Source organism: Mus musculus, chromosome X (assembly GCF_000001635.26).
Source record: "Mus musculus strain C57BL/6J chromosome X, GRCm38.p6 C57BL/6J".
NCBI classification, from domain to species: domain Eukaryota; kingdom Metazoa; phylum Chordata; class Mammalia; order Rodentia; family Muridae; genus Mus; species Mus musculus.
Genome location: NC_000086.7, coordinates 164,135,337 through 164,188,893, shown reverse-complemented (window position 1 = coordinate 164,188,893; position 53,557 = coordinate 164,135,337). Strand labels below are relative to the sequence as shown.

General features: G+C 40.0%; 1 protein-coding gene across 2 annotated transcripts; it reads right to left on the bottom strand.

The window, feature by feature from the left end:
- Positions 1–475: 475 nt before the first annotated feature.
- Ace2 (angiotensin I converting enzyme (peptidyl-dipeptidase A) 2) lies at positions 476–49,552 on the bottom strand. Of its 2 annotated transcripts, NM_001130513.1 has the most exons (19): positions 49,326–49,552; positions 48,047–48,335; positions 35,685–35,843; positions 32,294–32,387; positions 30,893–31,036; positions 28,018–28,130; positions 26,508–26,613; positions 24,872–24,969; positions 20,920–21,089; positions 19,084–19,310; positions 16,381–16,525; positions 14,721–14,819; positions 13,510–13,632; positions 12,909–13,081; positions 11,358–11,416; positions 8,370–8,470; positions 6,188–6,304; positions 3,068–3,262; positions 476–1,402 (listed from the first exon to the last, which is right to left on the bottom strand). In NM_001130513.1, exons 2-19 carry the CDS (start codon positions 48,230–48,232, stop codon positions 1,294–1,296), a joined length of 2,418 nt encoding a protein of 805 aa, NP_001123985.1. In that variant the 5' UTR covers positions 48,233–48,335; positions 49,326–49,552; the 3' UTR covers positions 476–1,293. The 2 variants fall into 2 exon arrangements, with proteins under 2 accessions (NP_001123985.1, NP_081562.2); NM_027286.4 differs by lacking the exon at positions 49,326–49,552 and having other exon boundaries at positions 48,047–48,414.
- Between the last annotated feature and the right edge of the window lie 4,005 nt (positions 49,553–53,557).

Here is a 53,557-nt window from a genome sequence, read left to right as displayed (position 1 = left end):
TATTAAGACAGATGATAATATAGAAGCTTGATTGGAGAAATATGGCTCTCATGAAAAAAGGCACTCTCTGTTTGCTAATCTGTGTATTATACAAATGCAAAGATACTAAATAGCCTCAAATGATTTTGATGGATTTGTGATCCAACATTACCATGAACATATCAAATTTATTAAGTACAAAGTCACTCTAACATTACACTATTATATTGGAGTCTCCAACATAGCATGTCTAACATGTTAATTTAATATAGTTTTAATCAATCCTTGGGATATATATATATATACATATATATATATATAATTGATAATGATAAGATTTATAATTGATAATGATAGGTTTCTGGTTCCTAACGTCAGTGTATACAATCTGAGCACCAATCATTTGGACTGATTTTATAATTTCTCAGTCCAAGATGACAACTTTGTCCATACAATGAGAGCCAGAAATAACAGACACATAAGCACACATAAGATCAGAGGAGTGTCTAAATCTAATAAGTATTTATTGAGGTCGGCTTTGTGTTCACCATTGCTCAGACCCTGTGAGAAAATACAAACAATTTCAGAGACTGGGCACCCATCTCACAGATCGAGCATTCATCTGGAATTTTCCCTTACTCCACAATGGGAGAATAATGGAAGTAGTTTCTGACAGGCATGCTCTGGGTTCGTGGAGTTTCCTGTGCTAGCTGTGTCTTGTTAGAGAGATGTTGATCAAGTTTGGAAGAGAAAAGGTCATGGTCTCTACCTGATGTCTGGCTTCTTTCTCCGTTGAACTGCACCTCCAAAGAAGGGACAGTCCATTTCAAGTATTACTGTGAACAAATTCCTACAGTACTTGAAGTGAGAAGTGTGAAGGCAGAAGCCACAGAGCATGACGTCACACTTGGATTCAAGTGACCAGCGAGCACCATTCTCAACCTCAACAGTCCCACCAGTTCACAGCCCAGATGCCACACCGAAGCCAACACTTGCCCCCAAGAGACATCATCTCATCTTCTAACTCCAGTTACCCAACCATATCACCCTGGATAGACTGTGAGGCCAAAGGCACATTTCCCTCTTTTATGCTAAGATAAACATCTCTATTAATAAACAGAAGAGATGTCAAATCCTTAGGCAGAAATAAATACTGAAAGCAATGTCAGTGAAGATGTCCACTCAAGTCTGATGCTCTTTGGACAACGTTTACTGAACAGATCATAGTTTTGATAGCTAATGACATGTGTATACTCTCATATTTTGTGTACTATGAAGTTAGCATTTACATACAGGAAGATGACAAGTGCTTTGCTAAAAGGAAGTCTGAGCATCATCACTGTTTTGGAATCCTGCATTGCTTTCTCCTTTTCCAATGTCCATCGAGTCATAAGGGTTCTCTTCTCTTTTTGTTTCATTTTTCCTGTCAAATAAAACAAAGTCTCCTTATTAAAGTGATGGTAGAAAGACACTTACTTACACTGACCCAAAGGATAACTGTCAAAAAGTCTGATGGCACCCTGTGCTAAGGATGCTGAGTTGGAGAAAAGGAGAGCTTTCATAAGCTGGTGCTGTTTGTACATTAATTCTGCCCCTATGAGAACAGTTCAGAAGTATTAATTAAAATTAGAATTCATGATGATTTTAACCTAGCCTTTTACCTGCTGGGACATATCTTGCACCTACTTTAGCATGCACAGGAAATTGCCTATTTGAAATTGTTGTATTTTTTAAATAGACACAAACATTTGGTAACCATGGGAGTACCCATTTGCTACAAAGTGGGCAACTACATTACCAGGCAAATGGAAGTGCTTTACATAGCCAATCTGAAAGAATCTCTAAAATATATTGCTTGGGAATTTTTTGAAAAATCTGGAAATACCTCTAAAACATACTAGTTGGTAAATAAGAATATGTAGTGCATAGTTCATTTTACTAAAAACTGATAACTTTGGTTAAAAGGAAACTCAGAAACAAAGAATGGTAACGGAACTCTATGACCCCCTTGTATTTTTGAACATTGTAACCATGTTGACTGCACTACCTAGAAAGTGCTTTGTGCACATCTGTGTATGCGTACACATGTGCATGTGTGTAAGTGTGTATGCTACATTGCACACGTGGGGATCAGACAGCAATATCCAGTGTTGATTCTCAACACCCATTGTGATTGAGATGGGGTCTGTTGCCTCTGCTGTGTACACCAGGCTGAGTGGCCTACAGACTTCTGGGGACTTTCCTGCCTCTGCCTTCCATCTCCCTGGAGGAGTGCTGGGATTATAGATGCTTGCCTCCTGTATCTGCTTTATATATGGGCTCTGGGGATTCAAAGTCAGGTCCTCATGCTTGTGGGGCAGGTGATTTTACCCATCTCCACAGCCTTGCTTTTTCAAATGAAGTTATTTGGTAGAATCGAGAGATCTCTATAGTAAAGAAAATTAAATAAAATAAACTAATTTGTGTAAAGATTCAACTGAGAGTATGTTTAAACAACTGAAAACATGCAGATAATGTTGTCAGAGTGATACAAAATACTAAGTTATTTGAACAGACCAACAAGAGTTAATACTTTCTCAAGACAGGAGCTAGAAGTCAGTCCCTGGTGATTAAAGCCCTCAATCAACTCAGCTCTAGAACAAATTAAAGGGTGCCTGCCCATGAACTCAAATGATAAATTTGAGTTTCCCAAGGAGGAATGAAAGTAACTAAAGAGTAGTAGTTTGAAGCACCTCATTCTTAGATGACATTACACTTTGTGCTCCATGTCAGTCTCTGTGGATGAAGCAAGAGTCATGAGTGAGAACAATGCCTTACTGAGTTTGCAGTCTGGCTATGCCACTGTGGATAGGATGCACTTGACTACAGCATCCCAATAAACCTCAGGCTAGACATCTATAATATGTGAGCTTGCTAGTAAGGTAAGGTACTGCTAGCATCTGACAAGATTCTATGGGATATATCAGAATATTTAGGGAGATAAATGTCCAAGTAAGTAATTATCCTGTGTGGATACAGTGTTATTTGTTGCAAAATTTCCAATTCATGCATTCTAAAAAGACAGATAAATCTAGGAAAGGATACTCACTTCTTTCGACCTTTGATCCCAGTGACAATCAGGATGATGATGCCAACCACTACCAGTGCCATCACAACACCAAAAATAATCAGCCATATGGTGACAGGAGGCTGGTAAGGTGGCTCAAGTGTTGGGTGAATCCCCAGAAACTCCAGGCTGTTATCATTCAGGCCAAAGACATCATTGATGCGGCCCCGAGACATCCTATTTGCAAAAGAGAATGCAGTAAATGGGATGCTTAGACCAAATAAAATTCTGCACCATTATTTTCTCCTTATATCAGGGTTCCCAAAGGGATTTAATATGCTTTGTCATTAGAATGTACAACTAAAACTTTGTGCAGTGGCACATGCCTGGGAAGCCGTGCTTTAGTATGAGGATTAGACAAATTTGAGTCAATCAACTCTGCAAAGCACGATCCAGTATCATCAGGGGAACATAGCAAGGCAGTCTTTTTTAAAGCCACAAAAATACACACCTAAAATAAAGATAAAATTGAAGAAGATAGGGCCAATAGAGAGATACAAACTTTTGACAACTACATGTCTTTCATACCTGGTAACCTGAATTAGGTCTATCAACAACCTTATTTGAAGTTTAAGTTAGAAATTTATAAAGAGGGGTGGGGGAGAGAAGTGTCCTAGAGAGATGGCTCAGTGGTTAAGAGGTTTTGTATCACTCTTCCAGAGGACCTGAGTTTGGTCCCCAGAACCCACTTTGGGCAGCTCACAAAAGTGCCTATAACTTCAGCCCCAAGGGATTGAAAGCCCTCTTCTTGACTCCACAGGTGCTGCACACATGCAGTTCACATATAAACACATAGGCTCACACACTAAAACGTTAAGAGAATAAAGTTATCACACAAATTCATAGGTTTCATTATAAAAAGAAGATTTTAGAATGAACAGATAGCTTAGTATTTATCATGTATAGATTCTACATTTCAAAAGTAAAGTTAGCATATTCGGCAAGAATTTCTCAGTCTTCAGCCTACATCTAAAATAAGTACTGACAACCAAGCAGTAGTGGCACATGCCTTTAATCCTAATACTGGGGAGGCAGAGACAGATGGATCTCTGTGAGTTTGAGACCTTCCTTGTCTACAGAATGAGTTCCAGGACATCCGAGGCTACATAGAGAAGCTTTGTCTCAAAATAATCTCAAACAATCAATTATTTTATTAAAATGACATTGCATCAAAAAACAGAAAAGCATACTTGAAAATCCCTCTTTTATAAATGAATCATATCCTACACCCAAGTCGCTGAAGAAGTTGACATTTGGAAGCAGCGTCACAGTGGGGCGTGGAAATGAGACCTCTGCATTTCTCAAGCACTGAAATTATAAGTAGCTGAAGTTGACGGAGTAGAAAGGATGGAGATTGTTGACAACAAAAACAGTATAATGGAGAAACATTTTGGTTCATAGAGTAAAATGTCTAGCCCACAGCTTCTCATCCATTGGTATAGCTCAGGTGACAAGGTCAGGTTCCATCAGAGAGGACAAGCAGCCAACACAGAGGTAGCCATAAGCCCTGGCAACCTCAAGAGTTAATCAAGTCATTTTTAAGAGTCATTTCTAGAAAAGAAAGTTTGAGATTTCCTGTAGCTTCTATCTCGGAATCCAGGCAGAGAAGGTGCTTTCATGACAATCTCAGGCAGCATTTTGTCTGAGGCTGATACTAGCCGTTTTGGAGGAGGAGAGTGAATCTTTGGGCATGATTCACACACCTCAATCAGGCCAAATTTTCTAGGCACACCCTATTCAGCAGGTCTGAGATCTGGTCTGAAGGGTAAATAGAATTCCTGGCATAGCTCAATAGTGCCACCTAGTGAGGTGTCAGGGACAGGAAACTTAGTAAGCATTTTGCTTGCTTGTGACCTTCCTTCCTACCTACTTACCTCCCTCCCTCCCTCCCTCCCTCCCTCCCTTCCTCTCTCTCTTTCTTTTATTTTAATAAGAAAAAGAACCGTCTGTCCTCCATTCCTGCTATCTTGTTTAAAACAACTGAGGCAGTCTGGACAAGTGATTTCTTACGAGTGATCACTGCTCCATGGTAAATTCTTATCTTGGTGTGAAAAGAACCTAATGTTTACCTTCCTTGATTCCTGCTTTGGGCAATTCAATAACTCTTTCATAATGTCATAATGTCCCTGTACAAATGGTGGCAGTGTGTGCCCATTTCTTGTCTTCACTTTCCAAGCATGATAGCCAAACTTCCTTTAGCCAAAATGACTTCCCTTTTACCTGAGACCATTGTCAGGCTAGAGAGACTAGGGAATGAATATCACCAGAAAGAGTTCCTGGCCAGTGACTAGGGAGAAGTGTTAAAGATCTGAGCTCCTGCAGTCCTCTGCTGAGACAATTCGGGTACACACTCTACCGTATCCTAGAGTTGTCAGATGGGACTGCCTAGCAGAAACTCTAGTTCCTGACAATGATAGCTTGTTTGATAACTTGGAACCTGGTCACATTTCCCCAGGTCTCTGTCTCCTGTCCACAGTTTCTAGAGGAGCTTCTCAGCACTGCTTATGCTTGCTTGCTTGCTTTCAAATCAAGACCTTCTCCTGGCCAGTCCCCAATCAAAACCAGTCTCTTGCTGTTGGATTATAATAGGATCAAGAACCCAAGTTTGTGTGGTTAAAGAGATGGTTCCACCAGCAAAATGCCTGCTGTACAAGCACAAGGACTTGAGTTCTGATGCCCAGTACACATATAAAAGAGCTGGGTGTGGTAGTACCCAGCATGTGTCTACTCCGATGCTAGGAATTGGGGGAGATGGGCAGATCCCTGAAGTTCATTTGCCAGCCCACCTAAATTGATTAACATTGGGTTTAGTGAGACATCATGTCTCTAAAAGCAAGGTGGTGATGGGTCAGAAAAGACAGCTATGTCAACCGTTGGCTTCTACATGTGTAACCATGTCACATGTACACACCCACACACAAATCCATACATAGACCACAGACACCACCACCACAGCCACAAGAACAACCCATGTTTTGAGATGAGGTAAAAGGCATAAATGATTTTAAATGATGTCCAGCACACAATATTACACGAAATGTAAGCTATTGGCGCATTAGCTAACTCCATCTTTACATAGTTTGTTTGAAAGTAGAATGTCACCTGATGGCATCTTCAACTTCACTTCTAGGAATGACATCAGACACATTTTGGGGTGAGGTGACAAAGAAGTAGAAGGAGACTCTTGGTTTCAAATCACTCACTCGTACATCTTCCTCTCTGTGGGGGGGGGCAAAAAGAAACATATATTTCTTCTTTCCTAATGAAAGAAAGAAAGAAAGAAAGAAAGAAAGAAAGAAAGAAAGAAAGAAAGAAAAAAGAAAGTCCTCCCCCTGCCAGTGGAATGGAGATTAGAACATGGCTCCTGGATGAGGAGACACAGAACAGGGCAAACAGTAGAAAGATAGAATTGACCAAGAATCTTGACACTATCCAAAGCACATGAAATCAGTAGCATAAAAGTTGTAATACCCCACATTCTAAGCATGGTAATGCATGCTTCTAATCCCAGCACTTGGGAGGCAAAGGCAAGCAGATATTTGAGTTTGAGACCAGCGTAGTCTACAAATCAAGCTCCAGGACATCCAGGGCTGTTACACAGAGAAACCGGGTCTTGAAAACAGAGAAAGAGGCAGGGTTGTAAGACCACCTTCGATACTGTTTTTCCTGACTATCACACAAAACCTACATCTGTTCAATTCTTTTTAATGTCAACCTAAAACACCAAGGGAATCAAGAATTCTATAGAGGCAGTGGTGGTGCATGCTTTAATCTCAGTACTCAGGAGGCAGAGGCAGACAGATCTCTATGAGTTCAAGGCCAGCCTGGTCCACAGAATAACCAGCAATACACAGAGAAACCCTGTCTCAAGAGGGAGAGAGAGAGAGAGAGAGAGAGAGGCAGAGACAGAGACAGAGAGAGACGGAGACACACAGAGAATCAAGACAAGTAATTGGTGACCTATAAGTATGAGAAGCAACATGGTAGACAGTGATGCTTCAGTGTCAGAGACAGAATGTTAACATTCTCTGGCTTGGCTCTATCCAGCAAGTGTTGTATAGCATCTATTGATGAAGGTAAAAGTAGGGCTCACTATACAGTGTGACAAAGCAATGCTCACACAGCTCCCGGAGTGATCCTAGCAAAAAACAAGGCAGACCATGTGGAGATCTATGGTCTTTGAATAACTACTTGACCACCCCAAAAACCAAAGTCTATGCAATGGCCTTGAGGCCCCAATGAACTTTCTGTGCTCATTTTTGCCCTAAAACTGCCCTGATCATATCACCTATTTGCCCTCTAGTAGATGCTTCCCCATCCACAATGGCCTTGCTGTTCCATTGCCATGCAATGGCTCTTACTTCGTTAGACTTTGTGCCTGTTGTTTCCCTTGCTGAACAATTTCTCCCATTGTCTGCACTGTTGGCTTTTCTGCTTCTCTCCCTACTTCTTAATGTTAGTGGTGTCCTTTCTAATCGCTAACTCACTTAAAGTTGAACATTCCCCCAGCCTCTTACCTCTCCCTGTCCTATTGTGTGTTTTCCTCCATAGCTCTCTCTCTCTCTCTCTCTCTCTCTCTCTCTCTCTCTCTCTCTCTCTCCTGATATAAGCTCCAAGAAGAAAAGAATTTTCTTTTTTTTTCTACTTTACTTCTAAGAGTGAGATGAGAGAGATGAGAGTGGACAGAGACAGAGAGAGATGTTTAATAACAACGTTCATAGCATCTACAAGATAAACCATAAGCATCTTAAAAGAAAAGGAACCCAAATTCCTGGTTGCCAAATAAAATTCTGGACTATGCTTATGCCAGCAACCCTAGTTAAGATCAGTAGACTCCAAATAAACAAGGTAACAATAGAAAAAGAGGTACAAGAGTAAGAGTAGAAGAAAGAATTCAGTGGGAATCGTATGAGAGAACTTCAAAACGCAGCATATACATATGTGAAATCTCCATTCAAAAATACAGAAACTAAAGTATATTTGGATATTCTCCTTGATTTGATGTGAAGAAAGTTTAAGCTCTAGAGTAGTGGAGCAGGGAGTTATTATGTACAGAATCTAGCAAATTGCCTAGTCCTGCAATGACTGGATGAGCCAGGGGCAGGGCAATACCCAGGGGTGCTCCTCCTTCTCAAAGGAGAAGGGGAGGGGAAATAGGGGAGGATTTGGGTGAGGGGATACTTGAAGGAGAGGGAACTGATAATGGGATGTAAAGCAAATAATAATAATAATAATAATAATAATAATAATAATAATAATAATAAAATCTAGCAAATCAACTCACAGAAAAGGAACTGTCTGGTTTTTGATTATTGAAAAATACTTTCTCATGGCATATGCAACAGATGATCGGAACAGGAACATTTCGTTGTTGGTCCATTCATACTGCAAATTCAGAAGAAAGACACCATTCAATGGGGCGGGGGCAGAGGGAAATGGGAGAGTCCTCCTCACTATTCCAAGGGTTTTGGCCATCAAGTCTTTGCCCTCCAATGTGAGCATGCATCCGCATTTGGTGGTTGGAATGGATTTAACTGACTATTACATGAAGAGTTTCCGATTTCGAAAATCTAGGATGAGAACCAAGAATTTACATATCTACTACCCCGGGAGGTGCTAATGCAACCATTCCTGTTTCAGGGGCCCATCGGTCCTTTCACTTTGGTTTGATATGACTTGAAATAAGAGCCCTGAGGATAGGTTTATAGATAGGAGACAGCCCAAAGTTGTGTGGTTTGTGTGGACTGTATGTATTTTGTAGGCAACTCTAGCTTTTACTGTTTTATTGGGAAGTCTCGGGTATTTGAACCATGCATATTCTATTGCCAGAGAGGGTTAAAGGTAGCATTCGCCCTTTCTTCCAGTGGGTGGCAGTAGAGATCAATAAATGACAAAGGAGTTTCCTTTCTCCGGTCCCTTTCAGAGAAAAAGCAACACAGAATCTTAGGAAAGAATTGTTTTCACTTAAGCTTGGGTTTACCCATATGTGAAGTATGGGTTTTTTAATAGTGATAGTTGTATATAACTGTTGTCCCTAGTAATTCTCTGGCTAGGACTTCCATATTTTAAACATTGAAAAGCTAAATTCTTATGATGTCTACCATGAAATGACTTGAACTGGGCAAATACTCTGGCCCTGCTGCACATAGACACTGAAAGTACCTCTCATCAGTGATCGGCTTTAGAATGTCACACCATCAAATTTGCATGGAAAGGGAACATGGATGCAAATGCCCAGACAAGAGAATCGAGACATTTCCTGATCTGCCAGGACTAATTTCAATGTATTAGGCCAAAGATGAACTAATAAAAGTGTGATCAAAATAAATATTCTTTTGAGCTTTCAATGCACATTAAAAAGTGGGAATTTGCACTCAGGGTTGAGAAACAATGGACTTGTGCTTCTCCAATTGCTGTCTGAAAGCCTGTTCTTTTCTGAGAGACAGAAAGGGAGTGAATCCCAGTGGAGAGGAGCTGGGGAGGAGCTGGGAGAAGAAACTGTAATCAGAATGTATTCTATGAGAAAAGAATCAATTTTCAATAAAGGGTAAAGTTGCTTTCCTGTGTTTTCATTTTTAATGCTTGTGTTATGTACATTGGTGTCTTAGGTATCTATAAAAATATAGCAAAATTTTTCAAGTCTTGGGAAATATTTAACTTTTCAGGAAATGGGGAGGTAGAAACTGAATCATCGAGTCTATACCTTGACACGTCAGTTTTCTGTAGAACATTGGACTGCTTTATCTGATTGTCCCAGGTTTCTAGGACACACCCAAGCTGTTCATCCCATCTACCTGAGACAACATGCCCTCTCCTCTTTCCTAATCAAAGCTGCTATTGAAAAGGAGACTACTTGGGAAGAGGAAGGGGAAAAGTGAAGGTGGGCTGAGAAAGACAATAAATGAAGGCATACATTACCATCAAAGTAAATTATGTAAATGTGTGAAAATCTCCCAATGAAACCCACTTTGTATAATTATTACTACATACTAAGAAAATTGTCTCTCTTAAAAACTTGTACTTCCCAGGGCTGGATCAAGTGAGATAGATGTTTATAAATCTATAAATAATAAGATTTTCTATTAAATATTTTGTTATTCAAAAGTGTATCTTTAAGTCAACGGTTCTCAAACATGCCTGTACTTAGAATCTCTGGGGAAAATTTAAAACTCCTTATATTTTAAAAATACCCTTATTTTTGTGTAGGAGTCTATTGCTGGTACCATGCACATGCCTGGTGCCCGTGGAGATCAAAATAGGGTACAAGAACCCATAGAACTGGGCTTAGGAATAGTTGCGAGCCACCATGGCAGTACAGCGAACCTGGGTCCTCTGCTAAAGCCACAAGTGCACTTAACTGCCAAGTCATCACCCCAGCTCCAGGTTAAAAACCTCTTAATGAGGCTGGGTATGGTGGTGCAGGCCTTTAATCTGAGCACTCAGGAGGCTTTCTGGGAGGTTAAGGCCAATCTCATCTACATAGCCAGCCTTAACTGCACAGTGAGACCCTATCTCAAACAAAAAAGAAAGCTCTTAAATCTTGGTGTCACGCTCCAGAACAATTAAGCCAGCGTCTCTGGAAGTGTAGCCCACACACTCATATTTTGAAGACTTCCCATGCAGTTCCAATGTTGAGCCAAGCTTGAGACTCGGAGTTTCCCAGTCATCCCAATGTATGCAAACCACATGGAGGGCTGACAAAAATGGGGATCCTGATTAAGCAGTTCCAGGGCTGGGACCTGAGATGCTGCACTTTTAAAACAAGCTTCCAGATTTGAAATTTTTCCCCATAAACCAGACAGTTAATAAAACAAGTACATAAATGGTTAATAAAACAAAATCAACCAAAAACCTAAGAAAAGAAACAACTCCTCATCATATAGCCATGACCATGTCCTTAAATACAAGTCATAGAGATGAGTCAATTGTGAAGGTGGGAGTTTGATAATTATAGTAAAGATGTTTCAGCACAGATCTTCATAACACACCCAAGGTAACAAGTAAACAGTAGACATTGCCTATCCCGTAAGAGATGGATTACAAAGGGAAAAAAAAGTTAAGGAGGGAGGGAAGGAGGGAGGGAGGGAGGGAGGGAGGGAGGGAGGGAAAAATGGAAAATGGGAGAAAGGAAGGAGTCAGTTGAAGGCCAGAGCTGGGCTTAGTTTTAAGCAAACCATGTGTCCTTTTTTGCTTTAGACCACACTAGAATGGGATTTCAAGGGAAGAGAATGAACTGAGGAAAAATGGAATCACCATTTAGAACAATACTCACTGCATTAGCTCCAAGAGCTGATTTTAGGCTTATCCTCACTTTAATGCTTTGGTCGGCATCTGGTTAAAGAGAAAGTTCAGACCGGGGGTTTAGATGACAGACTGACCACACATGTTTTTGTCCCTTGTCAAGACTGCAGTAAGGTAATGGCAATAGGATTTTTATAAAGGGCACAGACACAGCTTTTACAAAATGAGAAATGATGAGAAGCTGGTAGCTGCTTTCTGAGAGAATCATAAGTCACTGCCTGATGTGTACATAGATGAGATTACAGGCCACAAAGGAGTGAATCCCAGAGAAAGCTTGGGATTCTGATGCAGCTCAGGTGGGAAGAGTATGGGAAATTGGTACTGAGGATGTGGTTAAAACAATTTGGAGATGCCATGGTTCTGCACACCATCATCACTTACTCAGACAGCCAACTGGAACTTGTTCTTCAATAGAACAAGAAGTAAACCTGGAAAGAAGATATGGAATCCAGGAAACGGGATTCAACTCAGAAGAACCAGGAGGTGATTTCGAAGGACAGTTATGGCCTATGTTAAGAGAGGAACATGTACAACTCCAAGGGGAAATTGCAAGGGATGAAAATAAATAGATACATTCTACTAGTTGGCAATAAAGAAATGTTCTGCTTGATGATGAATTGTGTATGCCAAAAATGGGTGAGTAGAAACTCTGATACAGACAAGCCACTTAAGAGAGGATGCAGCATACTGTGTTACTTGGCTGTGCAGGTGGCCAGATATAAATATTGATAACTGCTTTATAAAAAAATATCCCATCAATACTTTACTGAGACAGTGAACAGTGGACATGGAAGAGGAGCTGGGAGAGGAGTTCTAACATTGATAATAAGACAGCAAAAGAAACAAGGTTGGAAAGTTATTAAAGTGACTGTCAGAAACACATGGTCTAGCTGATGACAGTGTTTGTCTTACAAGAGTACTTTAGTTAGGTGTTGTTGTTGCTATTGTTTTGTTTTGTTTTGGTCAACTTGACATTTTGTTAGCTGGGAAGATGAACCTTAATTGAAAAATGTCTCCATCTGATTGGCCTGTGGAATATTTTCTTCACTAATCATTGATGTGTGAAGTCCCAGCACACTGTGGGCAAAAGTGCCCCTGGGCAGGGGGTCCTGGGAAAAATCAAGCTGAGCAAAGCTTGGAGAGCAAGCCAGCTAGAGTGTCCCTCCACGGCCCCTCTTCACTTCCAGCCTCCAGATTACTGCCTTGAGTTCCTGATGATGAACTGTAATGTATAAGCTTAAAGAAACCGGTTCCTCTCCAAGTTGCTTTTGGTCATGGTATCTTTATCACAGCAACAGAAACAATCTAGGGCAAAGAATCAGGTTCAAAGGGAGTAGGAGAGTACTAGACTCTTACTGTGAAGGTGAGACAAGTAAGAACATGTGACAGAGTTTGTGACACCATCTAAGAAAGAGGAACACATATTGAGCTACGCCACAGCCCCCACAAAGCTATGGCTAAAGGACACCAAGAGAAACAAACAAGGAACAATGCACAATGTGTGTGCAGTCAGTGAACTCACATGGGCTCCATTCAGTGTTCCACCCCACAAAAGAATTTCTGTTCTGCTCTTTCAGCCAGTCAAACAACGGTTGGAAGTAATTGAGCAGTGGTTTTACATCCATATTCCTTGCTCCTACCACATTTTCCAAGGCTTTGGTCCAGGGCTCTGAATTTCCAAGACTCAGCATCTTGCTATATGAAACAAATAAACAAATAAACAAAACCCAACCAAGTGTGAGTCATTTTGAAGGGTGCCAGGTGGGCATACCTCTGCATCTACACTGTTTATACTTCTTCTGTTGGAATTAACTAAATTTTCTTCTGCCAGATTATTAAAATAAGGCATATTATCAACCTCTCTTTCTTTCCAATTGTTCAAAAGAGAGCCCTGTAGTTATCACATAGAGACAGGAGGTGGCCCATCCAGGCTTCACATGACCTAGATTCTTGTCTCATTCCAAATTGAACATTCATTTCATGGTTCATTGGAGAAAGTCTGAAGTTCCAATTTTGGGAGGGGGTGGGGGCGGAGGAAGCAAATAAATTAAATCAAATCATAGGCATAGAAATTAGTCATATGGGATGCTAAGAGAGGTTCAGCACATTGAGGCATTTCTTACAGCAACTTCTGCCCAGCTTCAGTGGAATTTGAGATGTCACATTTGTGCAGAGAACCATTATACTTAGCTGCTTGACAAAGAGCTTCTTGAAACTGGAATTGGTAAATGGTCCTTGTGTAATATCTGTACAAGTAACAAAGAAACAAGCAAAAAGAAGGCTCATGTTTTATTGTTGTAGTAGAGTCACAGATCCAGGGAAATAATTAAATTCCTGGCCCAAATAATCCCAGAGGTGAAAAATCTTTCTCTAGAAGAAAACCGCCATGAACTCTTCAGATGCCGCACATACTCTTTGCATTGCATAGATTTGGCCGTAGAACAGTTTTGCTACTGTGTCACAGGTTAGTCACATTTGGATTGCTGTGCCAGAGTTATTTATAGCTCCTTCCTATAAAGTGGTATCAAGCTGGTCCTAATGCCAGGTAAATACATTCCCATTTTTACAGATACAGGAGGTGAGGTCCACACGTGCCTGCATCCAGGAGTTTGAGACCAGCCTGGGACATATAATATGTCTCTGTCTCAGACAAAGTAAACAAGAATAATAAAAACACTCCTTAAGTGCATAATAAACTCGTGTGTGTGTGTGTGTGTGTGTGTGTGTGTGTGTGTGTGTGTGTGTTGTCAACTTGCCATAAGCTGGAGTCATCTAGGAAGAAGGAACCTCAATTTAGAAAATGCTTTGTTCACATTGACCTCTAAGCTAGTCTGTGGAGTATTTTCTGGCTAAATGTTTTGTGTGGGAGGGCCCAGACCACTGGACAAGGTACTACCCCCTGAGCAGGTGGATCATTTGAGGTACAAGAAGATAAGCTAAGCCAGCCATGAAGAGCAAGAGAGTAGGCAGTGTTCCTCAGCAGCCTCTGCTTCAGTTCCTGCCTCCTACCCTGCTTGAGTTCCTGTCTTGGCTTCCTTCAATGAAGAGACAAAGCCATATCCTCTCCAAGTTGCTTTTGATCATAGTATCTATCACAGCTATACAAAGCAAAGTAGGACAATCCTTAACAATAGGCAAAAGACCTCGTATAAGTTTATTTAACCTGATAAAACATTGAATTGAAACTGATAATCTACCTTAAGCTTGGGGATAGGAAGGAGATAGACAAGCCTTGTAATTATCACTTCATCTAGCACTGTTTAAGTTTTTGTCATTAGCCCCAGCTATCCTTTAAGCCCTATTTACTAACAGAGAGGAGAAAACTGTCATTTACCGAATGAATGAGTAATCATTAGAAACATGGAACAGAGATGCAGGGTCACAGTATGTTTCATCATGAGGCAGAGGCTCCACCACACCAACGATCTCCCGCCTTGGGAAGAAAAGGGAAGTCTACATTAGTGAGGGACGGACCATCAAGAGAAGGCAGATCTGAGCTCAACTACAGCAGTCTCACCTGGCAATAGTATTTATATTGAAACTGATTGTCAGTTAAAATAAAATAGAATCATTGTAAAAGCCAGAAAACAAAGTGTGCTGTGAGCTTTCCTCACATTGCCTTAATTCAATCAACACACACCATTAGAACATATCTATATTCTAAAACACTAAGAATGTGCATAAAACACATTGTATGGTTACAAATATGCTGTGAAAAACCTATAAATTCCTCTCAGACATCACATGTTATGTGCTCCTGTTGGACAGAATTTTGTAAAATTGAAATCTTATTCTTCAAAGCTAATTAAGATGTGAAGCCTGCCACCCACCTTCTAAGGCAGTTAATCCCTTAAGATCCCTTAGCATCTAGGTCTTCTTTTAGTAATGCTTTATTCCCTTGCACTTTACTTATTAGTATTTATTAGTTACATAAAATCATGGTTCTTGTGACATCATACCTGTATCTAATATATTTTGATCATCTTCAAGTCCTTATTATCATATCCTGCCACCCCCCCCCCCACACTGTCCCCTTCCTATACCTCTGAGGCCTCCTACTTTTGTGTATTATCTCCACTGTTTTCCTTAATTCTTTACCATGTCTTTCCCTGTGATGTGTGGCTTTTTGCATGTAAACTCCCCCTTGCCACTGAGACATGAGCTCTGAGAGGATACAACTGTGTCTTAGTCATCTTTAGAGGTCTAGTAATAGATCTGTGCCAGAATACTAAGCAGAAACTTCACTTCTGATTGATAAATGACCAAATGAGCAATCCATACATTGATGGGATACTTTAAGGGTCTGATTCCATAATAATTAAAATAAATTAGCAGGGATCCAAAGGTTATCCCAGTCAGAAAAAATGGTAGAAAAGCCATATAGGCGTTAGTTTTGGACTTTAGGTAAAAGGAATATAGTTTTGTCCTTTATTGTTGAGATTTTTGTAGGCAACTTTAGCTCTTTGTGGACAGCTTTGCTTATACACAAACATTAGAAACACTGCTAATTAATTACACATTTCTTGTCTTACCTTTTGGAAAATGACTTTTGAGACAATATTCTAGGAAATGATTTCAGGAAACATGATCAAAGTGCTGAGAAAGGAAAGCAGGACTCCTCCCAAAGGACATGTTATCAAGCATATCAGTAAATAAGTAATGTGAAATGATGCCCTTTCCCCGGAAGTCTGGGACTCCGTGGATGTGACTCAGGGATACAGAGGAGCTAAGGTATTTATCCACCAACCGGCCCATCTGTCATTGATTGAGGCCCTGATAGGGATGACATTAGTGTGTTAGCCCCTCCTGGCATTTGAGTTCAGACCTCTAAAAAGCCTGCCCTCAGGCAATGAAATAGAAATACCAGTGTGTGTGTGTGTGTGTGTGTGTGTGTGTGTGTGTGTGTGTGTGTGTGTGTGGTTTAGCAACATGCTTTTAATTAAACAGTAAACCCATGAGGAAACATTTTGCTGATTTCAAATTCGTTGACTTACTTCATCTCCCACCACTTTTTCATCCACTGCTCTTTGGGAATTTCACCCCGAAAGACCATCCACCTCCACTTCTCTAACATGTAAGTAAACGGTAGTGTTCCAACAATTGTCAATGCCTGTTTCAGTAGGAAGTTTATCTCTGTTTCTGAAAGTAAAACGGAAAAGAACAAATATTAAGATGGAAACAGAAGCATACGTTTTGTAAGAGAACTTTCCTAATCACAAACTATTATTCCTCCTCAAGGTGGAGTTACTGCAGGATAATTACATGAGAAATATTGGCAGTGGACATTGTGTGTGTTGTATGTTTATCTTCTCGGATGATGGATTTGGAACAGGCTAAAGCCCTGGAATAGAACAAGTAAGTAAAATCCACAAATTAACTAATCCTTACTTTTTACTAGTTTCAACTGCCTTCTTTAAATACCCCCTTATCAGAGTTAATTAGGGCAATTTCATCTACTTTCCCAAGCATACTGTTTATTCTTGAGAGCTGCATGTAGCCAGTGTCTGTTAATGTCTTATTCAAGACTGTATACCCAGTCCAGTGTCTGCTCTGTAATGCTCTTTTGTGAGTCCTTAGTAAATAAGCAAACATTAAACAGATGTGGTGAAACCTTGTAAACCAGGGCAGGGAGGTATTTTTTTTTAACACAATAGACTGGCTATGTAAATGACAACAATGTCTCGTGCATTTCAGAGAGATGTCTATCAGTGACAGAGTGACAGTGACAGAGCCTAACGCGAATGAGAGCCTCAGTCCTGTCTCCAGCACTGAAAAGAAAAAAGAAAAAGAAGCCAGAAGAAAGAACCCTCCAAAGTTTCACTACTGGTAAATGGTGCTTGTAGAGGTAGATGCATTTGCTGTAATAGAAACAGCACATGATTTACACGTGTTTCATAGTGTCATGCTACTCCATTAACATATGCACCCATTGTATTTCCATATATTAGCTGAAAATAAATTTAAAGACACACACACAAACACCCTAAATGGACATCTCTATAGGATACCATCCACTGGATACTCAAAAGTACAATGGACTTCAAATGGACTGATCCTTCATTTTTCTCCTCCTTCCCTTCCTCTTGCCCTTCTTTTCTCTGGTGAAGTTTGTATGCATTGTTGTTTGAAGACAGGGTTTTACTCTGTAGCCGTACTTATTAAGAACATTAAATGTTTTTACAAGTTGTGTATGTTCTTTAGCCTAAAGAGGAAGTAGGGCTGCCTCCAGCACATCACAGAAGCTAAAATGTGAATGCAGGGATTATTATCTACTCTGTGTGTCTAGGAAAAATGCCAAACACATGGTAGGTGCTCAGTAAATTTGTTTAGAAAAATAAAGAGGCAGGCACTTTGACTCATGCCTAAAATCCCAAAACTTGTGAGGCTGTGGTAGAAAGACTGTTGTGAGTTCCAGGACATCCACGGCTACAGAGGATTCTGTTTGGTTTAACATCACTCACAAATCAAGGCCAGAGGCAAAGAAGGAATGTTTCAAGCTAATGCTTTCGTTGTGTGACATCATAAAAAACATACCGATCTCATCATCTTTGCCTATTCTCAAGGCAGATGTAAAAAAAGAAACATAAAACAAATCATTATCTGTTCATTAGTATGAACGAATTATATTTTAAAATTATGAAGGAAGTATGGTTACCATAAACTGCCTTTCCCATGTTGCTTTCTTCATCAAAAAGCACCACTACTGGTTTATAAACTACTATATCTGGTTAATAGTGACTAACCAGATATCAGACATAATGATGGCCTGCTACCAGGCCTTTGTCAGATCACTAAAAGCCAGAGACCAAGACAAAGAATTGTACACACAAGGATGGAACTCCTGACCTTGACTTCACTGACTAGGTGTTTCTTACAGGAGAACCAAGGCTTGGATCAAATGCTAATTAAATGCAGTGGGCTACAAACAAACAAAAAGACATGAAATAGGAGGGAGATTTGTTGGAAAGCATGGTTTTAGAGATAGGGGACAGGAATAAGAAAGAAAATGATGGAGGCTAGGAATGAGTGCACAGCCTACACGCATATATACATATATTATGAAAAGTAAAAAAAAAAAAATTTACAGAACCTAAAAAAAAATAGTGAAAAGAGGGGTGATAAATTCATGAAAGAAGCAAAAGCCATGACAACCTCACTGGATAATCTGGGCCTCTTGAAAAGTTGTAGTGTTTCCTCAAGCCCCCCCCCCCAAAAAAAAGAGATGGGCTGCCTCAGCTACTGGTGTTGAGGGATGGAATGGGTCTTTTGTTCACATGCCTTCTCTGTAAAAATAGTTTCAGAATGCCAGGTTCCTACTCTAACATTCTGGGGAAGTCCTTTGTTTTTAACCTAAAAATGACAGCCAACTATTTAAAATCCAGACACTGAGCAGCTCCATGGCTTCAACAAACCAGTTAAGTTCTGTGGGCTAGTTATCATCTTCCCAAATCCCATCCAGCTTCTAGTAGATCATTTGCAGGCCATTCCTCAGTTATCTCACTTAATTCCTTGTTTAAACCACAGTTTGCATGCTCGGATCCACACTTTACAAAAGAGAAGCTTTATATCAGTAGCAAGTCCCATAAACATTTTCCCCCCAAGTAGCATAAAGTAAAACAAGTATTTTCCTATAAGATGCTGTTAAATACATTTCCCTATATCAGATTAGCCCCCAAACAAGCCAAAAGAAAAATTACCGCTATCTTCTTGAAAATCGGATGGCAGAAGACCAATGGATTTCAGATGCTTGGGGGTAGCTGCAGAAAGTGACATGATTTCTCCAACAGCTTCATGGAACCCTTCATTGGCTCCGTTTCTTAGCAGGAAAGGTTGCCTGGCATATGCCATGTCATATTGGATGTGTCCCATCTCGTGATGGGCTGTCAAGAAGTTGTCCATTGTGACCTTTGTACACATCTTGATTCTGCATAAAAACGGACAAGATTAAAGTGAATCTTACTTAATTTCCTTTCATTGCTAGAGTAGAGTTTTGTGGGGGTCGGATGACATGAAGATCTATTCATCACTGAGGTTTTACTATTTGCCCCTTATGAACCATTTACTCAATATAAAGGACTAAGTTCCATTCTTGTGCTCTTACACTAACAGAAAATGATACATAGAGCTCTATGCTACATAATTCTGAGATGAGTAGTGTGTAAGTGACAAGAGACGAAAAGCTAAATTCTTAAGATGATGTCTACCATGAAATGACTTGAACTGGGCAGATACTCTGGCCCTGCTGCACATAGACACTGAAAGTACCTCTCATCAGTGGTCGGCTTTAGAATGTCACACCATCAAATTTGCATGGAAAGGGAACATGGATGCAAATGCCCAGACAAGAGAATCGAGGCGTTTCCTGATCTGCCAGGACTAATTTCAATGTATTAGGCCAAAGATGAGCTAATAAAAGTGTGATTAAAATAAACATTCTTTTGTCCTCTCAAAGAGCAGCCGGTGCTCTTAACCACTGAACCACCTCTCCAGTGCAAGGAGGGTATATATATATATATATATATATATATATATATATATATTCTACAGCCAGTGGGTGACTAATACAGGATAGATATAAATAGCCCCTTGCCACAAGGTGTGACCAATCCTGATTTAAATCTGGCATTGGAGTGGTTCATGAGATCAGACTGGAGCCAAATCTCTATCGCAGGTTGCATTCTTATCTGCTTTGCCTGTCCAGAGCTGTTCCCTCACTTGCCTTTGTCTGAGAGGGTCTCCCCTTACATAAAATCACCAGCTGAAGCCAGGGAGCAAACCCAAGACACAAACTTGCAACCTGGGCATTAGAGTTCTGCTTTATAAATAAGGAAACTGGAACCCAAGATTACTTTGCTCAAGGTTGCCTGATCATTCAGTGACACACCTTGGATTCCAAAGCCTATGCTCATTCTGCCACATAGCAGACTCACACTGTCCTACACATATTTTTTGTCATTGTTGTTCTAGTCTAAACTTGCCGGCGTCAGCACCCACACCAGGTCCTGATACTTCTGTTCTTCCAACCTGCTGTGCTCCCAGGAGTCTGCCTAACCTCTTCTTGCAATTCAGGTGCAATTCCTAAGCCAATCACAAAGCACCTGTCTGACCCTATCTCCTAGTCCAGGAGCGGTCTATTCTGCTCTCTCAATTCTCTCTTATAGAATGTACTATTTTCTCCTTTTAATTCCAATTTGTTATTCATTTGTCCTGTCTCACAAGAGTGAGAGACAGCGTGTGAGACATATGGTCAACTGTCATAGTTCTCAGCACCAAACCTTTCCTAACAGGGGGTCCAATGAACCCTGTGACCACGAGACTCTAATGAGCATAAAATTTTCAAGTAAGCTATGTTCTCTATAAGTGCAGGGAGGGAACTGTGGACCATCTTCTTTTCCTGGGTGCAAGAAATGTTCTCCCTTGGACTTCCAGTCTTAGTACATAGATCCTTAAATCACATGCTCAAAGAAGTATAATGAACCCTTCATACACTGTTTCTCACTTAGTAGCTGCACTGTAAGTGACAACCCAACTACCTGAAGTCTCCGTGTCCCAGATCCCAAGCTGTGGGGTGGCAGACAACTTTCCGGCCATCTGCTGGCTCAGTCAGCATAGAGTTTGCCCAGAATCCTTGAGTCATATGAGGAAGGCCAACAGAAACAAAGAATTTCTCTGCCTCTTGAAATATCCTTTCTGCATCCCAGCCCTGGGGGAGAAAAAAAGAATATTGAATCCCTGTCGTATATATAATAGAAATTCTTCCTGCTGAAATATACATTTACAACTTTTGAACAGAGAAGTAGGCTTTTGCACGTTGCTCATCTGTCTCCACAGCACTGCCTCTAGAGAATTAACCTAGGAGATTATCAAAAGTTATGTCAAACAATTACATTGAAAACGATTTTTATATAATCAAAGAGGAAAAAGCCATCAAAATGATCAACCAATGAAATGTTTGTAGAATGGAAATTTTGTAGACACATAACTTATATTCAAAGAAATTGTATGGGTATAATAAAATAATAAGTGAAAAATAAAATATATAAATCACTTAGATGGTATTAATTGATCTTAATGAAGAAAAAGATGCATAAAATGTTAACGACAGACTGAATTATATGTAGGATTTTTTGTCCTTATGCTTCAGGTTTTGGTACTATGGACTTTTCCCTACAGTGATGTAAGGCAATACGAAGGCCTCACATATGCCAGACACCTCTAAGCATCCTGATCATCTTTCTTTATATTCTAAACACAAACAAGAAAATAGTGACCCAATTGCTGAAGACTACTCAACTCAAGCCAGCAGTTGTTGATTGGACTTCTTTAGGGGCCAAGACTCCATGTTAGGATTAGTGGAAGAAATGAACTAATATAGTCAACATGAAGGCATAGACCTTTGGAATAAAAAAGCCTGGTTGTAGCCTAGAATCCAAAGAGTATTTGAACTTCTCCATAGCAACTGAACTTTCAAAATGTTTTGAAACTATACTGAGATAGTCAGGCATGTGCTGCCAGCTAATACCTTTATAACAATGTCTTAGGAGACAACCAAGCCTGTTGAGACAATGAAGCCCATATCAAACAAAGCAAGCTTGGATATTTATTATATAGTGCCACAAATCATTTTTAGTACCAGAAGAATTATTCTGGTCTTGAGTATCAGTCATGTTTAGTGTTTCTCCTGTGTCAGCCCTAGCAGTAAGAAATTTAATATGAGAGTAAATACCATTATCGTTGTTATCAATATTATTGACTTTTAAAGGCTTAATGTCAAACTATTGTTACTAAATAGCATGGTAGCCTTCTAATTTAAACTCATAGTTTACTGACACACAAATCACAAAAATAGCACATGTCTTGGGGGTATAATGTGTGTTTTTATATACATATACATTGTATGATATTCAAATGAGGATATGCATATCCCTTTTCTCATTTCTTTCTTCAGAGTTATCAAAATAACGTAGTATATCATCACTCTCTGCAGTCACTGTACTGTGCAGTAGCATGTCTAAATTTTCCCATTAAGTGATAACTTAGTCTTCCTCCTTCGTCCCCTTCTCGCATGCTTAAGCCTCAGGCAGCCTCCCTTCTCCTCCTAGCTTCCATGAGATCAGCTCATACACTCCCACACATGAGTGAGATCATAGGTACTCGTCTTTGTATGTCAGACTTATTCCACTTAACAGAACACCCGCCAGTTGCATCTATGCTGTTATGAATAGCAGGAGTTCATTCTTTTATGGCTGCAAAGCATCCCACTATGTGCAGGTGTCATGCTTTCTTTACTCATCCCCACACAAAGATGTAGTTTGTGTCCATTTCTTGACTATTATGAATAGCATTCCCATAAATGTAGGAGTATTGTTAGCCCTTCAACATACTCAATTCATTTCCTTTGGATACACACCCAGGAATGGGGTTACTGGATTATATGGTCGTTACATTTTTAATTTCTCAAGGAAGTGGCTGTTTTCTCTCATGACTGTACTAAGTTGCATTCCCAAGTTAGTGTGGAAGGTTCTCTCCGAATCCTCACCAGCACTCAATGGGATTTTTGTCTTTTTTTAAATAGCCATTTTAACTGGACTGAGGTCGTCTTGCATTTTTGTTTTGACTTCCATTTTCATGATCATTGGTGGTGTTGACAAATTTTATAGAAAAACTAACCATTTGTGTGGCTTCTTTCAAGCAATATCTATTGCTCATGTTTTAATCAGTTTAGATGGAGTTTTGCTGCTGTATTCCGTATACATTCTAGACATTAACTCTCATTGCATATGCACATTTTAAACATTTTCTTGTGTTCTGTATGTTGTTTTCTCTGCTGTGCAGAAGTCTTTTACTTTCATGAAATTCTGTTTGTCTATTTTAGTTTTTGATTACTGCATTTGGGAAGTTTTGCCCAAAAATTCCTTATCCATTCCAATGTCTGGAATGATTCCCCTGTTTCATAGTCTCAGGTCTCATAGCTACATCTTTTGTCCATGTTGAATTAATTATTGGAACTGGTAAGAGGCAAAGGTCCTATTTGGTTCTTCTACATGAGGACACCTAATTTTTCCCAGCATTGAGTAGTTATTAAATAGGCTGTCCTTGCTCTAATGTAACGCCTTCCATATTGACATGTTAGCATCTTTGTTGAAAATCAGTTGGCTTTGAATGTGTAGGTTTGCTTCCAGGCTTTCTATTTTGTTCCAATGGTCTGTGTGTCTATTTTTAGTGTTTCTTCCTTTTAGTGTGTTTTGAAGTCAGAAACTGTCACATCTCTTCCTTTGTTCTTTGTGGTCAAAATCGCTTTGGTTATTAGGGATGGGAGCTTTCAATATCATATACATCTCAAGATTGTTCTTTAATATAGTATTGCTTATGTTGAATGAACAAAACAGCACAGACTGGTAAGCATAGTCAACGTATCTTGAAGTAGAAGAGAAACATTAGAGGAGTTAGTTACCTCTGACTGACTATCTTTGTGACTTCAGGTGCATCATCCATCTAAGCCTGTTTTGTGTCTTATAGCATGGAACTATCATGATACCAAGCCTGACACTTTCAGAATTAATATTAAGGAAAACAGCAACTACATAGTCAGTTTGGAAGGCTGCTATGCTTATCACTATACAACATACATGAAGCCACTGATAAAGGTTTGTAGCATCATGATGGCCATCTGCTGCTATGCAATAACAAAATGGACCTAGAAGAGTTACACGAATTGATGTTTTGCAGCTTTGGGGTTTTATTTGACTGTGAAAATTTCCCAGGAGTATGTTACATATGTGAAGGTCATTGCTGCATTACAACTTACAGATGTAAAGGGATTAATGAGAAAATACCTTCAGCAGGCATGCACAATTATTGTGTGGCCATCTGAAGACATTCTTTAGAGACAAATGGAAGTGTCTCATAATCAGAAATCTAGAACTTAATTAAAATTTAAAAATATCTAAGATTCTAATATAATTTCATTAATGGAGGAAAACACAATTTAAACAATTATATAAAAATGGTAAAAAGGGTGTTATTTAAAGGATTTAATATTAAATAGTAATAAAATAGTAATATTAACAAAATTAAAGTAATATTTGGTAACATTTCAATGGCAATTAATATCCAAAATAAGATGTTTCTGTTCATCACTATCCATAGAGATTACAGACTGATTACTTAGTAAAAATTGATTTTGAAAAACCTGATGCCAGCCAGCTGATAAATCCATATCTTATTGCTTATAGGAAAAAAAAACAAACCAGGTCATCTCAATTTTGAATGCCTCTCAACAAAACAAACAAGAGTTTCTGTTATTGAAGTTACTTGAGATCATTGACATTATAAACTACGTCTTCATTGAAAATACATAAGAAATAAGTTTAAGTTAGCTTGGATTTTATCAGCATGATTTCATACACAAGATCAGAACAGAGAGATGCAGAAAAGAAAAATGCAGTTGAAACATCTCATTGTTTTAAGGCTTCTTTTTCCTACCTGATTCATCATTGCATCAGTAACATCTATGTTTGGTTTCTGTGCAAAGGGAACAGTCAAAGGGTACAGATTTGTCCAAAATCTACCCCACATATCACCTGTTTACGAAAAGAATACATTAATATTTGAGTAAAGCAACCAAAATACAGATCCAATCTTTCATAGATGAGGTTGGCTGGGCAAAGCAGCCCCTCAGTATTTGTAAACAGTCTGGATTCTGCATTCCCTTTCCACCACTCCTGCTTCTCCTTTTAGTTCTTCTCTTATGTTAACTTTGCAACATTTCCCTCTCCATCACATGCACAATACTAACTGTACAAAAAATTATGTGGTTAGCCAAAGCTTGCTAGGGAATCTTCAGAGCTTCTCCCATTGTGAATTACTAAGACACAATTAAAACTGGACATGGTAGTGCGTGCCAGTAAGCTCAGGACATGGGATGTACAATGAGACCCTGTCTCAAACAAAGCAAAACAAAATAAAACATATGGAACAACATAGCTACTACACATTAGGTTTGTAAAAAGCCATCATACACACAACAAAATGTTGCAAATGCAAAGAAAATGATTAGTAAGGTCTAGTGTGGATTCAAAAGAGATCACATAAGTTCATCATTAAAGTTTCTATTTGCCAGGTGTGGTGATGCACACCTTTGATCCCAGTACTCAGGAGGCAGAGGCAGGCGGATTTCTGAGTTCGAGGTCAGCCTGGTCTACAAAGTGAGTTCCAGGACAGCCAGGGCTATACAGAGAAACCCTGTCTTGAAAAAAAAAAGTTTCTATTAACTGATGGCTAAGTTTTACTTTTAATACCTTAATAACACAGTTAACTAGGTAGCTGAGCATATCCAACAATGTGAAGTTGAATTCAAGACCAGAGATCCTAAAAAGGGAGATGGATCCAGAAAAAAAACAAACAAACTATAATAACAAAGAATCAAAAGCCTGGCACTGAAAATATGGAACCACACAATTACATGGAAAGCACTCCAGTGAATCCAATTATTAATAAGCAATAATAATAATTGTGTGTGTACATGTGTGCATGCATTCTTGTGTGTCATGTGTGCACATGTACCACAGTCCACATGGGGAGGCATGTGAGCAATTGTCAGAGGACGATTTTCAGCAATGGTTCTCTCTTTCCATCATGGTTTCTGCAGATAAGCACTTTTACCCACCACACCATTTTGCTATTTCAATTTACTAGAGATAAATGTGAAGTCCTAAAGTTACACTTATAAGTATTCACTACAAAAGTCAAGTCCATCCGGTACACAATGTCCTCCTCAGTGTCCCGCTGAGCTGTTTCCCTTTGACCATATAATACCAAAATCCCAGGCTTAGTCAACCAACTTGGATAAATACATTTTAAGCTAGAATTCTTCCTCTAGTCCTCTTAATAGAGGATAGATTTAAAGTCTACATTCATTTTAAATAGCATAGATAAGATAATGATTTTAAATGGACTTTTTCTGCTGAAAATGTGCTTTTAAAAATATTTCTGTAATGATAATAATGCTATTTTCAAACATTCTCAAATGCTTTAGATTGAGCCTCGCTCCAAAAGACAGTTTGAGTCATGGAAATAATTATAACAACAAAGAGCATAAAGGGCTCCTGCAGTTCCTTACCAAGCAAATGGGCAGGGAGGCATCCAGTGGGGCTGATGTAGGAAGGGTAGGTATCCATCAACTTCCTCCTCACATAGGCATGAAGATGCTCATACAATGGCTTGATCTGAAAAGTTTTAGACCAAGAATACTTCAGCTTCCAATATGCAACTCTAGAAATAAGAATGTCTTCATACAGGACAGTTTCTTCTCCTCTCAAACATTCTGAAGAGTTTGGGAGCATTCTTTCTTAACTGATATTGACTCTGACTAGCCCCACTGCATAAATCAGTATGAGAGCTTGGAGGACCGCAAGGCCCCAGAGAAAAGCTGATGCCAAAAAAATAAATCATTCTGAGATGTTACTGACTTCTTTTGTCAGAGGACTCTTTCTAGTAATCAAGAGAGAAAGAGAGAGAGAGAGAGAGAGAGAGAGAAAGAAAGAAAGAAAGAAAGAAAGAAAGAAAGAAAGAAAGAAAGAAAGAAAGAAAGAAAGAGAGAGAAAGAGAAAGGAAGGGAGGGGGAGGAAGCAAGGGAGGAAGCAAGGAAGGAAGGAAGTAGGAAGGAGGAGAAAAGCAGGGAGGGAAAGAAGGAAGGAGGGAGGGAAGGAATAAAGGGGAGAGGCAGAAACAAATACACTTCCATTGTCAAAGACTGATGAAACAATAATCTTAATAGTTGTGAGGAAGAAAGCAAAGCCATGGTCTTTCTGCTAAGAAAGCAAGACTAGGCTGATTGCTCACGATCTAAATCTTTCCTTTTTATTGTCTTCCTGTTGGTAATTACTATTAATTGAGCAAAAGAGAGGGAAACAGTGCTGTTCCGATTGTCTAAGGGAGCTGTACAGATTTTACTGAAAAATATTTTTCCAAAGCTGAGGATGTAGCTCAGTTAGTAGAGCACTTGCCAAGCATGCACCAAAACTTAGTTTGATCCCCAGCCTTGTATAAATCAGGCACGGTGTTGCACACCTATAATCCCAACTAAGAAGGTGAAAGCAGAAGCGATCAGGAATTTAAGGTCATGCCTAGTTTCATGGCAAGTTAGAGGCCATCCTAGGATACATAAAACCCTGCCTCAAAAAAAGAAATTTTACAAACACTAATATACTATAGTTCTGTGAGAACTGGAAACGGCAAATTTGCATGTTTAAAACAATAGCCTTCACTGGTCGTGATGCTTTGATCCCAGCATTTGGGAGGCAGAAGCAGACAGATCTCTGAGTTTGAAGCCAGTCTGATCTACACAGTGAGTCCCCGGATAGCAGGGTTATGTATAGAAAACCTGTCTTTAAAAAAAAGCTACTTTGTTACACAGTGTTTGGTTGATGTCCCTGGGAATACTGCTCCTTTCTAAGGTGTGTGTGGGGGTAGATCTTGGGGAGAAAGATGTAGGGGGAACTGGGACAGAGGAGGGAGGGGAAACTGCAGTGGGATGTAATATATGATAGAACTAAAACAGAAAAGAAAATGTAGTCTTTGTCTATTGGCTATTATGGCCCCTGTTTATTGTCCTGCAGTCCCTCTATTACCTCTGCGAAGGTACGTTCTACATCTTCAATCAACTGGTTACGGTTATAGTTGTAGCCATCTGCTCCCTCTGCTTCATAGTCCCCTCTCCAATAATCCCCATAGTCGTTATAATCTGTTTTTTAAGGGATAAAAAGAGAAAATATATAGTTTACACAGATTAATCTTGACGGGAGAATTTTTAAAAAATGATCTTAAGGATTTCTGTTGCCCTTCTACATGTCATCTCAAAAGAACCCAAATGAAAGGCAATACTTGCTAATTCTGTTAAGCAACTGTCCTTCATCTTCATCAGGAGTTTAAATAAATTTCTGGTTTAATAAGCACAGAAGCCATGGTATAGTGTAGCCAGTTTAAAGCCCATTGTACTAAATGACAACCCATGCTTTTTAAATATATTCTTAATTCCTTTAAATTTTCACACAATGCATTTTATCATATCCACACCCCTCCTCCTTTCCCTGATCCTCCCAGATCAGAAGGTTGGGAAGGAATACATTGTAAAAGCCCGAGATAGGGAGGGCCGTGATTGCTGAACATTCTGCACACTCATGATCCTACAACACTGTAGCTGTCTGCATGAGACCTGTACAGCCTGTTTTTAGAAATAAAAATTTCCGTACATTCTTCAGGTCATAAAACATGATGTTACGTCACCTATGCAGCATAAGGCTTATCACAGGGAAACAAATGAACATCTTACATAGGTACCCTTTTTTTGCCTTAAGACAAGAGCAATGATAATGTACACATTTGGGGGGAAATCCTGAGTACAGTAGGCTATTTTTCACTGTAGTCCTCATATTGAGTGTGTGATAGTTAAGTCTAAAATTCCCCTTTTTCCCAAAATGGCAGTGTTGGTGACATTGCCCTAAACTGAAGGACTTCATTCAGCCAGGTAAACAGAAGGATTGTTACCGAGTAAACAAGCCTAAAGGCAGTTCCTGTTCACCAGAAAAGCAGATTTCCTAAAGTGACTTCCTGTTTGCTAGGAACCACCTTTAATCCTTCAGGAGCCCCCCTGACCCCTTAGTCTTACCCCAAAGGTCAACTACCTTGGACAAGTGTACCTAGTTAACCGCCAATCTGGACAGCCTTGCTGACAAGATTTCACCTTGCTGACTTGTGTATAAGGTCTGCTTGCATTTCTGTCATTTTGCTCTTCTATCGGTCCCACTTCCAGAGATGGCCTTGGCAGTTTGATTCCCAATAAACTTTTCCTTCTACCCATTGAGTGGTTTAGTTTAGTAGTTTCTTAGTTTGGTAGCTACTTAGAATATTTTGGTTTGTATTTTCCTGTTTCCTCCTATCACCCCTGGTAATGGCAGTTTTGTTCTTTTTCTGTATAGGTAGCTGATCCTTTTACTTAAAGGTTCTCTATTTAAGTTAGAGCATGTGCTGTAGTTATTCTTTGTGTTGCATTTATCTCACTTAGCATACTACCATCTAGGTTCATCCACATTATGGCAAATGGCAATTTTTTAAAGCTAAATGATATTCTATTATATAGTGTATATCATTTATCATATGCATATATATACAGATTCTGTGGTTTCTTTATCCATCTGTCTGTTAATGGACACATCATGTGTTTCCCTGTTGTGACTATCTTTTACAATGCTGTGATGAATGCAGATATCTCAGTACATGCCCAGAAGAGGAATTAGCAGATCATATAGTAGTTCTATCTAAAATGTCTGTAGAACCTGCCAGACCATTTTCCATAATGGCTACACCTATCTACATTTGTATCAACAGCCTATGCTTAGAGCAGTAAAATCACTTGTCCAAAGTCACACAGCTGGCAAGGGGCAGAAATGTACTCCTAATTTCCAAACCCTTGGAGCATACTCTGCATTATTATTTTTAAAAGGTGCAATTGGTCCCTAAGTTTTGAATCCTGCTTTTCTTCAGGGCCTATTTCAGATGCCACCAACTTCATCTCAAACACTATTGCAGTGGTCCTGTGTTTGTTTGCAAATGTTATCTATACAAAGCCAATCTCTGTGTTTTGGTTAGTATCTAACCATCAAAAACCACAAGCTTGTGTTGAAGCAGTAGCTAATAAGATTTGTGAATGTTTTTAATGAATTTTGTTTTTATATCTATGTTGTTAATATATGACCAAAGGGATGAGAAAAATAAATATTTGGATGGAAAGATACATGGATATTATTAAAATGGATGATAAGCTATGGTCTAAAACTTACTTAAGGCTTGAGGAAATATGAGTTTAAATGACAAGAAATTAGAAATAACAAATGAAAAAAACCACGTTTTTCCTTATTTCCCAGGGCACAGTGAACCACTAAGGCATGAAGTTATTCATAATGCTCATTGTTCCAAGAGAACTTAAAAGTCATGAAAGTCTCTTCCCATCTTAACATTCTTATGACCTAGAATATCAAAAAGTATAATTTTCACCTGAACTAATTGATAGTGTCTTCTTTCTGAGCTATCTCCCTGAGGCAGACACACAAATGAACTTGGAGAATAAACTGTGACAAAATGAGGGTTTTGGTAAGTGGATATTGTCTTTTTCTCTTATCTGATCTGAAAAATAGGATCACCATTCAGTGCCAACATTCTCATGGGCACCCTTTGGGGCCTTAGACTTCCATGAATAATTAGTAATTCATAAGTCCTAGATAATTCATCCCATAGTTGAATCTCATCCATAAAGCTCTTTGAACAATAGAGTTCCAGTGTACCATTTTTTTAAAATGTCCCAGTATCTTTTTGGGACAGTTAACCTGAACCTTTAAGCAAATGATGTTGATTGAGGGGCATCAAAATATTATAGGTACAAGCTTGATTATGAATGAGAAATAGTCCCATAACCACCCCCCATGGAGAGCATCAAGGCAGCGGACTTACTGTTTGCTCTTGCCATCTCGTTTTTCAGGACCACATACTCTTCATACAACGGCCTCAGCTGCTTGCCAACCTCAGCCCTCCAGCCCTCCCATGCCCAGAGCCTAGAGTTGTAGTCTGTGCTTGTCGCCATTATTTCATCCAATCCTGTTGTTCCAGAGGAAAATAAACACAAAGGTGAAACATTTGTATTTATCGTACAAATAATTTGCATTTACAATTACATAGACTTTAAAGAATTCAAAGGTTGGCAGGCATCCTTGCCATTTAACAAAATGTCATGGTCAGTCTCCTTGGACTTATTATTAGACCCAAATGCGTCTGCAAAGGGCAGGAGGGCACGGAAGTTATTTAGTTACTAGCTTAATTAAATTACTTGAATGTAATAAAATTTACAGTGTGTTGTTTTGTTTTTTTTTTTTAAGTTAAAGGATATCTATGAAAGACTGTAGATATGGCTCAGGGAATAAGAATGCTTGCTCACAAACACAAGGGCCTGAGTCTAAATTCCCACACGCCATGTAAAAGAGGAAAGTGGGCAGGGGTTAAAGGAAAGAAAGAGAAAGAAGAAATGTAAGTTATAGTCTCAAAAACAAACAAGTCTGGGCATGACCATGCATGCAACTGTAAACCCCCATGCTATGAGGACATACACATTAGGATTGTTGGGGCTCGTTGGCTGCCAGTTTAACTCCAAGTTCAGTGAGAGGCTTGCCTCAAGGGAATAAAGGCAGAGAGTGATGGAGGAGGGCACCTTTCTTTGACCTCCTACATAGGCATACGTGCCTGCACATGCACTTACTTACTCTCTCTCTCTCTCTCTTCCCCTACACACACACACATACAATGAAAAATAAACACAGAGCTTTAAAAAGGGTAATGTGTGAGCTGGAACCCTTTGGAACAGTAGCATTTTAAGGTTGTCCATCTGCAAAACATTGTGTTGTCAAAAGTCTGTCTCAGGCTGGGGAAATGGCTCAGTCCAGAAAGTGCTTGTACAAGCACGAGGGCCTGAGTTCAGGTCTCAGAACTCACACTAAATATCAGATGTGGTGGTATATATGCACTTCTAATTCCAGCCCAGAGGACACACACTTGCAAATCCCTTGGGCTTACTGGCCAACAATAATACCTACTTGGTGAGTTCCCATCCAGGGAGAGACACTGCCTCAAAGAAAACCTGTTAATGGTTTCTGAGGCATGAGGAATGGCAGTTGTCCTCTGACCTCTATATCCACGTGCACTTGCACAAACATGTATACCTGCCCATACATGAACATGTATGTAGATACACACAAACATGCACATATATCACACATTTAAAAGTCTATCTCATTTTTACAGTTTGGAAGAAAATATAAATTTCGTAACGACTACTGAAAACAATACCTCCTGAAAACCTACCTGGCTCAAGTAATAAGCATTCTTGTGGGTTCTTTGGGTTGCAAACTTTTCCAGTACTGTAAATGGTGCTCATGGTGTTCAGAATTGTGTTCAACTGCAAATTAAACATAATAAGTAGACGGAGGCATAAAAAATGTACTATAGCTGGGTGTGGTGGCGCATGCCTTTAATCCCAACACTCGGGAGACAGAGGCAGGTGGATTTCTGAGTTCGACGCCAGCCTGGTCTACAAAGTGTTTTCCAGGACAGCCAGGGTGATACAGAGAAACCCTGTCTCGAAAAACCAAAAAAAAAAAAAAAAAAAAAAAAAGAAGAAGAAAGAAAGAAAGAAAGAAAAATGTACTATGATGGGTAGTGGCATAAAGATATTCTTTTGTCATGGGATTTTAAAAATAATTTATTTAGTTTTAATTTCATGAGTATTGGCGTAGGTATGTCAGATCCTCTGGAACTGGAGTTACACACAGTTGTGAGCTGCCATGTGGCTGCTGGAGATTGAACCTGGGTCCTCCAGAAGAGTGGCCAGTGCTCTTAACCACTGAGCCATCTCTCCAACCCCATGGGATTTTTTCTTATTCTCATTTTCATTTTACCTAAAATAAATTATTTTCTCATATAATATATACTGATTATAGTTTCCTCTTCTACTTTTCCCAGTTCCTCCCCACCTCCCCTTCCCACTGGAATCATCCCCTTTTGTGTCTCTCATTAGAAAAAAAAAGCAGGCTTCTTAGAAATAACAACCAAGCAAGACAAAATAAGATATACTAATAGGAAGCAAAAGCTATCATTGAAGTTGGATATGGCAATCCAACAGGAGGGAAAGAGTCCCAGGACCAGGCACAAGAGTCAGAGACCCACTCATTCTCATAGTCAGGATGCCCATTAAAACTGTAAGCTAAAAGTTGTTGTATATACAAAGAGGCCTTGGTATAGAGCCATGTAGGCCTTCTGCGTGCTCCCTCTTTCTCTATGAGCTCATATGGTCATGGGATTTTTAAATGCCTCAAAATATACAATCCATATCTTCTTTGCCAAGCATGTTCCTATGTGTAATCGTCTCTGCTGTCAACTATCACAGAATCTTGAGAGTGTGTGATAAACACAGAGATTAATGAAAATAAACATGTCTGCCCAAACTCCCAGGATCATGTCTCATATAGGCACAGAGATTGCACTTTGGTTTCATCTAGAATTCACTAAGCCTCCACTATGTTCTACATCCTGATAACCTCGAAACAAACAAACCTCTAACCTTCAAAGACCCCAAAGTCATGGACTAATAAGGCAGCCACAAAATGGATCTCAACATAAAGGAGTGATGGGTACTGTTAAATGTCACCAATGAGTGATGTAGCAGTACTGCCTAAGGAGTGTGGGAGGGTGGAAGAAGGGGTACTCATAACCTGGAGATTTAGAAATGGCTTCAGAGAGAAAGGACTCTTAAGAGCTGGTCACATAAAGGGAAGGAGAAGGTGGACCCCAAGAATGGACAAAGGTGTGAAAGGGAAGCCATTTTTTAAATGTTTTTTTTAATTGGATATTTTATTTGTTACATTTCAAATGTTATCCCCTTTCCTGATTTCCCATCTGCAAACCCCCATCCCATCCCCCCTTACCCTGCTTCTGTGAGGAAGGGAAGCCATTTTTAACAAGATGTGAAATGACTACATCTCCAGCGACTGAAGGAATGGAGTCCATGAGAACGAAGAGATAAGTGAGATCCAGATCACAAGTGGCAATCTATGCCACCATAAAGAATTTAAACTTTACCCTGTGGGTCCAGGGGAGTGAAGATAACCTGGTACAGCCAAGCTATTCAAGGGCGTCAATAGGTGCAGCTCAGCAAAAGGTTCATTTCCACTCCGAGATAAAATACAGGGGTGGAAAGGGGAAATGTTGGGAAACCTTTTTTTTTTTTTTTTTTTTTTTTTTTGGAAAATTCAATAGATCCATGATATTTAAGCATGAAACCAATGAACTTACCCACGTGTTGATCTGTGAGAGTTATAGTTTGGAAACATAAGAAGAAAAGAGGAAGAAAGGAGAGAAAAGGAGGGAGGCACAAAGAGAGAAAGGAAGAAAAAAGGCTGATTCTTTCATACAAATCATTTCAATGCTAGATTTCTACTAACACCCGCATGTATTATTATTATTATTACTATTATTATTTATTATTTCACCCTGTTGCACACATATTGTTTAGAAAACATAAGATAAACTCCATGCATACAACTTCCCCAAGATCCCATAGGCTAATCCAATACATCTACCTTGGCACAGAATTCTTCACGGTCTCTTTATCTACCTATTTCAATCCCCCCTCCTTCCTCTCCATGCATCCCGAACACCATTCTGTTCTCAATCAATTCAAGTTTTCACCTGCGCTTAAGTGTTTTTCAATTGCAGCTACCCATTAGAATTAATTGGGGGCTATTTTAAAAGTAGCACGTCCAGGATTTCTCATGGAATCCTTTAAAAAAAATAGATGAAGAAGCATGGACAAGGCAAGATAAGGTAGATTAATAACTTAGTGCAATAATTAAATCCAAGGAATGTACAATAATAAAATATCAACTTGTAAAACAAATACCATATGGCTTTATCTCTGATCTTATCATGGGCTCTTATTTTTATAAATGCAGATTGAGACATACAGAGTTCCAGAGGCCAAGCAACTGAGAAAGAAAACTTTGATGTGAAAGAGCTGAGTGTTTTAGATAAAAATATTTCAATAGGCTATATCAGGGATGTGCTGTGTGTTTTTTATAAAGCCTTGTTGGAAGACAGCCACATCCCTTCATCTATGTATTATCTATGGCTGACTTCCTGCTCTGATGGCAGAGCTGCCTTTTTGTGACATAGACAATATGGCCTGAAAACCTTAAGATATTTATTTTATGTCTCTTTACAGCTTTCTTTCAAGTTTCCTGGCCCCTGGAGTGGGGGCATGGGATGAGAGATGGTATTTTAACAGGGTAAATATAAGAATTCTTGAAATCACCTCATCACAGGAAGTTTTTTTAAGTGCCATTTTGCTGCTGTGTTGGTACAATAACCTCGGGAACTTCATTAACAGTGAGGTTAATATGAACTAACCATGGCACTTAGCAATAAGAACAAACAAAAAAGAAAGTTGCTCTAGTCAGTGCTGACCATGGTGTAGCAGACATATACTATTCAGTTCTGTGCAGATCAGAACCCAAGTGTCTTCTTTCAACCTCAAAAAGACTCCAACTTGAATTATAGATTTTTTAGTCACCCTACTTAGGCCCAGAACTGGCATTACTAACTTTGCAAAGAAAGGAGTCATTCACATGGGATATGAATGTGTATTACTTCTCAAACCTTTCAACTCTTGAGATCAGGCCCAGAGTGTTTACAAACACACCTGTTTGTTCTTGTCTGCTGAGAGTGCTGAAGACCCACTTTGCTGAAGGGCCTGTAGTTGACGCTTGATGATCGGAGTCTGGATTTCTTGTAGTGAGAAACTTTGGGCAGTCTTAGACTGTTCTTCATAAAAGGCAGACCATTTGGCTGCAGCCTCACTCTGAAAAATAAGTAAATAAATTGAAGTTGGATAGAAGATATAGTCCAAAGAACATCTGGTGAAACATCTACTACTTCCTGCATGGCTTAGTCCTTTACTTTGCTGAGGGTCAAGGTTTAGGTTAAAAGTAATCAGGCCACTCTTGGGCCACTTTCTTTCTGGCCCAGTGCCTAGTTTTCCCAAGGGTCCTGTCCCAAGAACTGGAAGTAAATTCTCACAGATAATTCACACTGTGAGGCCTTGGAACTTATGGCCTCAGTGCTGTGACGTGGGTAAGTTGGCTAAAGATTCAGGGATGAATGGCCTAAAAGGAGAACTTTGCAGATCTCAGAGTCGACAGACACAATGGGAATACAGTCCCTTGTGACCATTGGAGCCATGAGAAATGAGAACCAGATCAAAGAAAGCTCCTAGGTGCCATGGTTTAGGGCAGGAAATTTGGCCGTAAATTGTGATCTCAAAGGAAGGCTTCCTGGAACCAGGCCACTTGGTAGAGTGATGATTTTCTGACAGCCAAAGAAGTCGACAAACAGGTGATGATGCTACAAACAGGTGATGATGCTGAGATACACCTGCCTCCCTGCAGCCCCATCTTGATAATAAGTAGAAGGAAAGACTTCTCCTGGCTTTTCTAGAACAGTCAATGCACAACGTCGCCTCCATGTCTCAAAGAGTAAAAGGAACCTTGTACATCATATTGTTTGGGGGCCATACAACAGAGGTGGTATGTGAGCTCCACTCCTGGAGTCAGACAGTTCTGGCTAGCTGTGTGACTTTGGACACATAATCTTCCCTAGCTGTGGTTCTGTTACAAGATTAAACAATCCTAACAACATGACTTGTGACTATAGAATTGTCGTAAGGATTAGGACATGTACCAAAGAGTGAAGTGCTCACCAGCAGGCCTGGCACATCCTAAGTACTCCATAAATGCCATTTTATTGCTTAGAGAGAAAAAAATGTTTGTTATTAAGTTGCTTAGAATTTTATCAAAGGAGTAGGATACATGTCTGGAATTCTTCTTTCTCAATGCAACACAAATATATAATAACATAGGTACCACAAATGAGTCAATACGTTTCCATACTAAGAAAGTAAAAAATCCAATAGGGGTCCAAATGTGTTCAAATGTTCATAGAGGAGATAAGACTAAAGTAATCTTGAAGTAGATAGGAGTTGGGGTGACTGTAGAATGCTTTGAAAAACAATTTGCCTCTTTTGAGCTTTAAACAACCCCATGTGGTGGAAAATCACCGTGTCACCATTTTTATGTATTAACCAAGAGGCTTAGCAAGGTAATGAACCTGATAGTCAACCCAGCACTCTATTCTAGAACCTATGGTAGATAGATGCTGTGATGGCTTACAGGATGCCTACCTGCTAATAGTCAAACCCCTGTGTGATATCTTCTTCAGTGAGACTAGACTTGTGACGTGCTTCTAACCAATCACATGGAACAAAAGTAGCAAGATGTGTAGATTTACATTATGTAAGACTCATTTTTATCTTGTTAGCAGACCCTCTCTTTTGTGGACTATAATGCAGCAAGATACCAAGTTAGAAACTACATACTTCATGGTTCTAATAATCGCCTTTAATTGTAGTACAAGCAATTTAAGCTTATCCCTGACTTGCTTACAAATAAATGAGACTCAGACTGGTTATTTTATTTGGCTTCACTAATTACCCCATGGATAGGGCTACATGGCAAGAAACTGATACTAGCCACTGACTAATATGCTGCAATAAACCAAGAACCTCAATTTGGCAGTATGCAAAGATCTCAATGTTAACCCTGGCCACACCTGACTTAGCAGTGAGATTGGACCCAATCCAAGCCTCAGATGAAAACACAGCTCTAGATAACGCATCCTGATGAGACCTAGAAACAGAAGAAGCATGCCTGGACCCCTGGCCCACAGAAACTGTGGAACAAATGTTTATAGGCTCTGTGTGTGTGTGTGTGTGTGTGTGTGTGTGTGTGTTGTGGTGAGTGTGTTATACATTATGAGATTTAAAATTACCTTGACTAGCAAGCTATTCTTTTGCATTTATTTTACAGTGTATTCCATATCTTCAAGGCTCCCACGCCTAAATGAAATAGCTTAGCTGTTACACAGAGATGCAAAACTAGTTCATATACATCCAGTTCATATATGCCTAGACCGTGGCTGATGGCTCCATGTGAATTACGGACTTGGCTAATGTATGAAGTAAAGCTTAGACAGAAGCTTAGATAGCTCCTCATCTTAAAGGAGCAAGCTCAGATGAAGTAAGTAGCTTTCCACACTCCCTTTGTGCAAAGGCAGACAAGTAGCAACTAAAACAGCCAATTTTTTTACAGCCATCCGTAGAGGTTTGGGGACAAGACACATATTTTTTAAAACAACCAGGAAGACATTCACTCTCTGACTTCCATCTATAACTGCAGAGAATACTGTATTGTCCACCCCATGAGACTTCCTGGCAAATCCAAGTACTACAAGTATAAACTAGTAAATTCTACTTTTAAATGTTCAAAAACAAAATTCTAACTATGTGTGTAGTATGTCTTATCGTCTTAAACGTCTTCATGAGAGCTTTGTCTTAGACCTTAGGTCTAGCGGCCCTACCCAAATTGTGGTTATTTTATTTAAACAATAATATTGATAAATACACATATTTTCTTTTGTGTAGACCTAGATCTTTCGATCTGTGTGTGTGTTTCTCTATCTCTGTCTCTGTCTATTTCTCTCTCTATCTGTCTTTCTGTCTCGGTCTCTGTCTCTCTGTCTCTCTCTCTGTGTTTGTGAAAACTAAAAAGGGGATCATGACAAAGGAAAAACCATTTTAAAAGAGGGCAAAAGAGGAAAGTGAAAAAGAGAAAGGGTATGACACAAAGGCAGAAAGCTGCCATGGGGGGAGGGGGGTAAGACAGACACTAGCAAGAAGGAGCAGGAGAACAGGTAAGAAAGTGGGCACTGATTATAAGCAAAGTGTACATGAAAACACTACAATGAATCTCCTTGCTTTGCATGTTATCATTTAACAATTTAAAAGATAGTGAAGAAAAAAAACCCACTATATTCTGTAGTGATGAAAAACAAATCTAGCTATCCATGTCATTAACATAATTATATAGAATTAGTGCTATATAAACTTCTTATTTCCTAGGCAACTCTTTATGACCTATATTTATTTCTTTTCAAAATTATAAATCAGGGCTTCTTCCTTTAATCAGGGCTGATAAATTATAGCCCTTGGGCCAAGCTTAGATATCACCTGCTCTTTCTTAAATTCAGTTTTATTGGTCAGCCACACATCCATTTATACCACACTGATTATGGCTGCTTCTGCCACACAACTGCAGGGCTCGGTAGTTCTGAAGAAACCATAAAACCTTCGAAGCCAAGAAGGCCCACAGCTCAACACTTAACTAGAAAGGTTGTTGATCCCTGCTTTTGATAGATAACTATCATACTTTTTAATGCCTGTGAAGTATTTATATGCTAAAATATGCAACTATTCTATTGAAAACACATTGGCCAACAAAGGAGTGCCAGTTCTCCTTCTGATAATTTGCTTGAGATATAAAGTGCTGGCACTTTATTTTCTCTTTTTCTAGAGATCATCATCCCCTGAATGAAGCTAAACCATCTGCAACCTCCTAGCCCTAAGCCTGTGGCAATTTTCTGAAAAATAAAACTGCAAGAACCTGAGCATCCATCTGGGACGTGACACTTGTACCACCTCCTCGGCAAAGCTCTACCCTCAAGCCCCATAGGCTGCTCTGGTTTCCAGATGCGACCCTCAAGGCTGCATGATGCTCAGAGGACAAAGCTGCCTTGATCACTTTTTCAACACATCCAGAGATTTTTAAATGAAAAAGAAATTTATTCTATTCAACGAAGTACGTAACACAAGTTATATGAATCCTGTCACTCCATCCTAGAACTCCAAAACCTTTCTATATTTTGCATGAGATTGTTGACATTTTAAGCTTTTCGACTCCTGAAAACATTTTTATTTTCCTGTCTCTTATCTTTTGGGAAAAAATACTCAGCCCTGAATTCTGGTATCCTTGTACCATGCTGATGCTCCCCTACTCATGCTCTCAGATAAGGGTATTTATTACACATGTCGTGAAGCCTGGTGTGGAACCATTAGAGGCAGGGGTCAACATTCTTTTCTTGGATGGAGGATCGCAGCTTATTTAGCATTATCAGGTCCTGAGTTCCCCTGGGGCAGAAATAGGAAAGGGTAATGGGTATGCCTAGATCCTCTAAAGGACCCAGCAGAAACGCTGAAGGGCCCCAGAGATCACCAAGAGAATACACACCAGCTTCCTACTCTCTCCAAACAACTTCTGATTTAAATAAAATAGTTGCAAGACAATCTTCAAAGTGCTTTTCAGGGACATGGACCGGAGTGAGGAGTGGTTGCCATAGTTATTGCTAAATACTGGGGTCCTCTTGCTCTCTCTAGGATTCAAATGATCCAGAGACATTCTATACTGCTGGAGAGCTACCAACCTTTTTATTTAAAAACCAACCATTGACTGTTTTGAAATTGTTGTTAGGAGGGCCCCAATTTTTCCCTAAAACATCTTTGTGTGTGGGAAATAAAAATAAAAAGGATTTTTAAGGGCCCAGGATATGACTTAGAAAGCAACGTGCTTGCCATGCAAGCATCAGGACCTGGCTGTAATCCCCAGAAACCACATTAAAAAGTCAGGCATACAGAGGCAGATGCTTGCAGCCAACCATTGGACTGAGCACAGGGTCCCAGATGGGGGAGTTGGAGAGAGGACTGAAGGAGCTGAGGTGGTTTGCAGCCCCATAGTGGGAGCAACAGTGTCAACAGGCTAGACACCCCCCCCCCAGAGCTCCTGGGGACTGGACCACCAACCAAAGAGTACATATGGAGAGACCAATGGCTCCGGCCACATATGTGGCAGAGAATGGCCTTGTTGACATCAATGGGAGGAGAGGCCCTTGGGCCTGAGGGTGTTCGATGCTCCAGAGTAGGGGAATGCCAGGGCAGGAAGACAGGAGTGGATGGATGGGTGGGGGAGTACCCTCTTAGAAGCAGGAGTAGGGGGAATGGGATAGGAGGGCTCCGAAGGGGAGCCCTGCAAAGAGGATAACATTTGAAATGTAAATAAAGAAAATATCCAATAAAAGGTGGTGGTGGGGGGAGTCAGGTATAGTGAGACTCATCTGTAATTTCAGAAGAGGGGAGATGAAGCCAGGAAGCTCCTTGGGCTTTTTAGTCAAGTAGTCTAATCAAATAGTGAGCTCTAGGTTCAGAAGAAGATCCTGTCTCAAAAATAACGTGGCTAGACCCTGGGCAATGGTACCCAGGGTTAACCTCTCGGCACACAAACACACACACTCACACAAGCATATGCACACTCATAACTATACTTGTGCCCTTGAGGAAGATTTACAAAGAATCTTATTTCAAAAATCAAAAACCACCATAAACTACGAAGAATGGGTAATGCCTTAAAAAAGAAGTAGGGCCATTTTCCTGAGAAGTTTCTTACACTTGAGCTGCTGGAAACTCAGTCTACATTTCTTGTGAAGATTTGTTGTGCAGTCTATTACATGAGTTTGTAAGGAATTTTCACTGAATTTCTGAGCTACTTGCAAACCTCCCCCCCCCCCCCCCAGACACCGAGACAGGGTTTCTCTGTGTACCTCCGGCTGTCCTGGAACTCTGTAGACCAGGCTGGCCTAGAACTCAGAAATCCACCTGCCTCTGCCTCCCAAGTGCTGGGATTAAAGGCGTACGCCACCACGCCCGGCTTTTTTTTTTTTAACCAAAGCTTTTACATATCAACTGTTGAACTAACCTATCAGTATAGAGGCATAAATGGAAATAGAAAAATTGCCTTTTCTGGGAAGCATTTCCAATTGTACAGATAGTGATCACCTTTTCAGCTAGAGAAGTTAAGTGATAGTGAGCTGAATATAGCTAACACGTGTGTGTCATCAATTATTGTCCTGGTTAGACTTTTGTCAACTTGATAGAAGCTAGGGCCATCTAGGATGAAGGAAGATCAACTGAGTAAATGCCTCCATCAGACTGGCCTATAGTCAAGTCCGTGGGTGCTGTTGTCCTGTCTCGGGGTAGGTGGTCTTGAGGTGTCTAAGAAAGCAACCTTAGCAAGTCACCGGGAGCAAGCCAGTAAACAACATACCTTGTGACTTCTGCTTCAGTTCCTGCTTCCAGCTTCCTCCCTTGAGTTTCCTCTGCCCTGACTTCCCCTCAGTGATGGACTGTTACCCAAACAAGTCAGATGAAATAAACCCTTTCCTCCCCATGTTGATTTTGGTCAGTTTTTATCATAGCCAGAGAATCAAGATACTCAGAGACCCAGCATCCCAGCTTGGTTATTCTCCAATGCCTCCCATTGGAATTATAGCTGAACTTTTTTTTTTTTTTTACCAGTTTTCATCCAAATCCACTAGGGAATAAAGTGATTCTAGATTTTATTTCTTGGCCAGAAATAATATAATCTCAAAAGTCTCATAAGAAGACAAGAGTTTAGCTGGAGTTAGCCACAAACACCACCATAGCAGAGAAAAGTAGAGAGCTTTAAAAAGCTGTTTTGAGCCAAGTTTTTTTTTTTTCTTATCCCTGTTTCCTGGTTTCTGCCTCCCTTTGGGTAAGCACCTTTTAGGACATCATATGGAAAAGGGTTGTGGCTTTCTTTTATTTTCAGGCATGTTCTCACAACTTTAAGTAACACCATACTATGCTAGATCTGTAGGCTGGTAACCCCAACATCCTGACTCCTGAATGTTACCTCAGAAATGTCACCATGATAGGACATGAACACAGAAATGTCATACAGTCTAATTTCCTGTCCTGTATCAATTATCTATTACAATAATAATACTATCTAAGAAACAACGAAAAGCGTCAATAGCATGAGTGTTTATTGTTTATGTGCCTAAAATAGCTTGGAGTTGGCAGACACCTCTGTTGATCTTGGCTGCATTTGCATGCAACTCTGAAAGTTGGCTTCTGCTTGGGCAACTACTCCAAGTCTCTCTCGCACTCACTCGCTTACAATTGGCTAACCTGAGCAGGTTGTCTTGGCAAATCCCTAAGTGGGAAGGATGAACCTCATTGTTCAAGCCCACTAAGTCAGTTGTCAGCAGCCTTGCTTCACAGAAATCAGGACAAATGATCAAGGACACACTCCCAGAACCTGCACTGGGATGGCACTGCACGGTGACATGACCTTAGATATCATCCTAGGAAAGGATGAAGTCTACAGTCCATCAATGCAATTGACCATACTTCCTTAGCCCACAGTAGAGCGGCAAGCCACATGTTTGTTTAAATGCTTTGAAAGCCTACTTGGAGTTGTCAATGTCTCACATTTTTTAGATTAAAGTTTTACAGGTCTTATCAGCTTCACCACCTGCAGTGCAAAGAGTGCTTCCCTCTATTTACTCTGAATTTATCTCTGCTGTGCTTTTGGCTGTATTGCCTTTCAGGTGGAAAAAGACTGAGCCAACCCAACTGTCAACATCCTCTCCTTTCTTGTTCCAGGTCACACTTTTCCCAGCCCTCTCTGACCCCCTTAACTCATTCTGATTATTCGTTGGGGGGTGGGGGTGGGGAGCAAGAATCCATTTCTTGTTATTTTCTCTTCTTTTCTTCTTTACATCTTTACTCCGGCATTATGTTTTTTAAGGCTTAGAATAATGTTCTCATTTTATCGCCCAGAACTGTCTCTGAACAACGGCAATCACTGTCATCAGAAAAATGTATTTAGTTAATCTCTTCAGGAGACAATCCAAACTGACGTCTAGGCTCTCTTCTGATCAGAAACTATTTCTTATGCCTCAGTTGCTCCCTAGAAGAACTAACTTATACACAATTTGTATTTTCCAGCCTAATTTCAATTTATGTCTTTCCATAATATATGACAACTTTTGGTGGTAAATGTTTTTGTTACAGTTAGGATTAGTCTTATCAAATACTTGCCAATGTGCTAGTGATCTATAAACTTTCTTTGGGCATCTTGTAAATATTTATTTCATGGGAGAACTTTTTTCAAAACTTGTATACTCTCCCTAAAGCAATAAATGCATCATGAAACTAAGATCAGAAAAACCTAACGACCTCAAATGCATCAGTGGTAATTGCAAGTCTTTCACTTGTTTTCAGTTACGGGCCAGTTACTGCTGAGCACATATTAAACTCTGGGAATTCCAGAACTATTTCTTTTATCTATTCAAGAAGTTCATTTTCCATTAACTCCCGAAAAGATAAACTGGATCCTCAGATAATCTTATTCAAGCAAACTCACAGTCTAATTCTGCAACTCAGTGCATATCTAAGAACAAGTGTTGATCCACAATAAAACTGAGTAAGGTCACTATAATGCAAATTTATGGGGACACATTCTCCCCTTTGCCCAGTAAAGGCTTACTGTGAAAATATACAGACAAAGGTTGATATTTCTTAATTCTTGACCCTGAATTCTCCACTGACAAGGCCAAGAGGCAGGCAAAGGAAGGAACACGATGGCTTTTTCCCAGAAACTTACTTCCCAGCAGCTGTTCTGTGAATATCAGAAGAGCCTGAGAGCTTCCTTCAAACCTGACCTTTACAGGGGAAATCTGTATTCAAAAGCACCTGGGCTCAGCAGGGAGCTCAATGCTGAGCACTTAGCTGGCACTCTCAAGGTTCTGGGCTACATCCCTGTACCACACACCAAAAAGTCTAAAAACAAAAACCCCATACTGGAGACACCAGTGAGACAGTTGGATTTTCAAAATGTAAACCCACTGAATAATAATCTTGATGAAGGTCAAACTAATGCCAGGTACAGTATCCAATTACACACACACACAGAGTATATTTTCTAAATCCAGCATTTCCATATAGTACATACTCTACTATTAATACCGTGATCATAATTTTATTCAGTTTACATCTGAGTTAAATGGGTCTGAAGGATGGGAACAAATACAGAGACCCACAGCCAGACAGTGTGCAGAATGAGAGACCTTGGAACACTCAGCCCTAGTTGAGCTGTCTCCATCAAACCCCTCCCCACCAGGGCCCAGGGAACCCTGTGGGAGAGGATGCAGAAAGAGTAAGAGCCAGAGAGGGTGGAGGACACCTAGGAAACAAGGCCCAATGAATGAACACAAGCAAAGCTCACACGAACTCACAGAGACTGAGGCAGCAAGCACAGGGCCTGCACAGGTCTGCACCAGACGGGGTCCTAGAGATGAAAGAAGTGGACGCATGCCCCCATCCCTAACCATCCATCTCCAATTGATAACCACTTGCAGATGAAAATTTACTTTCCTCCAAAGGAGACACACTGGGGAAATAAACTACTCTTAAGGGTAGGCGGCACATTCAGCAGTAGATGACCAAGAAGGAAAAAAACAAAAACAAAAACAAAAACCTCTATAGCATCTTTGCAGGGATAACTTTTGTGTTTTGTTTTGCTTGTTTGTTTGCATTTTAATTTCATCTTCTTTTTTATTTTATATACATCCTCCTCCCTCCTAAAGGTCCTTTGCGTATATATTACAGCTTCCAGGTTAGTGTTTTTATGAGATTGCTGAGTGTATGAATGACTGTCTCTGCGGCTGTATCTGGGGTTTTGTCCTTTTTCTTGGGCTCTTTCTTTTGTTTGTTTTGTCCTAATCTGATACGTTAGTTTTTGTTCTATCTTATTACATTTCATTTTATTATTATCTTTCAGAAGTCTGTTTGTTTTCTAACGAGAGACAGAAAGGGGGTGGATCCGGATGAGAGGAGGAATGGAGAGGAACTGGGAGAAGTGGAGGGCAAACTGCAATCAGGATATAGTATGTGAGACAATAAAAAAATCGATGTCAATAAGGCACTTAATCAAGACCTTCAGCTTCTAACATTCAAAGGAGGGTCTGAACCCAGGTTGTTTGTCCCAACTTTGTACTCACTATGTGATGGTCACATTCCGTGTCAATTCGTTGCCCTTATAGCACAGCATATTTCAGTAACCTCCTCTAATGCCTGGCCACTGCCTAGCATATAAGAGAATTGCAACACATAAAACTAGGAGAGAATGGGAAGAGGGACCATCTTCCTCCCCCACAAGTGCCTCCCTCTTTAGGCACGCTCACACCAGTTCACCTAAGCGCTTTAGTGCACCATTGACCACTCTGGTGAAGGGGGCTATGGAGGCCCTTGTCATTTTTCTTTCACTTAAATGTTCTTTTTTTTTTTTTTCACTTTAAAGGCTGCACACTTTTTTCCGGTTTAAAACAGCTGATCATTCATACTCTCCCATTTCTAGTTTTGCTCTAATCAACCTGTATAATTAAAAATGATAACATTCGGACTGGTGAGATGGCTCAGCGGTTAAGAGCACCGACTGCTCTTCCAAAGGTCCTGAGTTCAAATCCCAGCAACCACATGGTGGCTCACAACCATCCGTAACGAAATCTGATGCTCTCTTCTGGAGTGTCTGAAGACAGCTACAATGTACTTACATATAATAAATAAATAAATAAATAAATAAATAAATCTGTTTAAAAAAATGGTAACATTCTCTCTCTCTCTCTCTTTTTTTTTGCACTAAGCCAAACCCCAACATCATAATAATCTCAGAGATGGTTTCAGCAAACAGCATTACATCTCACTCTATAATAGGACTTCTGTATATGTAGGTCCTTTAAAGAGCTATTATGTACCTTTTCAAAAACCCTAACTCCTTTCAACACTAATAAAGATGATATCTTCATTTTCTCCTAACCCTACAAGCATCACACATTCTTCTGGTATCTTTGTATACTCGATGAAGTATATGTGAGTGTTATTTTTCAACTAAGACTGGGGTAGAAAGGTGGCTCGATGGTTAAGGATATGTACTTCCCTTGCAGAGGTTGCAAGTTGCCAGCATCTAGGTCTGGTGGCACACAATAGCCTGCTGCACCACTCCTGGGGGTTCCAATATCTCTGACCTTCATGGGCATCTATACTTATATTCGGGAGCACACACACATACACATAGTTTTAAAATTAAAATACATCTTAAAACAAAAAGTAACTAAGACCCAGACTGTCCATTTAATGAATTCAAGTTTACCCAGCTAAAAAGTGGTACAGCCAGGATCTGGATGTCAGCTCCAGGCTAGGCTTTCAAGTATAATATTAGTCTCACCTTGAACCATTCAGCTCAGAAAATCTACAGTACACGTTGGTGATCTCCAACAGAAATAAAATAAAAACTGAGGGGAAAAAAAGTTACACTAAAAACAACACCGGTAAGACCAAACTATTAGAGCAGTTAAAAGCAACTCATTTGGCAACTACATTGTCAAAGTCTCTGTGGTTTCTTAAATTTTAGAAAACTGGGAGGGGGCATAGAATTTCAAAGGAAACAGGCATCCTCAGACCCACTCTGTTCTATGAATGGCAATAATTTAAACACACAGCCCCCTGATCATTTAAAAGACAGGAAGTTTTGAAGCTACCGTTTTGAAGGAAAGCATTGCTGGAAGAAGAAAAAAAAGAGTCTTTTCTTAAATAGTTGCTCAATTTTCCACCACTTAACTATACTTAAAAGGCACTTCAGGATCAGTGAGAAAAAAAAAAGTTCTAAGTCCTTGCACTTGTCAAACAAAATATGCTGCTTTCCCAGAGTAGGCTGAGATTTTTTGGGACTAGTTTAATTATAGCTTTTCTTCTGTGACCTTTGGAAATTCCTCAGAGCTCTGTGTCAATGAAAGAAGGAATTCCCAGGTCCAGTTTCACCTAAGCCATGGTTACCTTAATTACTAAGCTGCTGCCTTCAGTAAACCCCAGTTGCATTTTTCAGTTAATATGTCATTTGTAGTTCTCGGATAGACCTGTTGGCATTATAAGCTAAAGAAAATTATTGGCTCAATAACGACTTAGAACATTTCCATGAATGCTTTACATACCAAATATAATGAGAATAGTGATGGCAACTTTATTAAACATTTTCACTCATCTTTGGAATCTGGGCAAATAATTCATTCATAACAATTTTCCAGATGAACTCTAAGGTCAATTGAATTTAGCCATCTGGGAGACTAGGATCAGAGCTACAGAGGCAGTCACTCATCCTCACACTTGAGAGATCTCTATGATTTCCTTATCCAGTTTTATAGGCAGTAATTCTGATCTTTAAGAAGCAATCAATAACCCCCTGGGTAGCCTCAAGAACTTACCATCTTTTGGGCATTTTCTTCAGTAATGTTAGTATTATAATTCCAAGAAGCAAGTGAACTTTGATAAGACAGGTCTTCAGCTTCCTGATTAAAGTTGTTTAAAAATGTCTTGGCATTTTCCTCGGTGAGGGACTGAGCAGTAGTAACAGCAACAAGGCTGAGAAGGAGCCAGGAGGAGCTGGACATCTTTCCCCGTGCGCCAAGATCCCATCCACTGAGCAACTTTCCCTAGAGTAAAATCTCTTCATGAGTTTTTCTCTCTCATCAGCCTTTGAACTTGGGTTGGGCACTGAGAAGAGAAGAAAAAAAAAGCAGAAGAAGAAACAGAAGAGAACAGTAAACAAGCTGCTGGACCAATATGAAGTTAATCCTGGAGAGGACAGATATGTAAACAGATATTTTAGAATGATTTTTTTAAGTAAACTAAATAAAGACATGTTATTCATTAATCCTAGAAAACCTTAGCTTTGCTAACATTTTATGGCCAAATCAAAACCTGGACATTTAGTTAATATGTTCCTTAAAAGCTGTTAAAGATACACTGGAGGAGGAGGGTGTACTATGATTTTACTATAACAGAAAGGGCTAGACTTAGAAATCATGGGACACATATTGGAACTTATAGCCTTTTCTGACAATTCTATCAATAAGCTATCCATCCTCTCCCTCTCTCCTTTCTCTCTTTCTTGGTGTTTTTAGACAGTTCCTCTCTGTAGCCTTGGCTGTCCTGGAACTCCCTCTGTAGACTAGGCTAGCCTCAAACTCAAGAGATCTGCTTTCCTCTGCCTCCTGACTGCTGGGATTAAAGGTGTGCACCACAACCACCTGGCTGAATCTTTTTTTTCTTTTTAAGAATCCTATAAAAACGAAGGCAAAGGTACTTATTTGTAAAGGAAGCTGTTCACCAAAGAAGTGAGCTTTTGCAAGCATTCACTTAAAATTAATGGAGAGAATGGGGCAGGGCAGTGGTGGTCCATGCCTTTAATCCCAGCACTCAGGAGACAAAGGAAGGAAGATCTCTGAGTTTGAGGACAGCTTTGTCTACCAATCAAAGACAGCTAGAGCTATACAAAGAAACCCTGTCTCTAAAAATTAAAAATAAATTCATTTCTCTGCCCATTTAAAAAATTATAAGACTCTTCTCCACTCCATAGGGAGTTTGATGCTTCCTGTGTGGCTTTGGTAAAGTTTCAAGCAGTCATTTTCTATTTCTCAGGAGACATGCTAAACTCTAGTCCTACAGCTGACTTTATCAGGTGCCTCTTTCCCTTTCACTTACCTGCTTACAACTCAGCTGAGAACTCAAGGAAGTAATAATGACTCTGCATTATGAAATCCAAAGCGCATCCATGACAAGTCCTTGGCATCCATAGGCATGGGATCGTGGAAATATGAACTCCAAAGCAATTTTAATGGTTATCCTGGTGAAGTTCAGCAGCTGGCTCCGTGTCCTCATTCCCAGAGTGTAAGAGAGGAGCCACTTTAAATGGCAGGGCTCATGGGCCTGCTTGATTATGATTATGAAACCTTCACACAGAGCAAACCTTTCTCCATCCAGAAAAACAAGTCTTCCAGGTTCAGAAGAAATGCTAATAACCAAGCCTGAAAAATAATTCCACTACTTCGCTTTATTCTAAACCTGGGCAGACAATTGTAGAATAAGAAAAAGCAGTAATTGCTCAAAGTGCTTTGTGTTGTAACATTTTATTTAAGCATCACAATATACCTGTGGGCAAATATTTACATCACCATTTTACAGAGTGTGAAACTGAGCTTAAGTAGCTAAACCTCTATAGCTGTCTCTTGTGAGACCATGCCAGGGCCTAGTAAACACAGAAGTGGATGCTCACAGTCAGCTATTGAATGAACCACAGGGCCCCCAATGGAGGAACTAGAGAAAGCACCCAAGGAACTAAAGGGAACTGCAACCCTATAGGTGGAACAACAATATGAACTAAGCAGTACCCCGGAGCTCTTGTCTCTAGCTGCATATGTATCAAAAGATGGCCTAGTCGGCCATCACTGCAAAGAGAGACCCATTGGACTTGCAAACTTTATATGCCCCAGTACAGGGGAAAGCCAGGGCCAAAAAGGGGGAGTGGGTGGGTAGGGGAGTGGGGGTGGGTGGGTATGGGGGACTTTTGGTATAGCATTGGAAATGTAAATGAGCTAAATACCTAATAAAAAATGGGGGAAAAAGTAGCTAAACCTCACTAGGCTAATAAGGAGTGGAAGCAGGCCCTGGATCCAGGCTGTCTGGCTCTAGAGTACAGGCTCCTAGCTACGTTGTATGTTACAGTGTAGAAGAGCAGGACTGGAGCCATACATAGCTAAAGGAGAAAGACTTACTTCCCTAATGAAGATGATGGATTTGGTTCTACAACATCAAATGAGAATCAAGATAAAGCAGGGAGGAAATTTTCAATAAATAAATAAATTAATTAAATGGCAGGAGAGAAGAGCTGGTGTAGATGTGGCAATGATGCTTTTCCAAGCACAGAAATCTGTGATCTCCTTGCTTCTCGCGAGCTTAAAGGGGTGGGGGTGGGGGGCGCGGGAGGAAACGGCCAACACAATGGGGCACAGCATGTAAGTCCCCGAACATGAACAATGTGTGAGAAAAAGCTGAAAGAAACCTCTAGTAGCTCAGAACACTTCCTGAGTGAACTGCTTGGGGTTAGGACTGAGAACAGAGCAGTTCAAACTCAGTTTACTGAGAGAGAAAACGTAGAAGCAAGATACAGAATCCAAGCTAAAAGTAGAAGGACCAGAAGACTGAAATAGAGATGAGGCAGGAAAATGGCGGAAACCAAAAAACTTGGAGCAGCAAGGGAAATGGTGAGCTACTACGATACTAGCCTGCGACGGCCAACAGCAAGTATGCACTGAACTGCTGGGATTTGGGTTCACTCTTCATTGAGAAGATAGGGATACTCTGTTCCCTAGGAGTATTATCTTTGTGCCCATTCTGAGACTAGAAAGGACCCTCTAGAGATGGAGAGCATGTGACCCAGGAAAACAACTGGCCTCAAGGAACATATCATCTTTAAGGAAAGGGAAGCAGAAAAAAAAAAAAAAGGATTGAGATGACTAGACAGGCAAGAAAGCTATTCTAACTTTGAAAAACGTTGGAGTTGGGGTGTGTCTGATAAAAACACAGAGAGTTTGACCTTGATGCTTAACAAAATTGTAAAACATAATTTTTATTATGTGACTAGTAAGCAGTTGGAAAATGTCTATTTGGTCCATAAGGGATTTTCTAAGAGATCAGGTACTGCCTCCCTGTCTACTCCTCTAATGAAAGCATACAATCTGTTTTTCATATAAGAAAAATTACAAAGACATAGCTTTCATCTCAATAACGGAATGTGTGTGTGTGTGTGTGTGTGTGTGTGTGTGTGTGTGTGTGAGAGAGAGAGAGAGATTGAGAGAGAGAGAGTAAAGCTAAATGTTCCTGAAACAACCACAGGATTGGGCAGTTGCCTAATGTCATGACCAACAAGAATCTTGATTTAGCTAGTATTTATTGACTGCCTACTGTGGGCTCTATAGTACTCTAGATATTGTATACAAGCACTAATGCATAAGGTAGCAAAGATTCCCATAGGTGTTGTATTATATGGTATTCGGGTATAGAGCACAATTGAGTACTCTGTGATAAATACTATGGCTTACATTAATCAGAAAATACAAGAAAGGAAGGAAGAGAATGATGAAGTAGGAAGAGAGGTTTTCTGTTAAAAGGGGGGGCTATCTCTGAAAAGGTGTAATGTGAGAAGTCTAAAAGGATGTGTGAAAGCCATCTGGGAGAAAACTTTTCCAGATAAAGGTGGTAGCCGTGCACAGAGTGTAGGCAGGTGTCAAAAACATCGGAGGCCTATGTGACTAGCTAGGAAGCTGAGAAGAAAGCTTTGTCTCACACCAGGAGGGCCTTAAAGAAAATGCCACCTTTGATTTTTCATCCTTAGGCATGATGGACAATGGAAGCCTTCAAGGAGAGAAGTTATATGACAGAAGTCTTTACGGGCTTTGGCTGCTTAGTGAACATACTAAGGAGATTGAGCTGTGTGACTTTAGGCCTTCAGTATACTAGGACTTTGTACATACTTTCTTTACTGCAAAGCTACTGGTCTCATGGAGATGGTGCATTTTATGAATTCATACCTGAGTAGTAATAAAAGCTACTCATAATGAAAGTGGCAGTGTAATCATTTGTAACCTTCCATACTGAGATTGTTAAGAAACCTGTCTGTCAGACAATCCTTCAGGGACATTCATTGCATCGTTACTTGGCTAAGGGCTTGATTCCAGTGTCCATTTGGACTGTAGGATCATGATTTGTTGGTTGTTTTTTTTTTTTTTAAACTGACCTATGCTAAAATCGGAGGGGGAAACACCTGTGGAAGAAGCAGGTTTATTTGTGAAAGAATTCAAAGAGAGAAAGTCTGTTTGAGCCTGGCCACGAAAGCCATGCCAGGTGCTCTAATAGTCTAATAATCAGGCTCAGGTATGATGCTTCCTCCACACAGAAAGAAGTATAGTGCTGTCTTAAAGGAAGAAGGGAAAAAATCATAAACATAACGGCCCCCCTCCTGATATTTCCAGATACTATCTTTGTGGTTACACTTGCTTTGCACCAGGCTGTGCACAGAAACTCTTCACCATAACCCTGATAACTGGGACTCCAGAGACCCTGTTACAATAAAGGAAACAACGTCCTACTCTCTGATCTAAATTCCCACAACTGACAGGAACGGGTTTCAGGCTGTTAAGAGATGGATGCCTACTCTCTGTTTCATCGAAGCTTCTGTCACCTACTCACTTCAAGGACCTAGTACGTCCTCATCACTCTGGCATGTTCTCAGAATAAGCAGGCCCACACAAGCGTAGCAGAAATGCGATGTTTAGACTACAACAATTTTATGCTTTAAACCTTTTTGAATGAGAAAGTGCCGTAGGGCAGATTCCATACTGAGCCCGATTTACGTGGGTATTGCTTTGTGTTGTATTATTTTGTTGTTTGCTTTCTTTCCTGCATTCTATTTACTGGCTGGTCTATACGGTGGACCTGAGGGCTCTGCAGTAAATGACGCCAAGGAGTTTTATTGCTAATAATTCTGCTGTCTCTGAAAACTCTGAGTTCCCATGGCTGCTTGGAGTATCAGCTCTTAGTAGCCTCACCCACTGTAAGTCTCCCTGCTTTTGATCTGCTGTCTGCTAAGACTTCAGTGGAAACTGCATAATCATGAGGTTCTGTCATAATCATAATCTCCTTTCTCCCTTTGCATAAGTTCATACCTGCGGGTGGGTCATCAGTCTTCAAGAACAAAGTACATAGACTTTGAGATCCAGGTTTCCCTTACTGAGCAACTTTGTATGTACTTCCAACTGAGTCACAAGCAGTAAGGTTGCAAAACAGCTTCAGAAAAGCTAGCTTCTACTTCCCCGGGCTGGAAATATGTGTAAGAAAAGAATATTTCTGATAATACTTTATCTTAAAATTGACTAATG

Bases quoted from the DNA above. Each gene is read 5' to 3' on its own strand.
- Ace2 (NM_001130513.1), bottom strand. From the start codon at position 48,232: ATGTCCAGCTCCTCCTGGCTCCTTCTCAGCCTTGTTGCTGTTACTACT. The intron at 32,388-35,684 runs GTGTGTTTGTAA...TTTAATTTGCAG, and splicing joins CAGCAGACAAGAACAAACAG to TTGAACACAATTCTGAACAC. The intron at 11,417-12,908 runs GTGAGTTCACTG...CTCTTTAACCAG, and splicing joins GAACACTGAATGGAGCCCAT to ATGCCGACCAAAGCATTAAA.